We start from the raw sequence: 72,089 nt of genomic DNA on the forward strand, positions 1-72,089 counted from the left end.
ACTCGACAGGATAAAATTAGAAACGAAGCTATTAGAGAGAGGGTTGGAGTAGCGCCTATTGTAGAGAAGATGGTGGAAAATAGACTTAGGTGGTTTGGGCATGTAGAGAGAAGACCGGTAGACTCTGTAGTGAGGAGAGTAGACCAGATGGAGAGAAGACAAACAATTCGAGACAGAGGAAGACCCAAAAAGACTATAAGAGAGGTTATCAAAAAGGATCTCGAAATTAATGATTTGGATAGAAGTATGGTACTTAATAGAACATTATGACGGAAGTTGATCCATGTAGCCGACCCCACCTAGTGGGATAAGGCGTTGTTGTTGTTGTTGTTGTATTATAATATTATGCTTACAACGATTAAAAAAAAGAAAAAAGATGAAGATTAAATTATATTTTACTTAAATAATAATTTTCATTCCTAAATGTATCATGTATATTCTTTCATTAACATTAATAGACAATAATTAACAAATGGATAAATGTGTAATATTCTTTTTACTTTCAAAAACTAAAATTTTTATTTTTATTTTTGAAGAACAAATTTATTAGCACTCTATATAAGACAAAAATGACTATTTACCCTATCTAATATTCCTAACATGTTCGGCAATTAGTGTCAAGAACTATTTTGCATTTTTTGAAACGATTATCAGCAATCATTTTGGACCCTCCATGTCTTTAATTTCATCCAATAGTTAAAACTATAAATAGCATCCATGCTCCCTAATTCAAAGGGAGCATGTTAGAAAGCATTTACATTCACTTGCAAGTGTACTACAAACATAGCAGCCAATACATTCGAAGTACTAAAGGTAGGATATGATTAATGACACTTAGAATCTTCCGTCTAGTAAGTAGGTCGAGTTTATCATCATCATAACTACTATTATTTCAAATGGAGAATCATCAAAATCATGGATGATCTTGCATGAAAATGGACCTTCCATTACAAGTCCGACTATATAACCCTTGGCTTTCTACTTTACAATTTTCCCATATGCCCATTATATTGAGTAAATGAAATTGGTCCTTCCAACAAAATTGAATTTTAAGTCCTTCAAACAAATAAGAGTTTCTAGACCTGACAGCTTATGGTAGGCTAAGGTGGCTGCATCATGACAGTATTGAAAGCATTCAAGGATCTTTGCTAAGTGTCCGTCCAGAAAATTTTTCCGAACAGTAACAGTCCACACACAGGCCACACACAACCATGGTACACATTATTCAAACATGGTTTTCCTGTACATGCCTTTTGCTGTCCCTCTCAGTATGGCCTAGCCGACTGACCTTGTTTCGATCCTCCACGTAATCAAAACGATTATTGTGGTTTGGTCCAAGGCCATAATTATGACGTTGCTTCCCCTCCATTCCTCTTTCAGGGGAGCTTCCTGCTTTTCTCTTGCGATTGCTTGACTTGGGTGATGGAAGCCCTACCCCAATGTCATCAAGTGCCGATACCTCCCCTTCTTCAACAGCACTTAGATCTGGTTCATATGATGCCAAACCCTTTACTCCATGATATTGCTCATCTTCATGATCTAGATGTCTTCCACGCATGTTATCATAATCAGATCTGTCAGAGGGCTTAGACCAGCTTTGCCTCTTATCCTTATTTTTCTCACTCTGAGGAGCCAGTTCAATTCCATCTTCCAGTTCCCTCTCAATGAGATCATCATCATCCATGACATCTGTTTTCTTAGTTATATGACCAGCTGCTTTCCTTCGTTTTTCTAATGCAGCCTTTACTTTGTCAGTATCAATTTTCTTAATGGCTTCCTGAGGAGGCCGGCTAAATGCATCCTCTCTGTGATCAGGGTTTCTGCTATTATGTCTGTCTTTCAATTCAGTCAGTTCTTTTGTTTCAGTCCCTCCAGCATTGCTTTCGTGCTCTTTTTCACCATTATCAAATCGAAATTTCACCACGTCTTGAGCTTCATGAGAGTTTTCCTTAAATGGTATAGATTCTCGCTCAGGATATTGATTGCCTTTGGCATCACCTTCCACCCTATGTTTCATTTCTGTGCTCCCATAATCACCACTTCTACCATGGTTTGAGATGGGACGCCCAACATGATTTGGGACCGGTGAATCAAATATGGCCATAGAAGATGCAGTCTTTGATGTTTCCAGCCTTGTGGCTCCAGCCTGGGAATTACTCTTTGCAGCTGCATTTTCATCATTAGTAGCTAGAGCTTTTGCAGTGGTCCGATTGGAAGTCCCACCTCCTTCGACATCATTGGAAGGTGGCATTCGATTTTGTTCATAGAGCTCTAACATTTGATTACTAACTTCTGCAAAAAAAATAAAAAATAAGAACAACATTAGTCTTGTGTTATGAGAATATGATATCCAAATTTAGTACGATTGAACCAGTCTCTATTTAGATAAATACTAAGATACCATCAGAGAGAGAGAGAGAGAGAGAGAAATAAGCATGAATAAGAGGAAAGATAAAAAAGAGAGATGATAATGAGATGGTACTTTTTTTTCCTCATTTCTTTATACGACTAGTACTGAATAAAAAGACACCAACCCTCCAATTGGCGTGGAGTGACATCAAACTCTTGCCACCAGACCTTCTCCCCATCCGATGGTAGCTTCACCTTCAGAAACTTGGCAGCAAGGAATATGGCTCCAGCTGCAATGTGATGAGGCTTAAATTGCAAGCAAAGTGATGTCCGAAGTCTGCATATCACATCCTCATTTCAGGAAAGAAAAATCAAAGGCCACTGGCCTTAACAAAAATTTGTGTAATCTTCATACCCATCATTTACAAAATTCCACGCAACTTGAGCAAGGGCATTTTGAGCAACTTTGAATTTCTTTATTGCCTCAACAAGAGGTTTATAAGGATGGTGCACATTCAGATCAAAACCAAGAGTTGCAAGAACAACCCTCTCTCCAAGTAAAATTAATTCTTTATGCTGCTCATACACTTCCTGTGTCACAATTGCATGAAAAGAAAATATATTACAAGAGAGGTAAGAAAAAATTGATAAGTTCAAAAGAAATTTTATTTTGAAATAAATCCCCACAGTTAAACAAACACAAAGAATTAAAGAAAACAGCAATAAAATTCAATTTCAATCCAGAGACCTAAATCAAAGCCCTACAAAGAAAACAATTAATTAACAGGTAGTTCAACGTTGGGACTCAAGAGCAGAGATTGCTTGATGAAAGAAATACCTTTTGTTTTATTCTCATAATTGCCGCTGGGTCCTTCTTATGTATAATTTCATACGAAATAAGAATTACATCTTTTAGTGGGCGAGGAGTTTCTTCAACCTTCCCAGCAAGAAACATGCATACTGTTGCAATGGTCTGCAGAACATGTTAAGTTACTAATTATCACCATTTGTCCAATTTAATATTTCATCCTATTCATAAGACAATTTAGTACTACACATACAGATACATATCAACAGATGAACAGAGAAGTATAAATATATGAAAGTTCTCCAACACATGCTAAAGAAAGAGACAGTAAATAGGTAAGACAGCTAGACAGAAAAAGAGATGACATTAAGGTTAAGTTTTCCAAATGAAGAAAACAACAATTACAAGTAAAAACTAGGAAGCCATAGGATTTATTGTTTGGGTAATAAACCAAATCATGAGATTAAACCATACATTTTTTTAAAACTGGTTAAACACTTTACATAGCACAGCCAAAACACAACAACTAAAAAGGTAAGCAGCTGGTTGGCGACTGGCATAGAATAGAACAATTCTACAAATACAATTTGTGTTAGAATAATAAATAATCACATGTTCATGAGGAAAGTCATTAAACTGAAGTCCTACATAGTTAAATCTAACCAGATACACTACAAGGGTAAAACAAATAAGTAGGGCTTTAAATTGCACACTATAGTGCCACTATAGAGGTGTAGCGGTGCGGAGTGGCCCCTGTCAGCTACAGGGGCTGCCGTAGCAGAGCAGTTTAGTGTAGCGGCCATAGTGGACCAAATAGCAGGCTGAATAGCGGCTGTAGCAGGCCCTATGTATTATTTCAAAAAATCCCTTGATACACTACAAGGGTACAACTTAATAAAACAAATAAGCAGGGTTTTAAATAGCACACTATAGTGGTGTAGCAGTGCGGAGCGGCCCCTGTCTTCAGGGGCTACCTTGGTGGAGCTGTTTAGTGTAACAGCCATACTGAAGCAGTTTAGTGTAGTGGACCAAATAGATGGCTGAATAGAGGCTGTAGCAGGCGCTATGTATTGATTCCAAAAAATCCCTCCGAACAGACACATTTGAGCTCTCTTGGAGGGCTATTTTTGGGATTTTAATTTCAAAAAATGAAATCTATAAATGTAATAATGGTGAAAATGATATAGAAGACTTGGATTTAGAAGATGATGGTTGATAACTGATAATTCCTATCTAGGAAGCTTGTATTTAACATTTGTTGATATTTACTATTATGTTTTGTCTAAGACACTTATGAATTTTTGCTGTTATTTATGAATGTCATTAATTTTGAGTAATTTTTATATGTATATAATATACATACATTATATAAACCAATAAAAAAATCAAAATAGAAGCTTTCCGCTATATGCTATATCGCTATAGGTTTTTGGAGCCAGACACTACACTACTGTCCAAGATTTTAAAATTGCAAATAAGCACCCGTCTACTGATTTAACATGATAATAATTTTCAATCCTCGTCAGTCCCAAAAGACGAGGTAAAAGTGATTAGGTAATTAGAAATCTAGGCCACTGTCAAGAAGACCACCCAATACATATGAATAATGTTAAGGGAAAAAAAAGATGATATTCTCTCAATTATGTCTCAACAATCTAATGTGTTAGAAATGTAATATAAACACAGTAATCAATATTGCACTAGAGCGGGATAGCATAGCGGGTGGCCCAAGACCGTCATGGGATTAGCGGCTATAGTGATTCAATAATGGCCAAAATAACGGCTTTTCACACTATAGCAGCGCTACCATGTTATATGCTTAAAAATCCATTTTACCCTTGGAAAATCGTTTGGGGTTTATTTCGCTAAAATATTCCACAATTAATTTATCTCTGTTTCTGTTTTGACCTCTAGTCCTTCACACATTATAGGACTATCTTTTATCCTATGTTAGTCTTTCTTCTTCCTTTAGACTTTTCACCTAGTTCACATTGTGCTAATTTTTTATCTAATTTGTTGTGTTCTTATTCTATTAACTTCACCATCATCTTTCATTTTGTGACTTCATTAATATGTTCTTATTGCTCCTAGACTGATGGTGATTGTGTATGTAAACTGTGACTTACTATTTATCATGAATTTCTTTAATTTGGGTTATGTATTTATGTGCAGGTAGTCAAAATCGAGATTTTGCTTAAGATCAGGCAGGGGAGTATGGATCGTAAATCAGGGGATCGTAACACGGATCATAAGATCCTACAAAATTTAAGAAATTCATATATAATCATATATATATATGTGCATATATAAAATAACATAAATCAGAATATGACACTTGAAAGACATAAGCAAAAAAATATAGTAAACCCATCTAGTTTCAAAATAGTAAACAATAAGCCTGAGTGCTGAAAGAGAGGAGAGGAGTGGGAATGCTGAAAGAGATGAGAGGGGGTGCTAAAACTGAAAAAGAAAAGAGGGAATTAGGGAGAGTTACATGGAGTGGAAGTGAAAGAGAACAGAGGAAGGGAGTATGAAAGGTAGGATGTTATGAGGGGAAACTGAAAAAGGAAAGGGATCATGAAGGGAAAGAATGGGGGGAAGACTGATTTTTGTGGATGTTAGGAGGGAAGAGTGATTTTCGTGCAGATATAGAATGAGGGGAAGGGGGAATCAGTAAATTAGTGGGGTGGTAAAATGGGTGAAATTAATTTTCATTTTAGGGCTATTTTCAGGTGGTAAATTTATACTTTTGGGGAAAATGGGGCCCAGCTAAGGAAGCAGGGGGCGCAGTTATTTTTTACAACAGATACAAGCAATAACAGTGTGGGCTAGAGTTCTTTGTGCCACGGGTTATTAATCGGATCGCAAACCCGACCCACTGAAAAGCCAAACAGCACTCGAAGAAGAACAGCATACCTCACAGTTATCGTTCTTCCCCAGTGATCTTCAATGATCCGGCAAAAACACGATTCTCACCACTCACGAACTTGGACAGGGCACAGAAGATCGCGATTTTGACTCCCATGGTTTATGCATGTAGTATAAATTAATTAGTTTGTATTATAATGTTAAAAATAGTAGTCATCCTGCTTCCGACTATAGCACTTTCAAAGTTAGCCACTACACACCACTATCCAAGATTCGTTATCCAAGATTGATGACTATGGATCTAAAAACCATTCACATGTCTTCACCTAAAAACATGAACATTATAAGCTACCTCATGCAACCTTCCCTTATCCAGCCCTAGCAATCACTGAACGCATTTCTCTTTGGTCAAGTTGTCAAGAGACCATAAATGATACATCTACAATGGCTTAATGTGGAATTATAACAGTAATATAATATATAATAATATAATACATAGGGCAATTTACATGACAACTTCACCATATGTATCATATAGCATGGTTATCAAACTCTCGAGTTAACTCGCTAACTCTTACGAGTTTACGAATCCACTTATCCTATGTGAGTTGACTCGTGTATAAACTCTCTTTTAGTAGACTCTGGGTAAACTCAATAAACTCTAAGTAAACTCGGTAGACTCTCGAGTTTACCACCGAGTCAACGAGTCATCAAGTCAAAAAAATCATTTCAAAATATAAGTCATTTTGGGTTGTTTTCTGTCTGTTTAGTATTCAACATACCTTCATTTAATGTGTTGTTCCCGAATCAAAAAAGTTTCACCTTTAATAACATCAAACCCTTGTTTTCTAATAACATCAAACCCTCGATGGAAATTATTTACCACTACTATAACATCTGCAAGTTATTATCTAGTAGTGATGCATTACTAGACTTAGTTATTTAAGTATTGTGAAATTTATGATTTATTATTTTATTTTATTATATTGTTGAAATGTTTAATTGGTAAATTATTTATAGATATTTTGTTATTATCTTTATATGAAGTGAACTCTTACGAGTTTACGAGTTGAGTCCACGAGTCGAATCTATAGAACTCTTACAAGTCTACGTAAATTCGCGAGTTTGATAACATTGTCATATAGTGCACCACTTAGAACCAAATTTTAATAGGTATAACAAAGCAGAGTAAATAAACCAAGCTTCAGCTATACCACATCTGTTTTAAGTTTTTAACAACATACGAGATATAAATAACTGAAGATTTTTTTTTCCTTTTCTCTTTTTATTTTCTTGGTGATTTCCAAGAAACAATGTTGCCCATACTCCTACATTTCTATTAATTGGCACAATCAATCCTTAAATATGAATTCTAATGCATACGTCATAATTCATAATGAACTAGAGTTCATCAAAACAGAATAATTCATATAGAATAGCCATGAAGATATAAACCAGCCAAAAAATAGATTTGCCAACACAGCTAATTAAAATACATACAAAGAAAAAAAGTATTCACACCGAGAACAATGATCCAATAATAGTAGCAGGCAGGTTATCATAACAAAATACAAACTCACCCTCCTGTCATTCTTTGCATGGGACTGCCGGAGAAAGAATCGATGACAAAATATTATTGCAGTTGCAATAGTTACCTGAGGTCTGCAACACAATTAAAACAGCATCAACATCATGATAAATGAAGCTAAGTGTATTCATTGACATTTATTATCAATTTTAATATGATAATATAGATAAACATATGTTTTCCCTTCAGCACAAGCAATGTCTCATAAAAATATAAATACATTAAGTTGCTAAGATATTCCTGATGAGCTCCTGCCCTCCTACAAGGAAACAAATCAAATATCTAACACAACCTTACCTTTTGTACAATACAAAAAGCATTTTGCCACTGGTAGAACATTTATATCAGTTGAACAAATAGGAACCAAGGATAATTGCAATAAATCACAAGTCTCAAAAGACCCTCCTATTGCAGTTAAGATAGGCCACTGAGGCAACCAATAAAGACTCACACTTTAAGTCTCATGCCTAAGTCTTGCAGAAATGTACAGTATGATTTGCGTAGGTAAGTTTCTTTCTTCAAATCTATGCCATCGTGTTTGGATGGTGAGTATTCTTCAATCTCCTTCCTATAAAAGTACCACCTCGAACCATCCTCCGGTTGAGAAACAACTTGAGAAGTTCCATGATGAGAGGCATCACCAAGCAACAATCCAGCCATGAGGTTGAAAGCTGATGAAACTTAGTTTTGATGTATATCTGTATAAACTTTAGAACATAATGATCACGTCAGTAATGTAACATTAAATAATCATTCCCTGTCCGTTAAATACAATAATGAGAAACAAAGATGTGACGGTCTAAGGTACAAAATAAAATAAATCCCAAATGATGTCAACAAAACAAACTTGGGTTGAGAACCTTCAATTTTTCACTTTCATTTAATTATCAAAATCTGATATGAACAATTGACCGTCTCCAAAAAAAATTCAAAACAAATCTGTCAATCTCATTTGCTCAATTCTATTACCCTCTAACCATGCGACCACAAATATCACATCCTTTTATAACATTGACATCAATACCCATTAGACCTCCACATTCAATATTCCCAACACTAAGACCGTACACATGTTATATACTTCAACAAACTTCATATCAGCACCAGAAATTTAGCATATCACTAAACAACCCATACCAAAATAACACAGCAAACCATCCCAATATGTCACTACCTAAATTACCTACCCATTACCATCAAATATTAAATTACCTAAAATTAAAAACCAATTTTTGAGTCCACAGTAATCTTCAATACAGTAAACCTTAATCAACAGTTCGGAAAATGAAATTTACAAACTAGGTTCCTTCGAAAGAAACAGACAAAACCTAAAAGCCAAAGGGTACACTATTTTATTCACCAAAAACCAAATTAAAAAAACTGCAAGCGGAAAACTACAAAACCCAAAGCAAAATTCAACCTTTACCTGTAGTAAAAGAGCGAAAGAAAAGTTCAATTTCAGTGGGGAAGACGAATTTGATGAGAAGGACGCGATTTTTTCCCGCGAGCAGCGAAAAATTCGAAACCAAAATCAGGGAGTTTCCAGAACCAGCGCGTCTTGCAGAGATGGGAGAGAGAATTCTGTGGTGTAACTGTATATGAGTGAGAGCAAAGAAGAAGAAAGAAGATATTCTGGGATTTTTTAAATTAGGGTTTAGAGAGGTGATGGAGAGAGAATAAACAGACTACGCCGTATCAGCGGCAACCATATACACACCAACCCTGATATTTTTCCTTCTCCCTTTGGTTTTTCTCTTTTTATGGGTAATTGGGTAAGTATCGTTTTTGGTGTGAGGTAAATGGGTAAAATATATCGTTCATTAATTTACAAATTTAACTTTTTTATTTAGAAATTCGTATTTTAATATAATAAATATTTATTTTATATTTGTAAAATCTATAATAAGTTGTTCTTCTAAAAAAATCATAATAAGTAAATTTTTTTAAATATATAAATTATATTATAATTAAAATTTGTAACAGATAAAAAATTTAGCATATAAATTTTATAATTTATATTTAAATGTTTTTAGTCCCTTAATTAGAGAAAATTTATTTTCGGCAATGTTATACATTACGAAAATAGTACTGCACCCAACCATGAATTATAACATGGACCAATGTGGTTTTTTTTTAAATAAATAATAATTGAAAAAACTTAACAATGAATAAGTTTTGGCAGAAATAACTGGTTCGTGGGATATCACGAAAATCAATTTCGTTAGAAATAGTATTTTTCATTTATTTTTGTTCCTCTAAATTTAAAATTATTCTTTATAGTAATTTTATTTAGAAATCTTTTAGTCTCTCTACCCAAATGTCATTAGAAGTTTTGATCATGTAGCTAACTAGTTTACTTATTATCAAACACGCTATATTGAAGAAAAACACACATATAAACCCACATGTGTGTTTTCTGAAGTGTTTGGGCAAAAGACGTTTAGGTAGTGTAATTAAACTACGCTTTTTTTTAAGAGAAATGCAAGGACCAGAGACACGAATTTTAGTTAAGGAGAACAGTGTGTTATTACAAACTACTTAACACTATTTTTTATTCTCACGAATAATAAAAAAGACAGATCAATTTTAAATTTGAAGGATCACAAATTTTCCTCTAATTTGAGATTCTAAAAAAACTTTTTTTTCTAAAGAACTAAAAAAACATTTAAGTCTTATATTAATAATAAATCATTTATATATATTGCATGGAATGTTATTTTCAATTATTGATAATTTTTCGTATGAAATATTAAAATTCAAATTAAAACTAAAAATATGAAAATTGATGATTGAAAAACATAGATTAAGAAAAATTCATAAAAACACTTTTGTTAAAAAAAAAATTTAATTATTCATTTAGTCTTTATAGTTTCCAAACTTATCCATTTTAGTCTCTATAGTTAATAAGTGTCTTTTTTAATTCCTATAATTTATTTTTTAATTTCCAATAGGTCCTTACCGTTAAAATACCGGAAAGACACCGGATTTTGAATGAACAATATTAAACTTCGACAACAGGGATGGTTCCTACCGGTTTCTTACAAAAGATTTCAAAAGACTAATCATCTCAGATATCTTTTTCTCTTTCCCTTTATACAAAAGATTTCAAAGGACTAACCGCCTCAGATATCTTTTGAATCCCCCTCACAAAGAATTCAAGGAACTAACCGCCTAAGAATTCTTTGTCCTAACACATTGGAGAGTACATCCTTTATGGTACAAGTAGAGGGTACATCTACTTGGGTCGTTATACTGAAAACAAGATAGGGTACATCTCTTGTGGATCAGTTCAAGTGGAGGGTACACCCACTTGGTTTTTCAAAGAGAACAAGGAAGGGTACATCCCTTGTGGATCTTTCGCTTGTAAAGGATTTTACAAGGTTGAAAGAAATCTCAAGAACCGTTGGTTGCTTGGGAACTGGATGTAGGCACGGGTTGTTACCGAACAAGTATAAATCTTGTGTTTATCTTCTTTTTCCCTGCACTCTTTAATTTCCGTTGTGTACTTTTAATTGCCGCTTTTACTTTTGGTTAAGTTTTTGTTTCTGTTCTTTACTTTCTTAACTTAGTAGTAAAAGCCTAGTTGAATCTAGTAACATTAAGAAAGATAAATTTTTAATTAGTCAAGACACATTAATAATTAATTAAACCCCCCCTTCTTAATTATTTTGAGGTCACTTGATCCAACGGTGCTAAGAAGAGGAGGAGGGATCCCTATTATTTTGTAAGCAACAATTATTATGTACTCTTTATCTCATTTGTGTTAGGGTTTCTGTGTATGGCTGGCTAAACACCCTAGTTAGGGATTTCTAAGGAATAGTTGATGTAATTATCTTTAATATCTAATTAATTGTGTTTTGTGTGTTCAATTCTTCTTTCAATGCTTAATTATTGCATGCTCTTGGTCTGATCACCCATTTATGTGTACGGTTAGGTGACTTTAGCATTGAGAAATGTACTGTTGCCTTAGAACTTGATAGAAGCAGGACTAAATAATTACATTACCAGGGATGGATTGTGGGGTTTTGGTTTTCTGAATATGCTATGATGATAATGCCGTTTAAGTTAAGCCTAGTCTTACAAGAGGGATCTGCGGACGAAGTTTAGGTTAAATTAGTCTAAGCTTACGAGAGATCGAGATTTAGTACTTTAGGCTACAACATAGAACACAAGAACATGATTGATTAGAGAAATATCCTCATATGCATTAACTCGTTTGTTAGAAAGACCCAATGCTTTTTACCTATTGCTGTTAACTTTTACTTACTTGCATTTACTGTTTTTACCATAGAATTAGTTTATTTCTGTTTTTAACCATTAATTATCAATGTTTGTTCCAATAATACATTACTTCTGAATAGAACTCTATCTAATAAGCAAGTTCCTTGAGTTCGATACTCGGATTACTCCATTTTAATTTTCAACGGTGTTAAACAATTTTAACGATCTAGACCTATTGTAAATTAAAAGATAAACTACAAGGACTAAAAAAATCACTTATTAACTATAAGGACTAAAATGGATAAGTTTAAAAACTATAGGGGCTAAATGGATAATTAAACAAAAAAAAACTCTCAAAAACAATCTAATTAATAACAAGTAAAACACTCTCATTTTTTTCGTAAGGTAAGAAATTATCAAAACAAGTAGAAACAAACTAAACAACCAAAGAAGAGTCTAACAGGAGGCGACATCCAAGATTAATCCTACACTTGAGTCTACCTCCCCCAACCAGCTCAAATGTTAGCTACTGTATTTGCCTAACGAGGAATGCAAGTAACTTTCAACGTCCAAGCTTTATTCGTCAACCCACAAATAGTAAAAATCTCCTCAGCATAAACATGCGTGGATATTCTATCAATATCCCAACCATTCATAATGTCAACTATATATGTCTGCACAATTTGATTCACACTCCACAGATCTAAAACCAAGGTCCCGAGTATAAATCAACCCAGCCTTCGCCGTAAGAAGTTCATCTAGGATAGAGTCACCCACTCCACAATAACGAGAAAAAGCCCCTTAACCATCTACCAACTGCATCACACACCAAGCTGCTGACCCTCATCTTGTGAGACAACAAATTAAAAGAACAATTGCCATCAACATTGACTTTCTCAAAGGAATGGGTTGGTAGAACCCACTTGTTATTGGCTAGATATGAAGCGCCAGAAAGCGAGGTGAGCCATGAAGACACAAAATTCAGCACAAGATAGCGGATTCATATGACAAACTTACTCAAGGGACCAGGTTTGCGTCCCAAAGATAGTTTTACATCCTCTCACTGAAGAAGTGTAAGCAACATGAATGAGATCAAAAAATCTTTTTTGAACATACCCATATGTATTCACAAATCTCTAAACTATAGCCATTTTTTATTTTTTTTATTCATCTCTAAACTATAGCCATTTTTTTTTATCTTTTTTATTCATCCTGTGCTTCGTCAATAATAAAACAAAACTTAAAATCATCATTTTTTTTCATGTATTACAACAAGTACCCCTCTAGCAAAAATATATAATATTTCTTTTTGAATATTAGTGAGATTATTGATAAATCACTTTTGCAATGATATTTTATGTAAGTTTTTGTGTCATTTGCATGTGTTTTCTTAGCGGAACAAACATTTAGGTGCTAATTTTGTCTTGGGGAAGCATAATTGCTAAGTGAAAAAAATGGAAATTTGCATTTTTACCTCTACTACAAAAGTCACCTTCAATGACACTAATTTAAAGACGGTTGAATCAAAACCGTTATTACTATAATCACAATGTCATTTTTGTAATTAATTGAAATTGTTCAAGAATGGTTTTCATAAAATTGTCTTTAAAATCTTTTCCCATTTCTTTTTTGCTCGTGTTTTCTCATTCTCTCATGCGCAGCTCTCTCCTCTCACATTTTCCTTTCACTCGTACTTCCTCTCCTGCCGATGTGTCAAAGGCGGTAAAGTTCGTGATGTTGAAGGTTGACGATCTGATGAACTAGGCTCGTCACGGCTCCATCTAGCCCATGACCTTCAGCCTTGCATGTTGCGCCATCGAAATGATGCACACCAGCACCGCTCGCTACGATCTTGACCGCTTCGACATCATTTTCAGGCCCAACCCTCATGAGTTTGATCGTCATCAACACTCTCACCAACAAGATGGCTCCCACTCTTCGCAAGTATTCCCTCTATCCTTTTTCTAGGGTTTTTACTTCCCTATTTTTATTCCTTTCCACCATAGATTCAAAATCACATGACTCACTTGATGCACTTATTGGCTTTGTTTGTGTGTGGATACATAATATTCGATTTGGAGGTTGTTGTATACATGTTGAGGAAATTTTAAAGATATATTTTATGGTTAGTGTTGAAGGAGTTGAATGAATGTCTGTTAATTGAGGATTTATGTGACTAAATTACACTTCAGGGACATTCAATCTTCCAAATGATATTGTGTTTTGTTTGTTTTAATTGACTCTTGTTTTGGTGATGTAACCAAATAAACACCTTAAACTTGTTTATGTTTTGTTTTCTAGTAAAAAAAACAACTCCTTATGTATTAACTTACCTAGACATCATAGTGCTAGTGGCAACAAAACTCCAAGTAGCCCATATAAATTTCTAGGAGCTACCAAATTGGGTTTCATAATGTCAGCTTCATGAGGAAGACTGTCCTCTAGATCTGGTCCTCTGGTAGAGTAATACACAACCTTTAGGGCCTCATTATTGTAGTTCGCTTCTAATCCACCACCAATGCTAGCAAAGTTCCAAGGTATTGGACTTACCTAGTTCATGATCAAACACATGGTAGGCACATAAACATTCTAATAAGTAAAACTCACTTTCTCAAGCAACTTAATTACCAAACCCAAAATGATGTGTTTTTCTTCTTTATTAATCAAACCGTGCATGCAATATTTAAAATAAGCATGTAGTAAGTTTCCACAATCCTTTGTTACTTAAGCTCTTGTCTTGTTCTTTGCCTTAGGGAGATGAGGAAATTCATTCTGGTCAAGTTTTTTATGTTATAAACTATATTGTTAATTGTACAGGTTAATCGAGATTTAATATCCAATGAGATGCAGCAATTGTGCCAGCAGTTGAAGTACTTGCAGGCTAAACTTTTTTCTCTGTTTCTTCACTTTTGATAGTGTATTTTATTATTTTTCACATTTATCCAATGAGAAGATGTGGGATAAGATGGTGGATGGAAAGGAGAGAGATAAAGAGATGGTGTGCTTCTCTTTGAAATATAGATACCTTGAATGTTTTATAGAATACAATATGAAAATATATGACATTGTAATGTAATCATCTATTAATGCTCAGGAAGTTAAAGAAATAATTTTTGCCCCATTCATCAATTTTCTTTTATGCTCAAGATATACTTTAGAAGTATGAGTATCTTTGGGACTTCGTTCGTTATCTCAATTCTCAAGTATCAAATGCTGAGCTTGTGAAGATTTTCTTCTCTACCCAATGGATATATTTTTTCTTCCTTCTTCGTTAATTTTGGGTCATTATTGTAATACTATATGGATTTATGTTCTAGAATATATAATATGAATCTTTAGCGGCGTTTGGTTGTAGAAAGAACTCTAAGTTGGGAAGATCCTAAAATATAAATAAATGGATAGTTTTAAGAACAATTAAAAACACTTGTGTCCAATTGTTGTAGCTCATGATAAAGATATAAATTTTGTAGTTGTTGCTCCAAATGATAGTTTAGTATGTAGCGGTTCTTAGGTTGGTAGCTTTCTTTGGGGTTTTAAATCAAGTAATCTAATTATTTACAGAAAAAAAGGACTACCACCTCATACGTATGTTTCTGTTTTTCTTCTTACTTCCAAGTGAAGAAAGAAAAGTCACTAGATACTTCATTAGCCTTCCTTCCTTTACTTTTCGTTTTATTTTTGGAAAATTAGTGCTTTCACTATACTTATCATTATTATTATATTTTACTTGTATCCCATCTGGATGGTACAGCTTGTGTTTGGAGACTTCTAGATTTAGTATTAGTAGTTGTATTTAAAGAGCATAAAAGAGAATAGATGTGCATATGTGGGGATTTATTTCCCCTTCTTCCAAGGGTTAAAAGAGTAAGTATCTCAAGTCTTTTAAAACTAATTTTTCACATTAATTATTTCTTTCCCCTTCTCCCTTGGTTGTTTCGTATCCCACATCAACAAAAGTTCTTGGTTGGGATATTGAACTACTATAAAGTGGTAAGGGCACAAGCTTCTTCCCCCCTTCCCTAATGCTTAATAGTTTCGCGTAGTTTATGTGCTTATGCAAATATAATAATTTCATCCTTTGATGATAAATAGGGCAAAAGTATCCTTTTACATTTGACAAGGTATTTAATCATGAGGTTTCTCAGCAAGATGTTTTCACTGAGATATCACAGTTGGTACAAAATGCGCTTGATGGTTACAAGGTGATTATTAATTTGCCTCCTCTTGGTTTATTATGATAGGAGCCTAATTCTTAGAAAATAGGCAAAATAAAATAAAATAAAGCATAGAAACTTTATGATATAGTAGGACAATAAAATAAATAGTTGCACTTTTTACTTAATAGTAAAATCAACATTGTGTACTGAAATTCTGGTTGCTAATGACACCAAAATGTAAGCATTATTTTTGTGTCACAAACAACTCCATGAAAAGAACATGAATACTTTTTACTAGTTGATATTTCTAATGATGTATCATTCTCATTATTTCTCATGAATTTGGATAATTCTTCTCAAAAGTTGCATGACACGTTAATGAAGTTATCCTGACATGTTCACAAACAACGCATTAAATATGTCTATTTTATTGGGAGAAGAAAAAATAATTCCAAATTTGATAAGAATATATTTTTTTATTTATTAAACAATTTGAAAATATTTTTATAAATAAAATTCTACATGTAATTTGTATGATTTTTTTACAAATAAAAGAATTATTTTTGTTTCCCACATTTTTTTAGAAATATTCCTATTCGAAATATTGCCAAATTTTAAATGTGGGTATCTCATACAGCAAAAATAAACTAAATAAAATAGTTTACTATAATAAAAAAATATATTAATATTTAAAGCTTCTAAAATCATATATTATTTACAAAGTAAGAAATCGTGTGGAAATTTTGTGACTTAGAAGTATTATTTTGTAAAAAATTCAGAAAAATTACTTATAATTTTTTTTTTGCATTGTAAAAAAAACTACAAAAATCTCCTGCAATTTTATGTGCAAAACCTGTTATGTACCCAAAACAAATTGCAGAACCAATTATGCTAATTTGCCTACCAAAATATATTATAAAATCAATTTTTTTTTTTTTTTTTTACATTTTTTATGGAAAATTCTATTGCAACTTGCAAACACATATCAACTATTATATTATATCAAATCTATCCAAGTACTATAGCGTGTCAACTATTTGTACAATTGTTTCCTGCTTAATGTTTAGTGGCTTTATTGTGATTTTGTTGAGAGTCATGGACGTCTAATGTGAATTAGAAAGTGATAGTTGCATTTCTTTCGTATAAAGCACTAGCAACCTATTCTAGCATTTACAAATTTCCTGTTCCTCGGAAGGTTAGATTTTGCACTATTTAATTAATAGGCCTTCCAATTATCAGGATCAGATCCCTTCCTATCTTTGTTTATAACTCTCAATTGTGTTCTTTTGTACTTTTCTAGGTAAATAATACAGATAATCAATCAAAATCTAGACCTGTGAAGAATGATCGTGTCATTCATGGGGATTACTCAAGGAAACCCCCAATTGCAGGTATCCTTGTCTATTTAATGTGTTTTCAATTTACAAATAATACACTATCATTATATTATATATTAAGTAAGTCTAATTCATTATGTTTTATAATTCACCTCTATGTTTTAATTATATTTAAATAATTTTTAATTTAATTTATATATATTTATAAAATTTTAATTATATTTAAATAAAAATAAAATAAATTTAGGTTTATATTTTACTTTTAATATATTATAAATGAAAATATTGTATTTTAAAATAATTAATATATAAATAATAAATCCAGATTGTGATCATTGTTCCTATCTTGTACTATATCTATGTTAATTTCTTGTAAGTTTTCTAGTTTTGTTTGATCATAAGCAGTTAGTCACCCAAGTCTGGGGGTTATGATGCAAATATCCAATTGTACCCCATCCATTTTTCTTAATGAAATTTCTCAGTATTTTTTGTTAATTAATTTTCTTCCTTATTCTAATTGTTTATTTGGGAACTAATCTATCTTATGCTTAATTAAATGTATTGTGGTGATCCTCTACATATGTTGGGTAGACCTAGGTAGAGAATGTTTTACTCACTACTAGAAAATAGACTTTTAACACCGGTTATTTAGGACTTTCTACATCGATTATAAAATCGATGTTGAAAGTATTATCGTTAACATCGATTTTAAAAAAACCAATGTTAACGTAAAATTTACAACATCAGTTATTTAAATAACCGATGTTGATAATAAGAATTACACCCAAAAAAATGTATTAATGTTGACAGTTAACATCGGTTTTTTATAAAAAAAACCAATGTTAACGTATGTGTTAATGTTGACAATTAAGATCGGTTTTTTGGAAAAATCGATGTTAACATACGTTAACATTGATTTTTTTTTTTACAGAAAATCGATGTTAATATCCAATACGTTAACATCAGTTTTTTGCACAAAATCGATGTTAACGATTAACATTGATTTTTTATAGAAAATCGATGTTGTTTTCGAGAATTTTTTTAAAATACTCTCTCTGTTTTTACAAAAAAAAATCAAAATTTAACCTGTAAATTTAAAATCAGACCACACAGCACACAACATATATCATTTGCATTCTGTTTCAAATAGATTTTAGCAGAAAACTAGCTAGTAAAGTATTAATTGAAAAAAAAATCAATTGATAACTATGAATAACTATCAACAAAGGTTATTCAATGTTAAAATGAAACAGCAATTGTAAAAAATGTAATGCAAAGTATGGTAAACTAATTAAGTAACCTAAATTTACATAGTTTTCTAACATCCTATGTTTGATTTCTAACTTTTAGATAATACTGTGTCCACTGGATGTGATGCGCCTTGAATCTCTGTGCTTCCAATGGTCTAACATCATTAAAATATTGTTTGATCAAATAAAAGATAAATTAATAATGTAAGAACAATGATAAGAAAACCAACTTTGTTTGAAATAAACAATTACCGTTTGAAATAAACAATTACCGCCTCCTTAGAAAACCCTTTATTTTTGGACCCAATTCAAACTGGGTTCCTTGAGACACAAAACCATCTTCAGAATTTGTATTGTGTGTATGGAAATGGGGACTTGGGTGACTTGGATGATGGCAATTCTGGTGGGGTTGCGGTTAGTGGAGAGATGATGCTCCCTTATAATCAAGTGGTGATGAGCAATGCAACAGCTTAATTGGTGAGTGTAATGAAGCAAGAAATGTGTAGTGGTAGAGAACAAAGTGAAAATAGGGTGTTGGGGGGTTTCCCATGGCAGATTAATGCAGACACTAACATTATTGGTGAACTGGATTCAGGAAAACCAATAGCAAGTTGGAACAATTTCACAAATTCTTGCCATGGGCTTCTTCAAAGAACTCTAATGTAGACCCCCCCACCACAACAAAAATCACAAGGCACTTATTTCCTCTGTAATTTATGTTTGACAAAAATGTTAGTCTTAATTTTAATTAAAGTACTGTGAATCATCTTGAGTAGTTTTGGGTTAATAGGATTTTTTTCAGCTACACTAGTTGATCTAAACATGTTCATATATCTAGGTTGGGTTACAACAAACCAAAGTAGTAATAGATTCATAGAAGATGTTTCCTAACTAAACTAGAAATGAAAAAGAGACCAAGCTTACCTCGAACCCAAACAGTGACAATGGCAATGAGATCTAAAACAATGGCGCAGAGACTTCAAGCTTTCCTCGTACCTTAATCAGGTCACCACGAAATGTACCTAGGATTAATCGAAACAACACAGACCTAGATTGTTTGAGCTATTTTTGAATGGCCAGCTATAATTACAATGATGATGAAATGAACTATAGAAAAAAAAGTATAAAATACAAAAGAATAAAAAAAGAATTAAAGGCAAAACTCAGAAGCTTTTAGCCATGCTAGTTGGAATTTAATCAATGAATCAATCATGTCACTGAAATTTGGAAAGTAAAAAAGAGGGTCCACTACCTATGATGTTAAGTAACATAAATGAACTTCTCCCTTGCTATCATTCTTTTTCTCTGTTTTTTCTATCTCTCTCTACCTGCCTTGTATCGTTATATATCTATCTGCATATACAAATGATACTTTTTTTTACTTCATGGGGAATAATTAACCTACCTAGGTCTAGAATAAGGGACTGCAAGTTCCAAGACAAGAGTATGAATCCAGAGAATATCAGCTGTGGCAGCAACTAAACTTCTATATTCTGCTGCAGGGGCCATTTCTATATCAGTTGTGGCTTTGTATCTATTGATACTTCCATCAGAATTGGAGTGCTTTTGATTCTGTTGTGGCTTTGTATCTATTGATTCTGCTGCAGGGGATTCACATACCTTTAAAAAAGTATGTGAATCCCCTTAATCAGTCCTCTGAATTTTGAGTTTTGGGATTTTGTATTACTTTGTCATTTTTCTTTGTTTCTAAAGGGAGCTGTTGAGTAGGTTGAATGGTTATCTACAAAGAATCTCATGTTTGATTATCTTTGGCAAAATAGAGATATATAAAGTTTTTGTTGCTACATTACAAATAAATTATATTTCAATAGAATCATATGTTAATAATGGTTTTCTTTTAAAATAGTAAATGGGAATGAATTGTGCAAATGATGTTTTGGTAATTGGGAATGCATTCTACTTTTTGATAATTAAATTTCATCACTTCAAGAATACAACAAGTTCAATTTAATTGTGTAGTATATGCAGCCCTTAGTATGTTGACCATTGTATTCTTGCAATGTTGATCGTGGATTTCTAGTTCTCAAGCTTCATTTTGAGGATTCTCTATCTCTGACAGTTTATCCTCATGACTACCTATTCCAGTTTAAAGTGAGTAGGAGCTTCATTTCATTGTACAACCTAAACAATTTCTTATTTAAGAAGCTGTGTAGATGCTAGATACTCAAATGACAAATATGTTTTTCTTTTAAGGGCTTCAATCTTAAGTTAATATGTTTGAATGTATTTGAGCACCTAGATTTGATATATTGTGTATGTTTTTGAATGTATTTGAGTACCTTAGTTTGATAATTTAATTACTAGAATTTAATTATGGTGTTTCTTAATTTAATTTGTCCTTAATTGTCCCCCGGGATATCTGGTGTATTGGCTGGCAAAAAAGTGTGGCACAAACCAAGAATGGAAAGGACATGACCCTTCTTGGAGGTACAATTTATAATTAAATGGCACTTATAAATTATTCTAGTGACCGTTCTTGATAGTATACTTTTCTTCATTTAGATATTTTCCCTAACGTCGGAGCAATCTTATGGTTCTATAAAGAAAGAGACCAATGTAATCTTAAGATTTTAATCACAATTGTTTCTTTTATTGGTAACCATGCAAAGTTGTATGATTACGTGGATAGGATGTGATTTGTTGGTTAGATTAATTAAGCTCCTTGACAAGTAATTGTACAGAGATCCTCTAAACAAATGCAGGGTGAAACCAGTTCATTTTTAACAAAAGTTAATGAATTTTAAGGCCTCAAAAAGCTTAGATTTTGACCCGAGATGCATTTTCGAGTGAAACTAGTTCCTACAATCTTGTTTTTAGGCATATAAAATCTGTTTTTAGGATTTAAGGATTTTCTCCCAATGAATCTTAAGAGTACCTTGAAAACAACTTGGTTTGGAAGCCGAATTCTAAACTCTTCACTCTTAGGAATGTATGTTTTGGAACGAAACCTTTTTCCTCAATTTTATATTGCTAATGTCTAACTCTCCATAAAATTTCATAATCATTGAACTTGTAGAACTTGTTTTAAACCCTTGAGTTCATTTTTAACTAAAGTTAAATGCACTTTAAGGCCTCAAAAAACTTAGATTTTGACCTGAGATGAATTTTGGAGTGAAACCAGTTCCTACAATCTTGTTTTTAGGCATATAAAAACTGTTCTTAGGATTTAAGGATTTTCTCCCAAAGAATCTTAAGAGTACCTTGAAAACCACTTGGTTTGGAAGCCGAATTCTAAACTCTTCACTCTTAGCTAACGTCTTACCAAACAATACAATATGCATACATTGCATTTAAGACCAAGTATGTTCTAGTTTTAGACTTTTAGTATTGGATTTGAAAGAATATTGTTCCCATCTTTCCCCATTTCAAATTCTGAAACTAAAATCCTAAATAATTACCATTTGGAACCCCAATTGCATACACAATCTCTTCTTATAGGTAATCTCCTAATTGCAATTGCTTTGCTTCATGAGTTAACCAAAATCAACCTTGGCTTGCACTCAAAGAACAAAACCTTCAAAATAGTCTCCAAAACACCTCTTTTACTCCCAATATCTCAAACCCAATTTCAATTTCAAAATAGTATCAAAAACCTTGGCCTACACATAACCCATTTATGTGTGATGATTGGAAGCTAAATCCAGACCCCAAAACTTACTGCCATCAAACAGCAACTTATCTGACTTCAACCCTCAACAACACAAAAGTTCAACCACAAACAAGCCTAACTCAAATTTTGTTCATCATGCAAAGCCAATGTCTGTGTCTACCCCTCAAACAAAGATCAGTACCAATCAAGCCATTCTCTAGTGGGGGTGATTATTATTTTCTAAAACAAAACCAACTTAATAAGTCTACCCCTCAAACAAAGCCCAATAGCAATCTACTCCTCTAGAAATCACAATTCTCATTCAGACAAGATAACAAACAAACAAACAAAAAAGTTCTAATCATACTCATAAACCAAAAAAGTTGTAATCATACTCATACGCGTCTAGCAAAATAACAATATTTACATAACCATACTCATAAACCAAATATAACCAAAATTATAAAATAGGCACCTTGGGAGCACGAAGCACCTTGCGAACACCAACGGACTGAAAGTCACCACCTTCAGCACCTTGCAAGCACGAACCTCCTTGCAGTGACCACCTGGGTAACGTGCAGTTACAAAGAAGAATAAAAGAAGAAGAAACGAACATACAAACAAATAACAACAGGAACAAGAAGAAGAAAAAGAAAACCCTGTACCGTGAGGTTGTGAAGAACAAAACCCTGTACTGTGAGACTGTACCTGGGTAACGTGCAATTACAAAAGCCTGTACTATGAGGTCGCAAAGAAAAAGAAGCGAGGAAGACGAACAAAAATAGAGCGCGATGAAAGTAGCTAGGGCTCGCGTTCTCAAATTTTATATTATAAGTACAACATCGGTTTTCTTTGAAAAACCGATGTTAAGAACTATACTTTATTTACAAATATGCCATGCGTTTTACTTAACATCGGTTTTGTCTATAACCGATGTTAAGAGGCCGATGTTGAAACTGTTTTTTTGTAGAAGTGACACCAAATTGTATGATCAAACTGTTTGGATAATTTTCGATAGATAAATTAATTCTTAATTAATCATCCCTGAAATTGATTATATCCTTTAACTTAAATTAATATATCCATAATCCATGGAGTATAATGGAGTATTGATTTAAGACAAGGAGCATCTATCAACCTTGATCATAGGCTTTGATTGACTTTGAAAATCGACAATTAACTGTTGTAGGAATTTTATAGGAACTAAGATTGGGAAAAATTGGTATTAGTGAATCATAATCCCCAATCATTTTCAATATCACTCAAATCTCTCTTTTGCGATAGTGTCTTTTTTTTTCTTTTAAAAATCAAAAACCAGAAAAATACTTCAATCTTCTTTTCAAATTATCTCAAATGTTTAGTTTTATAATTTTGATTATTTGATAATACAATTGGTCTCTTAGGTTCGTTAATTGGATTTTTAGTCCATTGGTACTACTGCGTGGGTACATTTACCCTTGTATATGAGCACTATTTTAACACATCAATTATTGAGCATTTCAAGGAACATTTTCAAGGACAACATTAGCAACATTAGATTTGTAGGAAGACAAAAGCTTTATTAGTTCAATAAAGTCCCTTCTATTCAATGAGTAAAGACTTTCATCATTACCTCTAAAAGCGCATGCTTAAAATATGAGTCATCTTATCGCATCAATGGAAATCTTTAGCCACAAACGGTTGTTGGCAATAATTTCAGCACTTTCCCTATCAAATATTTTTTCAATATGTTGAGAATGATCAATTAAATCATCACAAAATTTCAATAATCTTTTATGCAATAAATTAAGACTAACTCCTTGATGACATAAAAATGTACAATTATTTCCATCATTAATTTTTTTTCCAAATTCTAAATATCACTTTACTAAAAGCATTTCTTCCACCATTTCAACCGCTGTGATTGTTATCTAATAAGTAACATGGTAAACAAAATACAACATCCTTGTGAGGTGAATACTCTAATCAACTGGAAAACTTTTTAAACCAAGAAGGTTGAAAGTGTCAAGGAATATTTCCAAATGTAGAAACTAGAAACTTTATATCTATAGGTTGATATGATCCAACTTTTTATGTAAGCTCTACAAATTTGGTCATGTTGGACAACAGATATTCCCAAATATAATAATATTTTCTTGGATCTTTCTCTCATAAAGACATATTAGCATCTTCTATCCTAGGAACTATGAATTGTTATACAAAGCTTAAAAATGAGGAGTTTTAACTTCATTAGCTTGACTCTTAAAATATACATGGAGAGTAGATTTTCTCATAGTGCTCTCTACAACAAATCACAAAAAAAAATAATTTAAAACATACCTAAACACCATATACATTTTGAATGTATGTAAAAAATAATATGTTCTAATTTCTAAAAGATGAATTTAGATTACGGGAAAAAAAATAGATAATTGAGTAACACGCAAGAAGAAAGGAGTATGGTTATTATTGAATACTAGTTGAAAAAGAAACACTTCATGCCTTTATCTTTATTTAAAAGAAGAAGAAAAAAGAAAACGTGACATGAAAAATCAATTTGAAGAACAACTAAAAGAACAAATAAACTGCGAAAAGGTGAAGCAAAGACAATATCAAAATTACATCCAAAAGAAACTAATTTCAATTTTCACTAATAGATCCATGAAGGTAGGGACTTGGGGGTGTTAAAACTTCAACATTTCCTTCTAGCATCAGCAAAACCTTCTTCATTGTTGGCCTAAGAGAAGGATGTTCTTGAATGCACCAAATAGCAATCATCACAAGTTTTTCAAAGCTCTTTATGTCATTAATAGCTTCGTCATCATTTTCTAAAAGAATTTCTAGTCTTCTAGTCTTGTAGCAATCATATGCCCAATCAGTCAATATCCCTTTTTCTTCATTAACAAGCTCCTTTTCTACATTCTTTCTACAACAAATGATCTCTAGTAACAACACACCAAAACTATAAGTGTCAACCTTAGCAGTGATTGGTGCACTTCTAAACCAATCTGGTGCAACATACCCTTTTGTTCCTCTAATTCCAGTTTCAGTGCGGCTTTGATTGATCAATAATAGCTTTGCTAACCCAAAATCTGAAATTCTAGCATTATATTGATCATCCAAAAGTATATTTTGTGGCTTTATGTCGCAATGGATGATTTGGGTGCAACATTCCTCATGCAAGTAAACAAGACCTCTGGCAATCCCAAGGGCAATGTCAAATCGTTGGCCCCAATTGGATTTCAAAGAAGAGAAAAGGAAGCTTGCTAAAGTGCCATTGCTCATAAACTCGTATACCAGAATTCGATGTTGTCCTTCGTTGCAATATCCAAGTAGACGAACTAGGTTCCTATGATGAGTTTGGCCTATTACATTCACCTCAGTTTGAAATTCCCTGTCATTATCTTGGAACAACTTGTCTAATTTTTTAACCGCCACACTAGTCATCTCTATTGTTCCTTTGTATACAATGCTAAAAGATCCTCTTCCCAATTCTTCTCTAAAGTTGTTTGTTGCTTCCACAAGTTCCTTGAAGGTAAAGTCATGCAAATTCTTTTTAGCAACACTTTTGTTGGTTCTACTACTTTCGATCTTCTTGCGGTTGCACGAGAAACCAAAATATAATGCACCAACCAACATCAAAATGATTAACACAGAGCCGGCCAAAAGAACTGATAACACAACGATCAAGACATCATGATCTTTCTTCCCATTTGGGTTTGGGAAAGAGGTCAAAAGGTAATCATTTTTCATCAATTTTATGACAGAAGTTGCATTTACTCCCTTATCTCTTCTCCCATTTGTAAGTGGAAGTTTTTTCTTCCAACAAGAACTTCCACTGAAAGTAACCAACACACACAAGCAATCTTGCAAACAAGATTTTGTGCATTCTTTAAGACTATAAGGACTTAATGTTTCATAATCAGATGTAGGCCAATCAGTGTTTCGCAATTCCTTCATTATGTAATCATCTTGTGAAACCATATACCCACCTCCTTGACAAACAACTTGGAAATTTGGTACGCAACCACCATACATGTTATTTGAATCAATTAAAGAATATCTCTCTGGGCAGTTACATATTGGCCTTTGGTCAGCTTTGAGATTGCATATGCTATTAAACCCACAAACACCTTCGCCATCTGTGAATGTAGAACTCAAACAAATATTTTCTGGTATAGTCTTTGTAGTGACCCATCCTTGTCCTTTTCTTAGATCTTTGGGGTAATATGATACGGTAAAAACTCCATCATAATTGATCGTTGCTTTGTAGTAGAAGTCATTAGTTGAGATCGTCTCATTTGGCTTGGTAATATAAAACTTCTCCCCACTTTTTTTCAGTATGTATAAGAAGCCTGATTTGTCAAATATCAATTTCATGCCAATATTCGTTTGGTTATTAGCATCAGCAGTGCCAGTATCATAGTAAGGCTCATAACTGTAGTTGCTAGGCAAATTGATAAGGCTGAGCACAAGATTTACATCCTCTTGTAAATGAAGTTTGAATCTTCCATGAGAGAAGTTAAACTCTCCTCGTCGTGAAAAAAGTTTTCCATTTAACTCCATTACTTGATTAGGTACTAACGTGTCAGTTGGATGGGTGAAAGTCTCCCATAGTGACACAGCATTTTGGTCTAAGAGTTGAAAATTTCCATCATCGTTCATTAGACCATTAAAAATTGTACCTGATGCAAAATTTGATCTCCATAGCTCTAAACCTTGGGGGTTATTGAGCACTAGTCCAGAGTCATTTAGTTCTAACCTTGATCCTATAGGAGCAGGGTTGTCTCCATTTGCAAACCAAATAATGGTCTTATTTGGCATCTTGTCATACCAAACAGCCAACAAGAAAAACTCATTAGGAAGTTGGTAAAACCCAAATGCAAAATCACCTGAAGGAGAAAGCCACCGAGATGTCCCATTTCCAGCCATGAGTGAGTCCCCAACACTTCGGCTACATTATATTATAAATATTAACAATTATTATTGATCTTTGAAAGAAAAAAAAAAAAAGTGCAAATCAATGTTGTTAATAACCCAATGTCCAAGTACATGTGTATAAAACAACCAATCAAACTTTATTGAGAAATATGTCATAATGTTAATAAAATTAGAATTTTTCTTTTGGTGGAATAGAATTTAGGTGAGTTGGATCAAAGCCTTATTAAGTAATGGTAGATCTAAAGACTCAAAAAATATTTATAAGTAGTCTAGTTTTTATTAGTAAAATTTTATTTATATACACACACTTGAGTCTTGTGTGAGTACTCATTTGTATATTTTTTTTAATGTTGAACACTCAAATTTCTAGTCTATCAATACATTATTATTATGGAGTAAAATTCATTTATATTGATACCATTAAATAATTTCAGTTTCATTTTCTTTTTTGTTAATTTTACATAAATTCCACCTAACAATAAATAATTTTTTGGACTATTTCCCGATTTGTACGTGTCATCCTTGTGCAGTGGCCATACTAATAATAAATAATAATGTATATTGGTTAAATTATTTTATAATTTCCATTATTTTTACTTTTCTTCAAACAAAGCGTGAGTTCCTCTTAGAAAACAACAACCGCTTTATAAATAGCTTCTCGCACTTAAGAAGGGTTGAGTATGTTAGAACTAGATTCATGAATTTGAAATGAGTATTAAACAATTAAAGTATTCCTAAAAACAATATCAAATAAAAAATAATGTAGGGTTATCAAATAAACTTATAGGTAATTTTTTTTAAAAAAAATTATGTTAGTTTGAGAAAATTAGTATACTTAATCTTGTTATTTATTGAGTATCTTAAATCCAAATAATATAAGTTGTACATGTCAATATCGATAAAAAAAAATAAGTAAATATAAATTTCACTAGATTGGATTTTTTTATTTAAATTTAATTTTAAGTAAAAAGTTAAATAAATTTTGCTTAATAAAGTTCATATTATTCATACTTAAATATTTCTCTTATTGTATATTTTGATGAATTTATAAATTGATTTTTTAAAATAAAAATAAAAAACATATCTCACTTTGACAAAGATTAATTATTAACAAACTAAATAATTTGTACCAATAATACGGTTATCAAAGTCACTTTATTCACATATTTACTAACATATATTTATTAAAATTTAAACTAAATAATTAATAATATATTAAAAATATAAAATAATATAAAAAATTATTTCTATAAATTTTAAAATATGAATTTAATATGCGTTAGACACAGAAAATTAAGTTAGTTATAGTAAAAAGAGGGATGGGTAAAATTTAAATTGACATGAGTGTCCTGTGTGAGTTGAAATAAAAGTAATTAAATATGAAAGACAATATCTAAACCGAAAAGAAAAGTAATATCCTGTCCAAAAGTATTTGGAACATGTTATATGAAATTATGCATGCTTAATTCCTCCCTCATTGAAAAACAATGAACAATGAGGCAAATGATTATTTTATTATCTTTTATTAGTATTTAAAAACATAGAAGCTTTTAATTTTATGTCTGAATAAATACTTATAAAAATAAATAAAAGATAAAATAAATTACTTCTCATTAGTTAAAATTAATTTATGGACTTTAACACTGCAACAAAATCGATTTTTGGCGTCAGTTTAAAGTGTCCACTGCCTGCGGTTTCAACCGCTGCTAATTTCTCCAAAAATTCAAGTTTACAGTTGATTTAACTCACAAAAAATTTGATGAATTTAACGTCTCATTATTTCTATATGTTAAAAGGTTTATTTAAATACGTCTATTTATTATCTAAATGCATATGCACACCTCTTAATTTTAAAGCATATACTAAAAATTGAAAGGAAGTAGTACTAATATTTTGATAGATTAAAAAATACATTGAGAAAAGAAATAAAATAATTATAAAAGATGAAGTAGTTAACTTAATAAGAATAAAAAAGGATAAAATTAAAAAGAACAAAAAGTATCAAGTCCTCCTAAACTTTATCATCGTTTTTGCAAATAGACACCTAAACTTTAATTTTGTCACAACTATTCTTTAAAGTTTATCTCATTTCAAAATAGACACCATGAACTTTAAATTTAGGCTTCAATATTTTTTTGTCGCCGTAAGTTAACATTTGTTTTTGGTCCATACATGTTCATTTTTTTAATTTTAATCCTTGTAAATTGATATTTTTAATTTTGGTTTTTGTAAATTTTATTTATTTATTTTAGTCCCTTTAATATTTTAATTTTTTCATTTATAGTCTCCATAAATTTACATAGGAGCAAAATTGAAAATTCATCAACTTATTAATACTAAAATTATAAAAATAAACTTAAATGTATCAAAAATGATAAAATATTAATTTAGAAGGACTAAAAATATATTTAAACTAAAAATATATTTAAACTTAAATTTATTATGATTGATATGTAAACTTTAACTTTTTTTTTATAAATGGACCCCTTGAACTTTAATTGCATTTCAATTGATTTTTAAAATTTATCCTTTTAAATAGCTTTTTTAAAGTTATTTATCTTAAACATTAATTATTCATTAATTTTTTTTGTTACAACTAATTTTTTCATATTTAAAATATAATAATGAATATGAATTTAGAAAATATATATAATAGGGAAAATAATAACATTAATAAAAAAAGTTTTTATTTGATTTTTTAGTTATAAATTTTTATTATGTTTTAATTTTTGGAAAATATATTTATAAAAAAAAATAAAAAATGGTTGAGATGAAATAAATAAATGGTGAAAATTGTTTTGTTAACAATTTAACCCCTATTTAACATAAGAAATTGTTTATGAAAAGCGTAAATTTTAAGACTTAATTGAGATGAAATTTTTTCCAAAAACTATTGAAACGAAATTGAAATATAGGTTTCTATGTAAAAAATATGTAAAGTTTAAGGATTGATTGAAACAAAATTAAACTTTATGGTGTTTATTTATAAAAAAAAAAGATAAAATTTAAGAGTTAATTGTAACAAAATTAAAGTTTAGAGTATTTATTTGTAAAATGAGTAAAGTTCAAGGGAGCTTAATACCTTTTTTCCAATTAAAAATGATGATGATGATGAAGAAGAATTCTTGGTTAAAGTTCAGAATATTTTTAAAACAAATATTTTGAAACAGGAATAGCATATATTGGACCGTAGGATAGAGGAATTAGTGGGATGAGTGTATCTTTAATATATTAATATATGAGACAAAAACTAAGTTACCTCAATTTGCTGACATAATATATATATATATATATATATATATATATATATATATATATATATATATCAATTTTAATTTTATATATAATTAAATCATAAAATTAAAAGATTGTAAAGCTATAATTAAGATATACTTAAAATAAATAATATAAATATAAGATTATATTATACAAAATATAATTCAATAAATTAAGAAGTTTTATAAATACATAATTGTTTTAAATAATATATTCTAAAAGAGAAACTATAAACACAAAATAAGTTTAGATGATTAATAAGTGAGTGATTTGTAAAAAATTATATTCAATCCCCTTAAATAAGATTAGTTTAAATTTTATGAATAAAATAAACGTAATTAAAAGAAGACATCTCATTAAAGTGAATAATCATGTTATTTAACGAATATTTCACTAAATACTTATAATAACTACATGATTTAAAAAAAAAAAAATTGAGATGACAAAATACATATTTAAAATTTATCAAATCTAATTTCTAAAGTTCAAACCTATCAAAATTAGCTTCAAATTAGGCTGAATTAGTTCAAACCTTATGATTGGTAAATTTTACATTAGATAATAAATGTGTAAATATACTTTTTTTATTAGAGAGTCAGTTTTTGATCTAACTCAACCCCAAAATTAGTTGGAGGGATGAGACAAAAAAATTATTTTCTCTGCTCTTGTTAAGCTTGTACAAAGAATTACAAGATAAATTAAGAATAATGATAGAATATCTTATCTTATATTCTATAATACATTCTATCAAATATAAACTGATTAGGTAAACTATAGAATATTTTATTATATATTTTGTCACTTTTATGTTAATATATAAAAAAATTTAACAATTGATGATTTGGATCCAACACATTCAATGTAAAAAAGAATTATTAAATTGCCATTTAATCATAAATTAATTTTTATAATAATTATCTAACCTGTTGCTAGATGTAGGACAAAAGACAATGTTGTAATCGACAGGATCGTAGCAGCTGAACATGCTGGTTTGGTCGCCTTTTGGGTGGCTGTAGGCTTGCGGGCATGAAGTCTTGAATATTTTCGAGTAGTACACGCTTGGTTTGCAGTTGGATCTCGCATCACCACCAATACAACAAAAATATCGTTCTTGGGACCGCCGACCACAGGGGTTCTGACACCCCACCACTTGTCCATTTTGTATTGTCTTTAGCTCCGTCGGACACACTCTATTCATATCGACCGCACACCCCGTGCTGTTACACTTGCTGCTGCTGCTTATGGGAACAATTATCGCCGGCACATTGAATCCGTCAACTAGGCTCACATCATAATAGTCAGCATAATGGGTGTGCCTTAAGGAAAACTCTAGAACCGTGACCGGCATAGAACCTGCTTTTCCGTCACATGCTATCTTTCCGGAACCGCAATCACCGGTGACACAAGAGAAATTTCCTGAACTGTTGGTGCAGAGAGTGCGGCCCCAGATCCGACCGTTCCATTTTGCAGGTGGAGTCACAGTGGAAGATTCGCCACTTCTCAAAACGAAGCCAGTCGTTGAAAGATTATCATTTCCCTTTAACGTTGAAAGATTAACATTTCCCATTAACGCTGGCCACACCGTGTAGTTGCATTGGTTAACCAAAGTGAACTTCGTGGAATTGACCCCTGTGAATTAAATGAATGAATAAAGGAGAATGAATTAATTGAAAGTTTAGCACAAGTGGTTGTTTAAAGAATCGAATCACCTGATGCTGATAATTGAAGCGTTAGTATCAAAAGTGAAAATAACCATGTTGGCTGAACCATATTGAAAATGAATAGGAAAGAGTATGAAATGAAGATTAACGAGTTATGTGCAAAGTTTTTCTTTTCTCTGGATTTATTGGGTATGTGATAGCTAGCCCGTAAGTCACGCCGAACGGCCCAAGACTTTATTTTCTTCTTGGTTTGGGACCCAAGTTGACTTTATTTTCATTTACATAAGGAATTTTAAATTTTCAACGAATTTGAAATGTTTTGAATTACTTTGATTTTAATTTCTTTTATTTATTTAAATTTTTTGTTTGAATAAATCAATTTAAATTTTTTCCATTTTAAATTCTTTGTTTGAATAGGACAATTTAATTTTCTCCATATGTAAAATTTTAATTTTATATTTTAAATAGATGAAATTTTAATATTAAACTTTATAGAAAATAAACACAGTCTAATTTTAAAATATTAATTAAAAAATATTTTCAATTTTAATAATTTATAAATACAAAATATTAATAATTTTAACTAGGTTGTTTTGCCTAACCACAACCAGGGATGTTTTTAAACCGACATCAACCAAGACTATTTTTCCGTCGATATCAAATAAGGTTTTTTTTTTTTGTCAAAGTATGCCGAAAATATTTGTCAGCTGACATCAGTCGGGGCTATTTTTTGGCTAACATTGGTTGAGTCTATTTTTCAACCGATGCTGGCTAGATTTTTTTTTCCAATGTCGGCTAGGGTTTGTTTGGCCGACACCGGCTAGGGTCTTTTCTAACGACATTGACCAAGGCTATTTTTAGTCAACATCAGCCTAAAAAATCCTAGCAAGCGTTGACAAAAAAATCTACCCAATATCAGCTAAAAAATAGGTTGATCGATGCCAACCAATAGAACCTACTTGATGTCAGCTGAAAAACATTATTGGTCAACGTTGGCCAAAAAATACCTAGTCGAAGTTGGCTAAAAAATAGTCCTGATCAATGTCGGACAAAAAACCTACCCAACATCGGCTATAAAATAGCCTTGGCTGATGTTAGCTAAAAAATAACTCTGATCGATGTCGATTGAAAAAACTCTAGTGGATGTCGACTATAAGAACCTAGTTGATGTCGACTAAAAATAGTCATGTCCGATGTCGATAAAAAATATATAGCTGGTGTTCGCAGAAAAAACCCTAGCCAACATCAATCAAAAAACCTAGCTAATGTGATTAAGAAATAGCTCTGGCTGATGTCAGCCCAAAAACCCTAGTCGATGTCAGCAAAAAAATCCTAATCGACGTCGTCTAAGAAAATCTACTTGACATCAGGCAAAACACCCTAGCTAACATTGGCTAAAAAATAACCCTAGCCAATATTGGCTAAAAAATAGATTTGGCTGATGTTGGCTGGAAAAGCCTAGCTGACGTCGGCTGAAAAACCCTAACAAGTGTCTACTCAAAAGTTAGTCATGACTGATGTTAGTAGAAAAAATCTAGCCAACATTGGCAAAAAAATCATTGGTCAATATCAACTGAAAAAACCTGGATGACAACGATCAAAAAAATCTTTGGCCGACATTAGCAAAAATTTCCCATGACTGACGTCAGTGAGAAAATAACTCTAACCAACATCATTTAAAAAAATTCTTATTCGATATCGGCAAAAAATAGCTTTAGTTGACATCATACAAAAAAATTCTGACCGAAAAAATCTCGGCCAACGTCAGTAAAAAATAACTTATGTCGATATCGGCTGTAAAAACTTTGGTCACCCATAGTTGTGAGTGTTGAGCGAGAAAGAGTTATGAGCAAGAACATGAATTAGAATGAGCATCTCCAAAAAAAATAATTCAAATTCTATATTTTTTTAGAGAATTTGAAATCACACTATTTTAGTCAATCAAAATGATTCATAAAAATACCAAAAATTAAATCTCCTTTCAAATACTCTATCCAAACAAGTTATTTTATCATGAATCATTTTAAATTCCTTAAAAAATGAATTTCTCTGTTATATTGCTCCATCCAAACACACTATTAGTTTATAATAAAAAAATCAACTAATAATAAATTTTGGCCTTACTTATATATATTTTGTTTCAATTTCATCTCTTGAGTTTAAAGAGTTTAATTTGGTCTTTCATAAGGTCTTTGTTAAATTAAATTGATCAATTCATTTATTTTTGGCACTAATAATATATATATTTTGATTACGTGATATTTTTCATAGTTTGTCATGTATCACTAAAACTGTTAAAGTTAGTCAAAATTCATGAGTCAATCTAACTCACCATAGATTGAGGATGAACTTAATAAAAATTAACCAACTTTGGTTATAAGAAAAATTTAACTAATCCACTAAGAAATCGATCCACCCGAGTTGTATAATGAATTAGGTTAACCCATTTTGCTTTTATCTTCTTGTTTTGTTCATGTTTTATGATTCAATTATCCATAAGACCCTGGATTATTTTATTTTTGTTGCATTATTTTATTCAATTGTGTGTTTTTCCTATCTTTTTTTTTACTGCATGTTTTTCATATTCTTATGTTTTAGTTATATTATTCTCTATGCTATACCTATTTTTTAAGAATTTTTTTTATATATATTTTAGAAGGATCAACCCGTTTAACATATAACTTGTGGTGGATCAATCCAAACTAGCTTCTTATAGGCTCACCAAAAGTGAGCTAGGTTGGGTCAAGTTGGCTCACTTTAACATCACCAAGTTGGCAAAGTTAGTATAAAAATATTTTTATATTAATTTTTCCATCCCTAATTATAAGATCATTTTTCATTAATTCTTGCTTATTAAGTAAAGTAATTAATTACATTAAATCAGTCAATTAATTATATTATCATTTCAAAACTATATTTTTCTTATCTTTTTTTTTTGAATCAAAAAGAAGAATGTTAATTCAAAAAACAGTTTGATACAAGGTGATCGAAACGATCCAACCAAACAACCAGGACCAAAGCAAAAACCTAACAGCCTACATCATTAGCTTTGCAACATGACTTCTAAGAGTTGGATATTGCCAACTTCTATACACTATGTTGTCAATGATATTCCTTTCTATAACCTGTTTATCCACAACTGTACCAAAGCACATGCTATTTCTATAGTGCCACACATTATAAACTGTCTCCGCTGTTGCCATTTTCAGCAGAGCACTTTTCCAACCTTTACCTTTGGTGTTCTCAATAATCCAAGCAAGCTCCATATCCCACTCCCTCGGATCATGTCTTCTACCCAGCCAATCCAAAATGTTCCCCCAAATTTCTCTAGTGCCACTGCAGTTGAAAAAAAGATGATTTATAGTCTCATCAGCACAATTACAAATACTGCAATCACTACTTTGGATCATTCCAAATCTTCTTAGTCTATCTTTAGTAGAGAGCTTTTTGTGACAAGCAAGCCACAAGCAAATGACAGCTCGCGGTCTAGCCTTGTTCCCACACATCACAGACCTCCACGGCACTCTTTGGTGTTCCTCTGTCAGCCCATGATACATAGCACTCATAGGAAACTTCTGTCTACTGAGAGCTTGGTCCCAATGTTGTTGTATCTGACCCAGTTTATCTCTTTGATTCATAATGTTCTTAAGGATCCAAGAACTATTAGGCCTGACAAAAGCAGTAATAGCATCATTGCCCTTCAGATAATATGTATGAACCCACAGCACCCAAAGATTCTCAGAATTTCTGCAAATATTCCAAAGACATTTCATCAGACTAACAATGTTCCAAACCTGCAAGTTAATAATGCCAACACCACCCTGGCTTTTATTCCTACACATTGTATCCCAAGCTACTAGGCTTTTCTTGCTAATCTCTTGTTTACCTGTCCAAACAAAACTTCGGCAAATAGCATTAATCTTCCTAAGAACAAACTGAGGCAGTGGGAAGCACTGCATCCAGTACATTGCAATGGCACTAGTGATGCTCTTCACCAACTGGATTCTCCCAGCATAGCTTAGCAATTTGCTAGTCCAATGCTTCACTCTGTCCACTATTTTGTCTATCAGTGGCATGTACTGCTGAATAGTGAGCCTTTTGCAAGATAAGGGCACGCCAAGGTATCTCACAGGGAGTTTTCCTTCTGCAAAATCAGTTATCCTTCTCAGATTTTCTTTGCTACAACCATCCATTCCTCCAAAGAACATCTGACACTTTGCTGGATTCACCTTTAACCCTGTAGAATCAGAATTTTTTCTAATGGTTTCCATCATCATAGATACAGATTTACTATCCCCCCTGCAGAAAAGTAAAACATCGTCAGCAAAAGTGAGATTAGTTAGGCCAATTTTTTCACATTTCGAGTGATGATTGAAGTCAGGATTTTGCTGCATCTTCACCAAAGTTCTATGCATATATTCCATGATTATCACAAAAAGCATAGGGGACATGGGGTCCCCTTGTCTAATCCCTCTCTTGGCTTGCATAATGTCAGAATAGATTCCATTAACATTAAACCTATAGGAGAATGTGGAGACACCAGTCATGATCCAACTCACAAACTGCATAGGTAAACCTATTTCCTTAAGAATACATTCCATGGCCCTCCAATTAACCATGTCATATGCCTTATGTAAATCTAACTGCATCATCACACGAGGGGTTCCACCTTTCCTGCCATACCCATTGAGGAGCTCATAAGCTAAAAGGATATGGTTGTGAATATTCTGCCCAGGCACAAAGGCAGCCTGGCTATGACTAATGATGCTAGGAAGAATTTTCCCTAATCTCTCAGTTATGATTTTGGCAATGATTTTATACACAGTTGTGCAGCCAGCTATGGGACGATAATCTTTCACATACCTAGCATTATCACCTTTAGGGATTAAAGTTACCACTGTATTATTAAAGCCTCTATACAATCTTTCTGTGTTGAAAAATTCCAGAATAGCTGCTATAACATCCTCTTTTACTATGCACCAGCTGGCCTTAAAAAACTTAGCCCCAAATCCATCAATCCCTGGGCTTTTATCATCACCTATCCCTTTAAGGGCTCTCTCAATATCCTGCTCAGTGATATTGCTCACAAGATATCTTCTTTGATCCATATTAACTTGTTTGCCATTTCTCATAGCATCTATGTCAATATGGTGCAGCTGGCTATCCTCAGTCCCCATGAGTTTCTTGTAGAAATCCATGATCTCATCCTCTATCTCAGACTGGTTTTCAAGTAAGGTTCCATCAGTTTTCTGCAGCATATATATATTTCTTCTATTATTTCTGCTTTTTATAATAGCATGGAAAAAGGAATTATTCCCATCACCTTTCCTTATCCAATCCACTTTTGCTCTCTGCATAAGCATCTTTTTCCTCCAATTCATTAAGATTAATAACCTCTTCTGTCAGCTGCCTCACTCTATCAATACTATCTCCATTCATGTTATTGTTTCTAAGGTTTTCCTGAGCAAATTGAAGATCTTCTCTGGCTTTGATCAGATTCTGCTTTAGATTACTCAGGGGTTTGCTAAACCTTCTCATATCCTGCTGCAGTCTCTTAAGCTTGTTCCACAGTCTCACCATAGGGCTACCTCTAGTAGGTTTGCTCCAACTGGCTTTCACCATATCATTATACCCTTCCATCTCAATTAGACAATTACTGAATCTGAAGTTTTTATTGTTCTTGATAATGGGATCTTTTCTACTAACACAGAGCAGGGAATGGTCCGAAACATTGGCTGGCAGCACTGTCAACACAGTATCCAAGTTGTCTTGAAACCAGTCCAAGTTACCCAGAACCCTATCAATTCTAGAGTAGATGGTTCCTATCACCTGCTTGTTAGTCCAGGTATAAAACTCACCTGTGGTATCCATCTCAGCCAGGCCTGTAGTCTCCATCATGTTCAGCAAATCAATGTACTCACTTTCTGTCACAGCTTTTCCTCCAATTCTATCTTGAGCCTTAGTAACATTGTTGAAGTCACCAATCACACACCAAGGACCCTGTTGATGTTTATGGATAGCCTCCAAATCTTTCCACAGAACTTTCCTTCTATCCAACTGATTTAAGGCATACACTGCAGTAAGTCAGAATTTGAACTCCCCCTGCAAGTTATACACACCCACGTGCACATATTGGCTAGAACACTTAACATGCCTCACATCAATTTTACTATTATCCCATTCAATCCACAACCTCCCATTATCATGCCACTTGTAATTGTCCAGGTAGTTGTGAGGTAGTTTAAGCTTATCTCTTATTTTCTTAGCATTCTTATTTTTCACTCTAGTTTCAATCAAAATAGCAATGGTAGGCCTAAGCTTTAGGAGACGGGAGCTAATCTCCTTTAGCTTTCCTACATTATTTAACCCCCTTAAATTCCAAGATATAATCATGTAACCACCCCTAGGCCTCCTAGAGAGTCATTCAAAACCTCTAGAGCCTTGAAACCATTAGAACAATTAACATTAGATGTACCAATTACCTCTATAGCTTTTCCTGTATGTCTTGCAGCTTTGCCCACTGTAATCCAACCTTCTGGTTTGTCCTCTCCTTCAGTTTCAGTATTCTGCACAGGTGTCTTTGGAAGGGGATCTGCCTTTACCTCATCTGCTTGCTTGTTCCTAGGTATCCATTTCTTGACAACTTTCTTCTTTCCACATTGATGACCAGCCTTTTGACATTTCTCACAAAATTCTGGCTTCCACTCGTATTCCACAATCTGCTTTATCTTTCCTCCAGTTCTGTCAGATATGGTGATTTCCTCTACCAATTTTTGGGTAGTATCAACCTCAACCAATATGCGAGCATAAGAAACTCTAAGTTTCTGAGTTGTGCATTCATCAGTCATCAAAGGATTGCCTATTGCGCTGCCTATCTTGTTCAAGCTTTTCAATCCCCAAAGGCATAGAGGCAATTGTGGTAACTTTACCCAAATCGGCATAGTTTTCTTATCTTTATATCTACTTAATTGTTTCTCATATTTAGAGAGTAAATAATTAAGTAAGGATATTTAGGAAAAAAATAATTAATGCATCTAAAAATTAGATAAAGAATCTTATAAAAATGAACAAATAAATTTCTGAAAAGAATTTTATAACTAGAGAGAAAAGAAGTATTAAGTGCCTAGATCAATTGACATATGATTATGTCATGATCTTGAATTTGAATTCTAAATATACAATTATACTAAATACTCGATGTTAGAGTTTTATAATCCAAAGTATTCATATCCAACCTAAGTAAGATTACTTCTAGTGGATGATAACTATCATTTATATATATAAAAAACATATATTTATTATTAAATAAAATCTATCAAAATTCATGAAACTTATAAGTTATATTATTTAATAAATTTGGAAATTTTATTCCATGAAACATATTTTTAGAGTTTATTTCATATAGTTTCTTAGTAGTAAATTTTACTTATAATTTTGTTTTCTTAATAAATTTTCACTACAAATAAAAATATTAAAAATATCGTATTGACACTGCTCTAATATGCAAGTATCAAGAAATACCCTTCTGTTGGAAGATTTTAGGGGTTTGTTATTACCCCGTATTGTTGATGTGTAATCTTGGGTGAGTCACTCCTCTGTAGTAAAAAAAAAACTTTTGGGATTGGACAGAAAAGGAAGACTTTGAAAAGTCGCAATTGGAAAATCATGGGCAGCACCGTGTTGACGAAGAACGAAACTGGTTGTCCCTTTTGTCCAACTTTTGCTTGGAAGAAATTTATGATGACAGCTTCATTTGCCAGCCACACATCTTTTATTGCTCTCTAAGTAACACATTTTTTTTTATTGTTTGTTGGTTAAATAAGTCTTATTAATTTAGAGATGTGATGCAATAAAGAATAAAAATAATGGTGTATTTGATTTTTAATTTTAAAAAAATAAAGAAAACTAACACTCAGAAGTGAACTAGAAAATATCTCAGTCTGTTTTTTCAGTTTTTTGAAATACTTGTTTCTGAAATGATTTTTAAAATGTAATAAATTTTAGATGAAAAATTAATTACTGAGTAACATGAAAATATTTTGGAAAGTAGCTTTTTAAATTAAAATGTGAGAAGAAGATCAAAATTTACATAAATTTATGCAATAAAAAATGTATAAAAATATTAGGATATTTTTTTTAATCTTTTATATTTTTTTATCATGATTATATTTAGTTTTCTTTCTTATCTTTTAAAAATATTAAAAATTGTGTTGCCTCACCCATCTTTCAAAGCAGAGCATCTCAAAGCATTTCTAGTGCAAGTTTCTTTCCAAGTGCTTAGTGTGAAGAAATCGTTTTTAAAATTTTTTTTGGCACCGGAACAAACCCACGTGGCTGGTGTGTTCCTTCGCTCTTCAGAATCATTTCTTATATAAGAAATGATATCTTACAATTAAAAAAATAATTTCCTCACACAAAACAAGTATAACACACGAGGGAAAATAATTGTCCCAATAGAAAAATAGTGAACATAAATTCATTGATCAAAGAAAACCACAATAAATCTCAAAAATCATAAAATTTGAAAAAAAAAATATCATTCAAATCTAGATTCAAACAATATAGTAAAGGGGGGAAAAGGAGAAAAGAATTTTCATAAACCAAATTGAAGAGATGAAAGGGAAAAAAGATTGGAAGGGGAAAACCAGATGTCCATTGCAGTGATAACTAGATGCAACTATGGCCGAAGGCACGATGGAGACTTCTAAGCCCAGCAAAGACGACGCAATGGAGACACAACCATGGTCGGAGGCATTGACGCCAAATGCACAATGACCAGCATCGATGTTGCGTCAGTCCTATGATTTTGATATGATTATGTGAATTTGTTTGAGAGGTTTTACTTCCCATATTGTGAGAATCATTTTTGTATAATTCGTTTGTATTTTGGACAAGATTTACTAGATTAACATAATAAATTGTTATATTGAGATTATGAAATTGTGATTGAAATTGCGTATAAGTGATAAGTTGAATATGTGATAAATTTTGAGATACATGGGTATTGGAATATTGTATGTATTGAGTTGTGAGCTATGAATCATACAATCACACGATTATAAGTCTTAAGAGCTATGGATTGTAGATGATGTCACATAATAAAAAAACATTTTTGTGAGTAAAATTTAACTATCAATAATTTTTAATAGTTAATTAAACATATTATATTTTTAGGAATAATATTCCCAAAAATAAACATATAATTCGTGAAACATACAATAAAGTATGAACATTATTTAAAATTATCCAAAGTGAACTTCGTGAAATTGACCCCTGTGAATTAAATGAATGAATAAAGGAGAATGAATTAATTGAAAGTTTAGCACAAGTGGTTGTTTAAAGAATCGAATCACCTGATGCTGATAATTGAAGCGTTAGTATCAAAAGTGAAAATAACCATGTTGGCTGAACCATATTGAAATGAAGATCAACGAGTTATGTGCAAAGTTTTTCTTTTCTCTGGATTTATCGGGTATGTGATAGCTAGCCCGTAAGTCACGCCGAACGGCCCAAGACTTTATTTTCTTCTTGGTTTGGGACCCAAGTTGACTAGTTGACCGCAATATTATGTACACAAAATAATAATATTAGTAAAAGATAATAATTAATTTATAATAAAAAATATAATAATTATTAAAATAAAGAAGTTGATAGACCAGGTCCTTCTATCTAAGGATTAAATTCTATTCTAACGATAACATCCAAAGAGCTATATGTAACAAAGGATATATGTAAAAAGTGAAAGCTACCTTCAAGATTTTTTTTAGTTTATTAACATCTAGGACTACAACTTGAACCAGCATTCAGTTTTAAGGTACCAAATCGACTATTCTGCCTACAACCATTGGTAAAAGATAAACGTCCACAAAATAACATATTTCATTTAGTTTATAATAAAAAATGGACTAATAATAAATTTTGGGTCTTACTTATATATATTTTGTTTCAATTTCATCTCTTGAGTTTAAAGAATTTAATTTGATCTTTTCGTAAGGTCTTTGTTAAATTAAATTGATCATTTCATTTATTTTTGGCACTAATAATATCCATTTTGATTACGTGATATTTTCATAATTTGTTATGTATAAAATTGTTAAAGTGAGTCAAAATTTATGAGTCAATCTAACTCACTATAGATTGAGGATGAATTAGATAAATAAAAATTAAAACTTTGATTATAAGAAAAATTGAACTAATCCACTAAGAAATCGATCCATCCAAGTTGTATAGTGAATTAGGTTAACTCATTTTACTTTTATCTTAATGTTTTTTTCATGTTTTATGATTCAATTATCAATAAAACCCTGGATTATTTTATTTTTGTTGTATTATTTTATTCAATTGTGTGTTTTTCCTAGCTTTATTTTACTGCATGTTTTTCATATTCTTATGTTTTAGTTATATTGTTCTCTATGCTATACCTATTTTTTTAAGATTTTTTTTATATATATTTTAGAAGGATCAACCCGTTTAACATATAAGTTGTGGTAGATCAATCCACACTAGCTTCTTATAGGCTCACCAAAAGTATCACAGTCTGTTTTTTCAGTTTTTTGAAATACTTGTTTCTGAAATGATTTTTAAAATGTAATAAATTTTAGATGAAAAATTAATTACTGAGTAACATGGAAATATTTTGGAAAGTAGCTTTTTAAATTAAAATGTGAGAACAGGATAAAAAATTATTATCAAAATTTACATAAATTTATGCAATAAAAAATGTATAAAAATATTAGGATATATTTTTTAATCTTTTATATTTTTTTTATCATGATTATATTTAGTTTTCTTTCTTATCTTTTAAAAATATTAAAAGTTTTGTTGTCTCACCTATCTTTCAAAGCAGAGCATGTCACAACATTTTTAGTGTAAGTTTCTTTCCAGGTACTTAGTGTGAAGAAATCATTTCTTAAATTTTTTTGGCACTAAAACATTCCCACGTGGCTGGGTGCGTTCCTTGACTCTTCAAAAATAATATCTTACCATTAAAAAAATAATTTATTCTCACAGAACAAGTATAACACATGGGGGAAAATAATTGTCCCAATAGAAAAATAGTGAACATAAATTCGTTGATAAAAAAACAACCACAATAAATCTTAAAAATCATAAAATTTGAAAAAAAAAATGTCATTCAAATCTAGATTCAAACAATACAGTACAGGGGAAAAAGGAGAAAAGGATTTTCATGAACCAGATTGAAGAGATGAAAGGGAAAAAAGATGGGAAGGGGAAAACTAGAGATGTCCATTGCAATGACGACTAGACGCAACTATGGTCGGAGGCACGATGGAGACTTTCGAGCCCAACGAAGACGACGCAATGGAGACACAACGATGGTCAGAGGCATCGATGCTAGACGCACGTTGACCAGCATCGGTGTTGCGTCAGTCCTATGATTGTGATATGATTATGTGAATTTATTTGAGGGGTTTTACTCTCCATATTGTGAGAAGTATTTTTGTATAATTCGTTTGTGTTTTGGACAAGATTTACTAGATTAACGTTATAAATTGTTATATTGGAATTATGAAATTGTGTATAAGTGATAAATTGAATATGTGATAAATTGTGAGATACATGTGTATTAAGATAGTGTATGTATTAAGTTGTGAGCTATGGATTGTAACAATCACACGATTGTAAGACCCTTAAGGGCGACGAGTTAATGTGTGATGATGATGAATATTGTGATGAGATCCACTATGGGAACTCGACGAGTTTAATCACTTTGAGGTGCGATTAGTTAAAATTATTTTGAGAACAAGTGAGAAATCATGTGTTTTGTACAGTTCATAGATAGGGTCTGCGTGCTAAAATATTTTTTGGGTTGGACTTGAATCAGGAGGGAGAGACCTTGACGGACTTTTTGGAGTATAGGCCTTGGGGATAAATACACTCCATGTGAATGTTCCTTAAAGCTTATGCTGATCCCATATGGTTGAAGTGTTCTCGCAAAATAGAGTGACCATGATTGGTCTCCCTATGATTTTACCTAGTGAGAGTGATCTGATTTACCAATGTGTGATTTGTCTTGTCATGTATTCCTAGCGTCCGACAAGGTTTTTCATTGACATGATACCACATTGCATATAAGATTGAGTTTTAGTATATTTGTTGGATAATGCTTGTGCATTGATCGATATTGATTGGTTGAATGGTATAATGTTTTGATTCTTGAGTACGTGAATGATGTGAAAACGTGTGAGACATATAGTGTTGAGATGTGATGTCATGTGATAAGTGGTGGAATAACGTGAGCTGTGTTTAAATAAGCTATATTTCATTTTATATTATATGTATATCTATGTTGTTCCATTTCTCTCTATTAGTTAGAAATGTGATACTCACTCTCTGTGTGTTGTTTATATTTGGATCCTACGTTGATATCAAACTTTATTTTCGTGGGAGCAGATGATTAGATGGATAGTTATGGAGAACCTCATGTTAGAGGACGCTGAAACACAATGCTCTGATAGGATGTGAGATTTAGGTATGAGTTTATGTATTATTTGCATAATATTCTGAACATGATACTTTATGTTATTCCGTTGCTTAACTTATTTTCTTTTGTATAAAAATTAGATGGTCTTGTTTTGAGCTAGAGGTGTTTTCATATCATTATTTGAAAAGTTTTTAATTTAATGATTAATACAAATATAAACCTTTTATCCACATGAGTTTCTTTATATTTATTAAATAAAATTATTTTAATTAATTTTGTATTTTCATGTATGATATTATATAAATATATATGACAAGATATATGGTGTTACATAATAGAAAGTCATCTTTGTGAATAAAATTTAACTATCAATAATTTTTAATAGTTAATTAAACATATTATATTTTTAGGAATAATATTTCCAAAAATAAACATATAATTCGTGAAACATACAATAAAGTATGAACATTATTTAAAATTATTGATTCTTTTAGATCATGTAAAGATTAAGGACAATGAAAAAAAGTCATGATGTTTTTTTTGTTTAACTACAATAGTACGCATGGACGTCTGTCAAAAACATAACAACATGACAAAAGATTAAGGACAATGAAAAAAAAGAAGTCATTGTATTACTAGTATTAATTTGGAAATGACATCGAATCAATAAAGAATGAAACTCGCATATTTAATAAAATTCACATAAAAAATAAAATAAATTCACAAATTTAATCCAATGGAAATAAAATATAAAAAAAGTATTTATGAATACCATCTTCCTAACTTTTCATTCATAATTTAATCCAATAAAAAGAAAATTTTTATAAAAGTATTAAAGAATATATCTTGCTAACTTTTTTTTACATGACAGAGCAGCTTCAGACTTGACCAGATATGTGTTGCCAAGAAAACATAACTCTTTTTCCTGCATGAACAAGTAGAACAAATTATCAATAATGGGTTAAACACGCATTTTTAATTTGGATTCTATACATCTAGTGCATTCTTACTATGGTCTGTATTCGTAAGAATTAAAATAAAAATGTGCTACATGACACTAAATTAAAAATGTGTGTAGACGGTCAACATATGGTACATATGATAGCACCAACTAAACCAATAACATTTACAAATACAAGGACAAATTTAATAAAACTTTACACGCATAAATATTTTTTGTTATTAATTTTTATTTTTGCTTTATTTTTCTTGTAATTTTTATATATTTTTTTTTTGTAAATTATGATTGTTATATTTTTCATTCTTACAAAGTACTTTAAATAACACTTTAAACAATAAAAAATACTATCTAAAATATTTTAAAGACAAAAATGAAATAATCATAATTTGTAAGAACTAAAATAAAAAAATTATAAAAATAAAAAATAAAAAAATATTAAATTACAATAACTAAAAATATATTAAAACCAATTTTATATACAGGAACCAAATTAAAATCAGTAACATGTATAAGGATTAAATTATACTAAAGATGTTTAATTTAGTTGATTGATCAGGTTGCGTTAGTTACTATAAATTCTTTGATTTTTAAGAATAAAAAAGATTAAATTATATCTTTAACCCTAATAATTTAATAACTTAATTTGTAATATAATTTTGGTGAGTCAATAACTTAATTAGTTCCTGTGCATGCAAATTCAATTATATACTTTGGCTTCTTTTTTCTTTGTTTTTTTTTATTGCACACAGTAGCTGATGCAGTGTTGCCATATAAATTAAGTGGCATGTGCTTTAGGTAGTATTATTCTTTTTATAGTTTTTTTCTAACTAAACTATTAGAAAATAAAAATTTATTGCATGTGATTTATTCCAATTTTAAATCTCTCTGTATTTTTAAAGAATTTTATCTTTTTATTGTTGCATTGAAATTAATTGACTCTAGCAGTTTAAATGAAGTGATTATTTTTAGATTAAAATATGTTTTTATAAAATTACCAAAATTTGATTTTAGTTCCTTGAAAAAATTTTGATTCATTTTTCTTCCATACAAAATTATAATATATCATTTTTTTATCCAAAGTTATATTATATGCAAAACCTAAGTGTCTGATGAACATGACTGTGCACATAAGTCAGCCGAGTAACCAATTGAATGTTGTCACATAAACCATAACCATATCTCTCTCTCCAAACTATGACGTATTCAGCCGAGGAACAATAGCCTGCAGAAGTTGCATTGTTCGCTTCTTCTCGACTCCGAATCGAAGACTCTTGATTTCGATAACTAGATCCCTTTTCCGCCGAAGCTGGTTTCGTGGCGCTGGAAAGGCTCAAGGATGTTGTGGTGAAGAAGAAAGATTTCGAGTCACAAATGGAGGTTGGAAAGTATGTGTTTTCATTGTTAAAATATTTGTTGTCAATTAGTATCAATCAATAATTAGTACATTAATTTTTAGTATCATTAACAGTTAAAGATACAATAATTATCATATGTGGCTTACATATTATTTTAGATGATATTAAAAATAAGATTGATATTGTGATGAGTTAGGTCAATTATTCAGTACATAACTCGTTGAGAGGTTTATAGCCGCTGATATGAATTATAAATTTGTTATTTCATTAAATAAATTTACACTCTAGTACTGTTTTTCTTTTAGTCACATTCTCTTAAATATATAATCCCCTAAAAAGTGAACAGAAATTCTCTGAAGAATAATTAAAGGTTTTCATCGTCAAGTCACGGGCTTACATGAATGAATGTGAATACAGATTTGTCTTCAATAACATCTTATATTTTATTTTATGGCTGCTATACTTACATGCTATAATTTGTATTTATACATGATTGTTTTATAATTTTCCATCATTCATTTGATGTTTGATAGGTCCGGTGAAGCTTTTGTTTCTCTTAATCTTATTGTCGTACCTGTTGTATGATTTTGGTGTGTGGATTCAGACTCTATCTATTTATACCTATGTTTTCATTGGCACAATGAACAAATTGAGCTATGCTTTATGTTTAGGAGGCATTGCAGTAATTATGTAATTTTCAACATGGTGTCAAATTGGGATTTTAGAGCAGAATATGTATGGGATTGGGCATATATAACGCTAGCTTGCAATTTTATTGTGAATTTATCTTTGTTGGACTTGGAGTTACCTACGATTCAGTTGATAAAACCTTAAGTATTCTCTGTACATAGATGTAATTTTCGACAGAAATATTTATCTGATTATGTTTTTTATTCTGTACATTGTATGCAGAGGTAGAATGTAGGGTAAATAGATGAATTTTGTTCTCTTTTTCTTTGTTAAAGTGAGGAAGCACTACTAGAAAAAACATTTTCTACGACATCGATGTGGCAAGGGTACTGGTATGTGCTCTAAAGTTTTCAGCTTTTTCATGTTGTGTTGGTTAACTAAGATTTGAGATGATTTGGGTTTTGTTTGGTTTGTTTTGTTTCTTTGAAAATTTAGAAGATTATTTCTAACACAAGTGTTTTCAAAAATAAAAAATAGAAACTACTGATAGATGTTTTCCATTTTTTCTAATCTTAAATCAGTGTTTTTCATTTTTCTATCTCGTGTGCATGTGCTTTGTGTGAATGCAGACGGATGGGAAAATTGTTGAATTAAATCAGATTGGAAAAAAAGATGAGAACCTGACTGGGGAGTGGAACCACACCTCTGGTCAATGGAATGGAGATGCTAATGACAAAGGTAAACGAAATTGCTATATTGAACAGTGTTGTATTATTTCTTGTTCATGTTTACTTTTGGTTAAAATTGGTATTAAGATATGTTTGGTTTTGGCTTAATGTTGATATCTATGCAGGTATTCAGACCAGTGAGGATTACAGATTCTATGTTATTTCAGCTGAGTACCCTGAATTAGGATTATTTGTGTCACCTGATTTGAATCAGGATTATTTGTTTGATGTTGTATGTTCAAATTCATTATTTTTTATCTGCTTGATGAATTTTCCTTGTTGCTTAATTGTATTTATAGTTGATATGGGAGTTCAAGGGGGTGATTGTTTGGTTAGAGGTGCAGTGGTGATGGTGTTTGAGGGTGATGGTTATGGGTGCACAATTTTTTTTTCTTGCAATTTGTGGTAATTTTTAATAACCACAAATTGTATTTTGCATTTTTATATATTATTTTTTGTAATTTTTTTATGATTTTAACTTATAAATTACATTTATTTTTTTTATAAAAAATAATGTCATGTAATTTAGGATATAATGGAAGCTAGCTCCGGATAAAAAAGAATATATTATAATTTTGTAAGGATGGAAAACGGATGAAAATTTGTAGAAACTAAAACCAAACTTTAATAATTTTACAGGGACGACGAAAAATATATTTTTTTATAAAAAATAATATCATGTAATTTAGGATATAACCGAAGCTAGCACCAGATAAAAAAATAATATATTATAATTTTGTAAGGATGAAAAATGGATGAAAAATTTGCAAAAATTAAAACCAAACTTTAATATTTGTATAGGAACGACGAAAAATATATTTTATTCTTATTTTTATCATTAAAAAACTTTTTTCTTTTAAATTTTATAACAAATGTTACAAACCTTAATTATTTTTAATTAAAAATTTACTCATACACATTTTTTTATTGAATACATTTGAAAAGAATTGTTTTTCCTTTTTCCTTTTTCATTTTTCTTTAATCCTTTCTTGTGATTGTCCCCCCACACCCCAACTATATTTTTCTGCCTCCGTCCTTGTTCAGTACCCATAGATACTTACAATAATTTTAAGCATCCAGAAATTCTCTCCAATTGAGGGAAAAAAATTATATATTTTTACAAAATACAAAATGTCATGACAAAAAGAATATAAAATATTATTATTTTTATAAATTATAATTATTCTTTACACATTTTCATAAATATGAAAAATATTGAATGATTTTTTATTGTCAATATTAAAAAAAATTAGAAACATAAAGTGTAAAATTAATACCAACTTTTTTTTATCGGCAAATAAAATTATCGTTATAAATACAGAAGGGTACGACAACTCATATTATTTTTTCTTTTATCTCTTATAAATTTTCACATTCATTTTTCTAAAAAAAAAAAAAGTCTTATGAAGACAACACTGATTTTTTTATGGCAACAAAAATAAAACTTATCATACATATGCAAATAAAAAAAATTGTGGGGGCAAATGCCCCATAACCTACTATATGGATCTGCCATTATTTAAAAATACTAATAATTAATAAAAAAAAGAAGTAAACTACTGTTTTAGTTTTAAAATTTGTGGAGGGTTATTATAGTAATTTCTGAAATTAAAAAATGTCAAATCTTTGAATTGAAATTTGTTAGTCATAATATATTTTTTTAACTTAAGGACTATTATGATAGTGCCACACAATTTTAAGGATTAAAATGATTGTTATGTAAAAGAAAAAAAAATGATAGTTTTACTATTATATTATATCAATCAATGCCTCATTGGTCATTGCTTTTCAACGAGGGAGGAAGTGCATAATTTTCTATGCCATATTCAAATATGTTTGGAGAGGTTCTTTCTTTGGTTTAATATTTTTCTTTCATATTGATTTATTTTTTCCCCACTCACAAGACACCCATGTCAATTCAAATTTTACCAATCCCTTTTTATTACTATCATTCCAACTACATATGATGTTCCCGTTTCCTAAATTTAGTAACTCCCATCTAGGGTCATTTAATAATACATAAGTTTGCCTTTTCTTTCTTTTTTCTTTTTATAAAAAAAAAATTAACTCCATATTGTCTCCTTTATGATAATCCTTGACTTTCCTGTGTCAGAATATTGTTCCACCATCTAAATCAAACCTAAACCAAACCGTCTCTTTATCTTAATTTTGTTTTTAATTATTAACATTTGATCATCACATTACCTGATCCACAAAATTAATTGATCACTAATTCTTTGTTGAGTTGTGCTACCAAGGGAAATAATAGCGACACTCTATGATTTGAGGTTCTCTTTATCAATCTCTTATCAACAAATTAGTTGAAATTTATTAAAAGTTATTAATTTTGATAGAATTTATTTTTAAATTAGGAGATAATTGTTAAATGAGTAGTAAATTATATCAAACTTGTTAATTTCTAATAAATTCAAGCTAATAATATAAAGAGAATAAGAAAGAATATTTCTAACACTTCTCATGCTACCAATTGTACTCATTACATTAAATATATTTAATGTATAATTTTTTTCTTGATTTATGTTAATAATATTTTTTAATACATTCTTTATTATTAAGTAAAATTTACGTAATAATAGGACCCCAAATCATTTTATGGTATCAATATGAATTTCATTCAATAATATTAAAGAATGTATTGATAGAAGAAAAATTTAAATTGCATGTTCAATATTAAAAAATTAGATATGTATGCAATTTTATTAATATTTTGAGATGTTCCTTCTAGATGATCAATATAATGCCAGAATTTCAGATTTTGGGTTAACAAAGCTATTATTCATCAATCAAAAGCCACACTGAAACTGGAATTAGAGGTACAAAAGGGTATGTTGCACCAGATTGGTTTAGAAGTGCATCGATATGCTCAATTAATGACATGGAGAGCTTTGAAAAACTTGTGATGATTGCTATTTGGTGTATTCAAGAAAATCCCTCCCTTAGACCCCCGAGTTCTTACCTTCATGGTTCAGTTAGTTAAATTAATTTTTATTTTATTTTTGTTGTGGTTTTGATGTTTCCGTACTTTCTTTTCCAAAGTATACAGCTTCATTAATTTAGTTGTTCTTGTAATTGATTTTTCATGTCACTTAGAAATTGAGTGCAATCATCAACAATCAGAAGTTGATTACATTATATATTTATATAATAAGTGGCTTTGAAAATTATAGGTTATATGTAAACAATAGTATGCAAGAAATTAACAATGATGGTAGCAGGGTCTTGAAATGCAAAGCTACGATTGTAATAATTCTTAAGTATCCTCTGGCCCAAAATTATTAGTATTAACGTAAAAGCTAACTTCATTGACTCCCCAAATTTTTAGCAAACCATAACGTCTGCTTCAATCTGTGGTCATTATATATGAACATATACTTCTTGCCTTCCTGGCACAGTCTACGTGCATGGGTTGACAAAACAATGGGAAGATGAAACTTGAATGAAAATAACACCAAATTTGATAATACAACAACACATAAAATGGAAAGTTAAATGTACAGTTGTTCCATTAGTGGTTGAAACTAAAAGCTCATAGTCATAAAAAAAAAAACAAACTTAAACCACTTAAAGTTTATGATAATATAAAGTGGAAAAACATATAGCTTTAAGACTAAGCTTTCTTCCCCTTTCCCATTTTGTTCCCCCTTTCCATTATTGCAACTTCTTCCTCATGGAAAAAACGAACATTTCATTGCACCAAGCTACTTACAATTGCATTGAAATCTAATTCTATGGGAACAATATACTAATTTCTTCTATTTTTAATGTACATACTAAGAGTACGTTTCAGAATACTTGAACTCTCTCATCCACTAGAAAGTTCCACCACTGAAATCAACATATAAATAATTTGGGTTTTTTCTTACATGTGGAAACTTTAGGAGTGGACTCTTATTGTGATCATAATTGTTCGATATGATGTCCTGCATCTTCTTATGTTATGTCTCCCACCTTTCCACCTGCTTGATTTCTGGTTCCTGTTGTTTCTCTTTATTTAGAATATCTCTGATGGTGCACTTTCTTTGATTTTTAACTTACTTTTTGGCGTGTCTTATTATATATCACATTAGACTTAAGAACCTCAACAACATTTAGTCAAATGGAGAAACCACTCTAAAACTTAAAAATGTATTTCACATATTACTCTACATTTTTATATCGTGTTAGGAAATATTATTTTAATGTTAATTAAAACTGATTGTTCTATAAGAACTATTTTTACACCATTGCTTTCAAAGTTCAGAAGAAAGAAAAACCTTCCAACTCATCCTACTTAACTGGTGCTCTCAAATATATAAGAATTACCAGTTCTCATCTATATAAAAATCACTCAAACAACTCCCAGTTAGAGTTGCTCTTGTGTTAGGATGATTAACATCTTTCGCCTAGCTAGAACTGGACCTTCCCAATGGTTAATTATAATCTCTTGGTGATGAAAAAGGTATAGAGTGTTCATCTTGTTCAGTGATACGTCTAAAAGGAAAAAGAAAACAAATGGTAGAATATGAAAAAAATTCAAAATTATGTTGTCTTATATAAGAAATTTTCATTAAGTCGAGAGATAAAATTAACTATCATATAGCAAAACTTAAAAATTAAATTTGAGGTGCAAATCAATAGTTACATATAGATGATTAAAATACCAATTTTACCCTTTAACGAGTGTAAACTAGCTAAACATATAAAAATAAGAATTTGAGTTTTCAAATATTAGTTACTGAAATTACAATGCTATGTTTTGAAAGAAAAAAAAAAGATATTTGGTACAGAAGAAAAAAATCGTACTTAATTATTTTAAGTGTCACTCTTATAATATCATGTTGTAAATTATTTAAAAGTTCCAAATTCACAATGTTAAAACATATAAAATTGGAGGATATTTATATGAATAATTTGCATCATTAGCTTTGTATAAACATTAACTATGTATAAGAATATATAATTTTGATTTTTCCCAAAAATAGTCTAATTAATGAATATTCAGTTGATTCAATAAAAAATTAAATATTCTAATTGATTTTTTTTTTGAACTAAAATATTATTACTTCTCAAAAGTCAAGTGAGTACAAGGTGATCCAATGATCCAACCTACCCAAGAGACAAAAAAAAACTATATCATCAAAGAAGCTATATGCTTTCTCAGTTTCTTTGATCCCCAGCCTCTATACACTATGTTTTCTATAATCCCATCACTAACATCTTTGCTAGTATTCCTATAAGTATTATCTCCAAAAATCTTACTATTTATGTGGATCCATATGCCATAAATTGTCTCCGTGACTGAAAGTTTTAGCAAATAAGCTCTCCAACCTTTCCTATTAGTCAAGTTCAGCAACTAGTCAAGTTCTAACGGCCACTCCTGAGGGACATGATCAATTCCTATCCAGTTTAGAACATTACTCCAAATATCAGTAGCAACTTTACAAGAAAAAAGAATATGGTTTTGAGTTTCCTCTACCTCCTTACACAAGCTGCAAATCTTATCAGTGATCATACCAAATCTGACCAACCTATCCTTGGTCCCCAATCTACCATGGCAAGCAAGCCATGTTGTGTGAATTGCTCTAGGTCTAGCACAATTTTTCCTCATCAGACCGCTCCAATGCACTCTATCAGCCTCCATCATTTTATCATAAGCCTTTTTCATTTTAAATCTTTCACTATTCAGCAACTCATCCCACACAGGCTGCAATGTGTGAATGTACTCTCTTTGACTTAACACATTCTTCAGCACCCAGGAAAAATTATTTGTAATCATAGTATTCATAACAGAGGAGTTTTTTATATAGTGAGCATGGATCCATTTCACCCATAGATTATCATCCTTTTTACACAGGTTCCATAGGCACTTGAGCATGGTAATACGATTCCAAACCTTCAGATTGAAAATATTCAGACCCCCTTGGCCTTTAGGTCTGCAGCCCGAATCCAGTCAATTTTGGATCTTTGCATCAACATTTTTTCCTCCATTTCATTCCAGTGGATCACTTCATCAGTCAACCTTTTCACCTCCTCAATTCTGGGGGCATCCATGATGTTATTTCTAAGGTCCTGTTGAGCCTGGTCCAACTTTTCTCTTGCTGCAAGTTTATTCTTTTGAATATCATTAGTAAATTTATTAAGTTTCAAGAGATGAGGTCTAAGCCTATGAATTTTATACCACAGCCTCTGCCTTAGAGTGCCTCTAGCAGGTTGATTCCAGCTTCTTTCCACAATACTATAGAAACCCACTGCATCCACCCAGTAGTTGTTGAATCTGAACTGATTTCTTTTTCTAACATGAAGAGGCTTAGACAAATAAAGGATGCTATGATCAGATACATGGGGGGGGGGGGGGGGGAGAACAGTCAGATTAGCATCACTATGAGTTTGGAACCAGTCTATGTTAGCCAATATTCTATCTATCCTAGAATAGATAGGATTGTCTGCCTGTTTATTAGTCCAGGTAAAAAATTCCCCAGAGCTGTCTATTTCACTCAAACCGGTTGCATCCATCATAGCTTGAAGATCTTCATATTCCGCTTCAGTAACCAGTTTACCTCCAACCCTGTCTTGACTTTTAGCCAGATTGTTATAATCTCCAACAGCACACCAAGGCCCCTGTTGCACATTGTTATAATAGTGGTATTTTTTTTACTTTTGCCAGAAATTACATATCTCCTCTAATTTATTGGATCATAAATTAATTTCATTTATAAAATGTGTGATTGTTATTGGTTCTAAAAAATTTTGTACAGTCAAAATTAAACATGAATTCTTTTATTATATATAGATCATTTTTACACATATAATGCCATGTGATTTTACATTACTAAATAAAGTGTTTCATATATATATATATATATATATATATATATATATATATATATATATATATATATATATATATATAAAATAAAAATATTTTAAATTAAATTTTATAATTATTACTTTTTCCTTTGAAGTTTTACTATACATTAATAATATAATATGAGTTCATTGACTATATGCATTGCCCATATCAATTTTTTTTATATTTTCAATCCATCAAAAATCATATTGTTGTGTAATTTTATTATAAAAGTTACTATTTATAATTAAATAATAATATAAATTCAAGAATTTATTACATTCTGAGTATAAATTTTTTTTATGATCAATCAATCACAATTTTTTAAGGTAGTTAGGATAAGATTGAAAGTTTTAAAAATGTATTTTGTGATTGATGAACGATGTAAACAAAAATCTTTATATTGACATACATACAAATTAAATCTTAAAATTATTTTACGCTCTCAATACACACTATTTTTAACATATAACAATAGTCTAAAATTTAAAATAGTAAATAATAGTATTAAGAAAAAAATGAACGGAATATAAATGTCACACATAGTAATAAATCATATTATAATAATTAAAACAATTAAATATTTTTATAAAAAATAAAATATTACACAAATAAGATACATTTATATCATGGAACGTACAAGTAACACAAGTCTAGTATTAAACAAAACGATATATTTTTTTATTCTAACTACATAGTAGGTCTAATGGGAAAAAATCCATAAATTGATTCAATTAAATTAAAATAAAAAAAATCAAAATTCAAAAGGATCGAAATTTTAAAAAATCAAATCGTTTTATTGGATTGGATTTAATTTTAAAATGTTATCCAATCCAATTCTAACCGAAATTTAACCAAATTTTCATATGTATATAAGATTATTCATAAATTTATAATATCACTGTTTATATTCATATATTTTTTAAAAAATACGAAAAGACAAAAGAAAGAGAAAACGCGCGTTTCAATAATTGGGCGAAGCGCGTCCAACGCGAGCATCTGCATCGTCTTGTTCCGTTGTCCCTTTCTCTCTCTATCTCCCTTCATTCGCGAGCTGTCACTGAGCTAGGAGCTCAACCTATAAATTTCAAAACTCTCCAAAACTCAATTTTCTTTGCACAGTGCAATCCAAGAACAGATAGATTTGAACCATTTCATAATCTGAAGCCTTTTTTTTTTTTTTCTTGTTGCGATCGAATTGTGACGGAGATGGCGGCGCCGAACAGGATCGAACGCGCCCACCAGATGTACCGCGACGGAAGTTACGAGGAGGCGTTAGGGTTCTACACGGAAGCAATCGCCTTGGCCAAGACCAACCCTCAGAAGATCGCTTTGCATAGCAACCGAGCCGCGTGCTATCTCAAGCTTCACGATTTCAAAAAGGTTCTCTTTTAAATTTGTAGTTACTGTTTGGTTAGGAAATGGGTTTTCTGTGTTTGTGAGGTGAGTTGAATTGCGCCAATTTTAGTTTTTTTTTTTTTTAATTTTAAAAGTTTAATGATTCTCCTATCATTGGAAATTGGTGGGTTTTGTAATTATTAGTTCAGAAGTCCAAATTTTTATTATTATGGAATCCCTGGTGTGTGTGTGTAGTGTGTGGTTATGAGGCCCTGCTCAAGAGAGAGGAACTGTTTGATTGGTTAAAAGTGAAAGTGAGAGTATGAAGAAACAGGATTCTGATTATGTTGATGTTTCTGTTGATTTTGTTTGGCTGGTAATATTGGTTGCAAGGTTTTAAATATTGGTCACGGTTTGTTGATATCATGGTAAATCATGCACAAATGTGACCAATGCGGTCCCAATTGTGGTCGTGGACTGTTAGAAAACCTTGATGTTGTAGTTCAAATCACAGTCGTGGACAGTCTTTTAAAACCTTGATTGCTTGCAATTATATGCAAATTATGGGGTGTGAATGGACAATTGTTTAGTTGAGTTTGTTCTTTTCCTTCTCTTATGTCTCTGAAGGATCTGTGGCTATTTGTAATTGTAATAGATCAAATGTTATCAAGTAGAGTTTATTTTTTATTTACATTGTCAACTAATTAGAATTCATCCTAGATATGATTTTTAAAATGATTATTCTAAAATTCCATGATTTTCAATTATGCTACGATTTATGATTGAATGACAGTGTAAAACATATTCTAACAAATATTGGCTGCTTTGTTGATGTTGAATTATTGGCCTGAGATTGTATAATCTCATTCTTTATAAATTTTGTATGATTTCCCTTTTGTTATAAATTTTGTAGCACATTGGTTTGAATTTTATTTTGTCTCAGTTTCGGTTTCAACTAACTAGTTGAGTCAAATGAAAACATTACTTATAACTTTAAGTTCTTAACCTTCTAAAATGATGATGCCTTTGCTTTTCATTTTCCCTCCATTTGCAAGTTTATGCTGTGTAATCAATCCTTGTCACTGCCATTTCAGGCAGCAGAAGAGTGTACTTCAGTGCTTGAGCTTGATCACAAGCACAGTGGGGCATTGATGCTGCGGGCTCAAACGCTAGTTACCCTGAAGGAGTACCATTCAGCACTTTTTGATGTCAGCAGACTTTTAGAGTTGAATCCATCTTCAGAGGTTTATCAAAATCTTCAAGCTCGTTTGAAGACGCAATTGGTAGGCACTGTTACCTCTTCTATTTTATATTTTCATTGCAATTCCACGTGCATGCATTGCACACCGTTAACTTGGTTTTAAGGTAATAAGAGATTACTTGGCTATGGACTTATGGTTCCAACTTCATAATAATAGTAGTAGTTATTGTTATTATTGCTATTATTATTGTTGTTGTTGCTGTTATTCCTTTTTTTGGGATTTTATATTTTTCTGCTCAGGCTTTTACTTGGTTTTTTTCTACCCACGCCTTTTCCTTTTCTCATCCAGCTAGTAGGAGGGATCCTTATTAAGTGCATGTGCAAGTTAAAAATTATATCATAGTTAAAAAGTGTTGGATTTTACAAATGTAGCGAGGGAAAGTGGAAGTAGTAGAATAAAAAGGAGTAGAGAAAGAGGTGGGTTAGACTAACCTAGTAAATGGGGCTAGAATATTGTTCTTGTAGACAGTATTTTTCAGCTGGTAGTAAGAATATATATATATTTTTTGTATATTCTTGCTCAAGGAAAGGCACTTGCTCCAATACCAGAATCAGAAGAGGAGTTTCAAGAACAGGAAGATGAGGAACCTGAGGTGATATCACAAGGAGAAAATGAAAATGAAGAGATGGGAGAGAAATATTCATCGATTTCTAATATTAGGACAGATCAAAAGGTTGAGCTTGGCAAAGGTATTATTATTGCTGATTGTGCTCCCCATGAAACAGACCTCAAATTTTCATCCAAGCAAGGAAGAAACCAAAACCATGAGCCTAAGAAGTCCATAGCAGATGCTATAGCTCCTAAAGCACCAAACAGGGAAACAACAGAGCAACATTCAAAAGGGTGGCAAACAATTCCAAAACCAAAAGGACATTCAGCTCTAGACTATGCACGGTGGGACAGTGTTGAAGATGATTCTAGTGATGATGACGATGACGATGAAGATGAAGAATCTTTGCCTCAGTACCGATTTCGTGTAAGAACAGTTGGTGTCCGTCCTGTAAAGTGAGACAATTCTACTGTACAGTCCATATAAGTTGATTTGTTTGAAGATGTCTCTTATCTTGTATATTCATGTTTTGTCAAATACATATTTGCATTTGACATTTAGCGTTTGCGTTCGTAGCATATTCACATGTTACATTTATTTTAAAATTTAACGATGCATTGGCCTGTTCATGTTCAGAAGAGAAAATTGCATTGTTCATAATTAATTTAAAATTGAAAATAAAAATATTATTATTCCAAAAAATTATTTTGCATAATATAATACCAAACAATATACATTATCGTTAAGTTTAAAGTTTGTTTTCTAGACTAAACTAGAGTAATCATTTGCAACAACAAAAAACCACCTATAGCTACAAGCCTAAGCCCAAACCTCTTTGATTTATTGTTAGATGAAAAGATTACCCAACAAATTTTTTTTAAAAAAAAGTTAAATATGATTTTAGTCCTATTTCATTTTGGTTTTACTCTTTGAAAATTCTACTGTAATTACGGTTGCATCAACCATATTTTTCTTCATAATTTCTTGCAATGTAAAAGTTTTCTGAACTCACCGCAATTGTGACCGCAACCGCAATTGAAAACCATATATGGTGCTATCCTTAGGATTGTGTCTATTTCATCATGTGGTGGGGTTATTGGAGCAAAAATATGGGCTCTATTATATGTGCTCCAGATGGCAGTTTCTAGAGATGTTAAAAAGCTTGAGGTTGAGGTGATTCGTTAGTGGCTATCAACCTCCTCAATGGTGTTTCTCCAAATTCTCACCCTTTTGTTGCTCTCATAGAAGAAGTTCATCTTATATCTGCTAGTTATGAACTTTGCAGATTTTCTCAATTGTTAAGGAGGCAAACCATCTCCATGGTTAAGCATGGTTTTTCTCTTGTGAGAGGTAGTTTATTATTTTCTTATGTGTTAAAACTTGTGAAAAGATTGATCCTTCTACGTGTGAAGAGATTGGTCCTTCTACTTGTGAAGAGAAGATTACTACTTTAAGGAAAACGATTGAAAAATTGTTTGACGAATATGTCGAAGCAAAATCAAGTGATTCAAATGTTTCAACTTCTCAACAAATTTATCCTCCATCATAACAAGTTTCTTATATGGATGATGAACAAGTGATTGATGCACCTGATCTAAGTTACCTAAATTGTTTAAAGTACTTTATTTATTTTATTTAATATTAGTTTTATTTAATATTTGTCATTCACTATTGTATTTCATTTCTCTTGTAAATATCTTAAGAATATATTGATTATTTGAACCAACATGCTAATGACAATGGAAAGTCTGAATTGAACCCAATGGGTCGGGCCAACCCATTTTGATAGCTCTACTAACACATCCTTAGGTAAGTGTTCCTTTCCTTCATAGATTGAAAGACAAGAGTGAGGATGGACAATTTGCTAGATTTGTTGAGATGCTTAAAAGAGTGCATATTAATATCCCCTTCGCTGTGACAATTGCTCTAGTGCCAAGGTACAACAAATATTTAAAAGACATTATTTCAAATAAAGGAAAGTTGGTGGACTTTGCTACAATGGGTCTCAATGAAGAATACTCTACTATAGTTTTAAGGAAGTTGTCACTTAAGCTTAGTGATCAAGGGAGTTTTTCAGTCCCTTTGTACTATTGTCAACTTACATATTGATAGAGCTTTATGTGATTTAGGTGCTAGTATTAATATGATGTCTTATTCTATCTATAAGAAGTTAGAGTTACAAGAACCCCAACCCACTAACATTTCTCTTTTGTTGGCAGACACTACTCTTACTTATTCATGAGGAATAGTAGAAAATTTGTTGGTTAAAGTTGGAAAATTCATTTTTCCAATTTATTTTTTGATTATGGACATGAATGAGGATGAAAAAATCCCAATTATTTTGAGATGGCCCTTCCTCTACGAGGAAGGGTTTTGATTGATCTCTGACAAGGGAAATAATTTGGAGGTTAGGTGATGAAGAGGAAGTGTTTAAAGTGTTTAATCCAACAATTAATTCCTCCTTCTCCCCTACATGTAATTTTATTCAAGTCACCAACTAGATAAAGACTATTATGGCTAAGCCTCACTCAAGTGTGGGGAAGGAAGATTCTCCAAGGAAGAAAGTCATTCCAAAAGACCCTAGATGGACTAAGAAAAAAGGAGATAACATCACCATTCAAGATCTTGACTATGGAGTGGATGATTATATTAGAGGATCAATGAAAAAGGAAAAATCACCTTGTTCGAGGGTGGTTGATTGCCTTTCCTTTCTCATCTTCCAGACTTGATACGTTAAACAAGTGCTTCTCAAGAGGCAACCTGTTTTATGTTATGGTTTTTCCTTATCCCAGTCTTTTATTTTTCTGCTTTGTTTTAGTGCATTTTTCCTTTTTATGCATTTTACATTTTTAATTTAGATGCATTGAGGGCATTGCACTATATATGTATGAGGATAGGTATCATTGCTCCCCCAACTTTGAGCTCTTTGTGATATATGTGAATTCTTGCATTATTCTAGTTCCATCACTATGTAAAAAAATATTTTCTTGTTCTTGGATTTAGAATTTTGCGTTTTCAATTATTTCCTTAACAAAAAAATTTGTGTGTATTGGGTAATTGGAGTTTTCTTTGGGAGGGAACATTAACATGCATGATTGTGAACTGTTCTTAGACCTTAGAAATATGAGTATTGAGTTTGATTCTCTTAGTGTGGGTGAATTGGTCATTTCATTAGCATTGTTCTATTATTTTTTTTTTGACAAGAATATCCTTGAATAAATTCTGAATTTTCTGAAAAGATAAGACTTTGATAAGCTTTCTTGAGACTTGTGAATTTTTTTTATTAGTTTTTCCCCTAGTTGACTACTTTGAGCCTAAATGATTATTTCTTTTTGGTGCTTGAACTATATTATGTGAATTATTGATGTGAGGAAAAAGGGGAACTAATATACATTCCAGGTTATGTTGGTGAATAAATCCTAAGTTCTTCTCTCAAGTGAAATCAAAGACATAAAGGGGTTAATGAAAAAGAAAAAAAAAGAAAAGAGAAAACAAAAACAAAAATGAGAAAAGAAAGAATATGTATGTATGTATGTAAGTATGTATGTATGTATGTATAAATTATTGTACCCAAAATAAATAAAAAGAAAAAAGGAAAAAAAAGATCAAAAGTTAAATGAAAAAGAAAATGCAAAAACAGGTAAAAGTTCTCTTGATTTCTGAGTGTTTTCATATCATTGAGTGAAGCCCTTTGTTAGCCTGTTCCTTTCAATACTTACCTTACACCACATGTTTGTCCCCATTACAACCTAACATGTCTCACTTAATTGGAAATTTTGAATTTATTTGAGTTAAGTTGATTGATTTAAGGAGTTGTGAACTTGCTCATTGAATTGTGATATTGAGTGTAACTATTTATCTATATAACACTATAAAACACAGAGAGATGGCAAGCAGAGTGAATTTGAACTCTGTTTTGCACAACCTATTCATGTGAGCTTGCTTTCTGTAGATTTTGACCGTGGAAATGAGTTCTTTATGTTTGAAAACAAAGATTTTGATATAAAGTTTGCGTAAAACAAATTTCTACAACATTTGGAAATTAGAAAACAAGTTGTATGAATTTTATTAAGTGCTGGCCAGTTTGGGTATTAGGGCCAAATGGTAGTAGTTTTTGGAAATTTTGAGTCTAAAACTGAGTGCCTTACATTTGAAAACCTTGAGATGCATATATGGTTTGTCCTAAATGAATTTCTACGTCAATGGGGAAATTGATTTCAAAGTGGGAAATGATGTACAATTCCAAATGAGAATGGAGCATGAATGTGTATGAAATGCATGAAATAAATGATGTGAAATTGTAGAATGTATTGTTTACTTTGATTGAGACTTTATAATGTGAAATTTTGGGAATTGCTATGTTATATATTGTAAGACCAAGTGAGTGTGACCACTTGGCAAAGTATGTTGCATGTTATGAATGTGGTCTTATTAATAATGTTTGATTTTGAACTGTTGTGTTATGGGCCTCACTTGACATTCTTGACTAGACCAAAGTCATATCCATGGTTAGTGAAAGCGCCATGTCTTGACCGACATGTGACGTGTCCTCCCAATCATCATCCATATGTTGTGTAATACCATGAAGGCCTGATAGGCTTAGTGGTAGTGTTGGGCCCAAGACAAAAACTATGTGAGAGTAGAATTGCATAATAGGATGTTATGAGTGATATATGACCACATATGATGGTTGTTTAGGTCATGTGTGGGACTTAATGTCTATTTTTGTGGCTTCTAAAGGGATGGAGTACTCACTCCCTTGTTACCATTTTCAGGATCTGATGTCAAGCACGACGCTGACTCCCATGTTTTTCATTGATTCATGATGATACACTTCATGTGGATTGCTTATACGGTTTCCTCTATTGTCATAGTACGTCGATGAACGCATGTATCATTGATTTTTACATTTGGTGGAGCTAGCCCACACCATTTTATTATCATTTTGCCATGCCCATGCTAAAGGTCATTATTCCATCGAAGTCCTAGTCACCGCCTGTGGACGATGCAATGTCCTCTACCAGATCTGATTCTTCATTCGAGGACACTAAGGCTACTTCCTCTGCTCTGAATTCTCCACGATTGGTGTAACTTGAGTCTTGGGTCACTCGAGGTAGGCTTTATGGATCTTGTGTATAAGGATGAAGGGGGAGATTTTACATCTATTGAGGAGAATCCATTTATGGATGAGAAGGCCCTTGTCACAGAGCCAAATCTGATGGAGGAGGACTTTTCACATGACTCTTATGATTTGTAGCAAACAAGTTGTGTGGTTTTCTCTACACAAAATAATCAAATTATATAAACCATATTATCGATTATATAATCAATTATTTGTAGCAAACAAGTTGGGTGGTTTTCTCTACACAAAATAATCAATTATATAAATCATATAATTGATTATTTTGATCATTGCATGTCCTGTGTGTTGATTTCTCTTTTCACACACAAAAGTTAACCCCCAACTACATGCCTCTTCGATTCCCATGAACAATAACCCTTCACACCCTTCCCAAACACCCTAAACCACTCTATATAACCATCCTCCCGAACCCTAAATCATCACAACTCAAAATCTCCAAAATCTCTCACAAATCCCTTAAACCCCTTTTCTCTTCTTTTACTCCCTCTTCATCATGTCTTTATCAAACCCCAAAAAAAGGCCTAAGAGATCCATATCTGAAGCTTCAAAGAAGAAAGGAAAGGAGAAAATCAGTTCTGAAGCTAATGTTGAAGGTGTTGGACCTTGTGGCCTCAATAATCTTAAGAGGGATAGACTTAGAATGCAGAAGAAGCAACAACAATCAATTTAATAATGTTCTATAAACATGCAAGGCAAAATTGATTGCAATAACATAAATGAGATAAGGGAAGAGAGAATGCAAACACAGTTTTATACTGGTTCGGCCACAACCCGTGCCTACATCCAGTACTCAAGCAACCCACTTGAGATTTCCACTATCTTTGTAAAATCCATTACAAAGTCTGAACCACACAGGGACAACTCATCCCTTGTGTTCAGGAATCCTTTACAACAAGAGACTCACAGTCTCTTAACCAATCTCATTGAATAAGAAGAATGGAAGAAGAATTCTCTCTTCAAGAGAAGAATATTACAATGAAGATCATGTAAGAATCCTTATTGATTTTGCAAGTGTTTGGTCTAGGATTTCTTTTGAGAGAACATTTGACAATGAAGTTCTTTTGGAATCTCTCTCATTGTCTTTTGAGAGGATAAGACATTTTGGACCATCAAAACTTTCTGCATAAAATTCGTGCCCAAGTCACCTATTTATAGACCTTTGATGGCCATTCACAAATCTAATGAAAAGATGTGACTGTTGGCAGATTTTCTGAAAACTTTCCACTGGTAATCGATTACAATGTTTTTGTAATCGATTACACAGTTATAATTTGAATTCCCAACGTTCAGAGTCTCTGGTAATCGATTACATATGATGTGTAATCGATTACACACTTTCATGTGCCTTGGTAATCGATTACATGTATTGGTAATCGATTACATGTGCCTTGGATGACTTGAAATCTCTACATTTTGAGGCAAGGCTTGATCTTGAAGAAATATTGAATCAAGGCTTTGTTTGTTGAAAAAATCTTGTATTAATCTTGAAGCAAAATGAGCCTTGTTTGATTCTTCTTTTGACATCATCAAAATCATGTATACATACATTCACATTCTCCCCCTTTTTGATGATGACAAACATGTGATTTCTTCTCAACACCATCAAAGCTTGCATGATTTACATTCTCCCCATTTCTCAAGCAAATTCTTAATTCTTCTTGACATCGTCAAAATCTTCATGATTTACATTCTCTCCCTTTTTGATGATGACAACCACCTGTAGGTTAGGAGCAACAACAAAGAAAAAATATCTATTTGCATATAGTTTACTCCCCCTTGGTTTTGCAATGATTGCTTATATGAAACAGTTGAAGATTTCATATTTTTCATATGTAAACCTATTGTCTCATAAACAATAGATAATTTTTCTTACTATTTTATCTTTTATCTTTCTCTCCCCCTTTGTCAACATCAAAAACAAATCATGAATAGAGAAGAGAAAGATGTTACCACTTGTTGCAATGTATGAGAATCAAGTGATACCAAAAGGCATTAAAACAATCATTCAATATTAATCAAACAAAAACAAGTACAATAACACATCAATCAAACACAATCAAATATAGTCAATAATCAAATATTTCAAATCAAATTAATTAAATTAACAATCAACTAACTATACAAAATAATTTCTATTATTAAAAAAAAAATTCAAAATTCAAATTTCAAATTTTAAATTTTAAATTTTCAATTTTCAATTTTCAATTTCAAATTTCAAATTTTAAAATTTAAATTTTAAATTTTAAATTCCAACTTTCAATTTCAACTTTTAGTAACTTCCCCTTCCAACTTCCAACCTCCATTTTCAACTTTCAACTTCCAATAACTTTCATTTCCAACTTCCAACTTCCAGTAACTTCCACTTCCAACTTCCATTTATAACTTTCAACTTCCAATAACTACTTCCAACTTCCAACCTCCATTTATAACTTTCAACTTCCAACTTCCAAATTTTAATTTCAAATTTCAAATTTTAATTTTCAATTTTCAAATTTAACTTTTCAAATTTCAATTTTCAATTTTCAATTTCAAATTTCAATTTCAAAATTTCCTTTTCTAAATTTTAAATAGTTTTCTTAAAACATGAAACTAATTTGAAAAGTTTAATAGATTTTTAAAAACAATCAAAAACTCAATCAGGAACAAATATCAAAGACAATACAATCAAACACATAATCAAAAATACAATCAATCAATCATCAAACACAGTCAATCAAATTCAATCACAATCATCAAGGACAGTCTAAACTCAAGTAGAAAAAAAGCATCAAAAGTAATCAATCAAAGACAAGTGACCTGTTGGTATCATTTGATATTACTTGTTGGGGTTGTTGATCAAGTGGTCTTTGTTTGTTGTCTCCATATATCACATATTCACTTTTCTTGGGGAGAAATGTGGCCTTCGTTTTCTGTCTCCATAAATCACATATTCATTTATCTTGGGGAGAAATATGAATAAACTTTGATGCATGCCATGTGTTTGGAGAAAAATTGCTATAAATGTATCGACTTTGGTCTTCTCCATTTTCATAGTCTTTCATCATGATACCTAGACTTATGATTTTCTTCTCTGAATCACTTGAATAATTTATGACATTATCTTCCCAAGTGATATATCCTTTCTTTTCTTTCTTCTCTTTGAAATTCATCTTGTCAGATTTTTCCATTCTTCTTTTAAACATAGGACAATTGAATCTCATGTGCCCAAGTTGATCGCACTCAGCATTTTGGGGCTAAAGAGGAATCTTATTCTTTCTTCTTTCATCATCATCTTCTTTCTTCTCTAGTTTTTTTTATATAGTTGCATTTCTCTCTACCATTGTAGGAATAAATGAATCAAATTCAATGACTTCCCATATCTTTAGATCTATGGCTTCTATAAAGATCTGCATTCGGGTTTTCCAATAATGATAACCCTCACCATTGAACATAAGAGCCTATTGATAGAATTTTCCTCAGAAAATGGAAATTTGGATGAGGCCATATCTATTCTTGAAGTTTTTAAACTTTATACAAGAATCCCGCTCTGATACCACTTGTTGGACCTTGTGGCCTCAATAATCTTAAGAGGGATAGGCTTAGAATGCAGAAGAAGCAACAACAATCAATTTAATAATGTTCTATAAACATGCAAGACAAAATTGATTGCAATAACATAAATGAGATAAGGGAAGAGAGAATGCAAACACAGTTTTATACTGGTTCGGCCACAACCCGTGCCTACATCCAGTACTCAAGCAACCCACTTGAGATTTCCACTATCTTTGTAAAATCCATTACAAAGTCTGAACCACACAGGGACAACCCATCCCTTGTGTTCAGGAATCCTTTACAACAAGAGACTCACAGTCTCTTAACCAATCTCATTGAATAAGAAGAATGGAAGAAGAATTCTCTCTTCAAGAGAAGAATATTACAATGAAGATCATGTAAGAATCCTTATAGATTTTGCAAGTGTTTGATCAAGGATTTCTTGAGAGAGCATTTGACAATGAAGTTCTTTTGGAATCTCTCTCATTGTCTTTTGAGAGGATAAGACATTTTTGCCAAACAAAACTCTCTGCATAAAATTCGTGCCCAAGTCACCTATTTATAGACCTTTGATGACCATTCACAAATCTAATGAAAAGATGTGACTGTTGGCAGATTTTCTGAAAAACTTTCCACTGGTAATCGATTACAATGTTTTTGTAATCGATTACACAGTTATAATTTGAATTCCCAACGTTCAGAGTCTCTGGTAATCGATTACATATGATGTGTAATCGATTACACACTTTCATGTGCCTTGGTAATCGATTACATGTATTGGTAATCGATTACATGTGCCTTGGATGACTTGAAATCTCTACATTTTGAGGCAAGACTTGATCTTGAAGAAATATTGAATCAAGGCTTTGTTTGTTGAAAAAATCTTGTATTAATCTTGAAGCAAAATGAGCCTTGTTTGATTCTTCTTTTGACATCATCAAAATCATGTATACATACATTCACAGAAGGATGGCTCTTTGAGGAGAAAAACAAACATGATTTTAAGCACTTCTAAAAGGAAAGGAAAGGAAGATTGTTACTCACAAGTATTTTTCTTTGGAATGGTTCAAAGAGCAACATTTTCAGTTTCAAGAGCTTCTTAGAAAGCAGGGTTTGGAAACATTAATTGGTATGCAATGTAACCACATGATCTTGTCAGAGCTTTCTATGATGTTGTAAGGTATAGAGATGGGGAAGTTCACTCTAGAGTTAAAGAGTAGACATTGTGCTAAATGAAGAAATATGGGTAGAGATTGTTGGTTTCTCTATAGAATGATTGGAGGTTACTGGTGGCTTAGATGTTTTTGAAAATGTGGTTATGTATAAGGATTGCTTAAGGTCTCCCACAAATGCTAATTCCTTTTCACAATTCAAGGCTAGAGGCATGAAGATGGATGAAAGACTTATTTCTTATGTCATAGCATGGATTCTTGTTCCAAGGGGGAACAACCATGCTTAACTGACCATTGATGATCTATTGAAGTTGCATGCCTTAAAGAAGGGCATTCAAGTAGATTGGAGTGCTATTGTGGTGGATAAAATTTTGAAGACAAGGAAGATGTTAGATTTTCAACTTCCTTATGCAATGTTCATTACCAAGGTCATGGAGCATTATGGAGTAGACTTCACTAATAACAAATTAAAGATTCTCAATAGCATCAACAAAATTGATGATATTTTTCTTCATCATATGCACTTGGTAGAGATGGATGACCATTGGTATTATAAGGATGATGCCTCAAGGCCTGAGGTTGGAGAAATTCCTGCTTCTACAAGTAATGAGAAGCCTCTTTGACCCTTTTAGAACACCATTCTAATGAAGATGGATCAGATCTACAATTTCCATGTCCAACAAAGTGAATCTCACAATGAGCATTTAGGAAACATAAGTGAAAGATTGAACAACATTGAGGCTAGGTTGAGCAAGCATCACATTGAAGATTACAATGATAAGTAGGATTAAAGCCTTAGTCTTCGTTGCTTCTGTTTTGTGTTTCATTGTGTGTCTTGTTATGCTATGGTGTTTCTTTCAATATTTTTCTTTTGTCTTTTATTAAGTGTTTGATGATGTTATGTTTGAGTCTTTTGATTAATATCTATGTAAACCAAGTTATGTGTATAATTCTTATCATCGTGGCTATTTATTAATGAATGAAGATCTTTCATTATTATATGACTTTTTGTTCAATCTTAATTTATCATATACATTGCCTGATTCTTTTTTATATGTCCAAAGAGGGAGAAAGTGCATGATGTTTGTAAAAGGAACAAGAACACTAAAATTAAAACTTGGATTTACACATTGGTAACTGCTAAATATGAGCTATTTTTTATAATAAAAATATATTGAAAATTTCTTTAAAAATATTTATTTAGTAGTTATTTTTTGCTTAAATGATAAGAATTGATATTTTTATTATTTATGGCTTGCAGGTATGAAAAGGATGGATTAAAAGAGAAAAAAATCAAGAAAATATCAAAAATATGAATAAAGAAAATTTTTAGTATCAGGCCCAAGTCCACTCCAACAACTATAAAAAGAAATCAAGCCAAAGAAGGAGAAAGACAACCCACACACTAGGTCTATCCCTTATGGAAAACCTTCTTTCCTTGTTATTACTCACCCATCACTTTCTTCCATCTATCTCAACCTCTTAAAGTGTAAAAGTCTCTCATGACAATGAGAGGCTAACCCTCTTAGTTAGGGTCTGGCAGACCTAAAAAGTCAAAAGATGTATTGTAAACTTCATATTTATTAATGCAAACATGCGTTTTCTTTCCTATTATCCTTTCTTACTTTTAATTTCATGTATTACTCATCCTTGCATCATCTTTGAGGGTTAGGTGCTTGAGAGAAGGTAATCCTTAATAGAAAACAAGAAAGGTTTTGCATGCATATATTTTAGGAATTAGTTGCTCGAGAGAGAATAATTTCTAATAAAACTAAAAGGAAGAGGTATCTTGATAAAATCATTGCTAGACATAGAGTGATTGCATTATGCCCATGCATCAAAACAAACATCTAGAATTAGAACTTCATGCATTTCATCTATTGAGTCTTTGCAAAGACATTTGGGAGATGATATATGAGATAGGCTTGTCATCGTGAGACATCAGGGACAAGTATTTTAACATATGTGGGTAGGAAAAATTCACCAAATTGATAGAAAAAAAAACCCAAAATAATACATCTTAGGCCAATAAGGCAGGCTGAGTCCCTACATTATCACATCTTGAATTTATCTTTTTCTATCTTTATCTTAATCTTAATCTTTTATTTTTTTCTTATCTTTTACTTTTCTTATCTTATCTTTTATCTTCTATTTTCTTTAATCTTTATCATATCTTAATTTAAATATTTTATCTTCTCTATCTTCTATTTTTATCTTTAAATCGTTTAATTTAAATCTTTTATTTATTTTATCTTTAAACATTTATCTTATCTAATATCTTTCTTTATCTATTATTTTAAAATTCTTATCTCTTGCTAATAAATTGGATTTGCATTAATCTAAATACAAAGTTAGTCCCTGTGGATTCGACACTCGAACTTCCGAATACTTTACTAGTGATAAATTTGGTACACTTGCCAACGAGTTAACACATATCTCTTGACCTAACAAATTCGAGCATTTGAGAAGACTAAAGAAATAACATCATATAGAGCTTGGTCATTATCAAAAAGGGGGGAAATGTTGAACATGAAGGAAAGCTTCATAGTTTTGTAAAAACTTATGTGTTGATGATGAGCATGATGTAATTGTAATAAGCTCCTTAGTATGAAGACTAAGGAGCTTGATTGATAGCTTTACAATGCTTGGTTGTGTATGAATCATGCATCCTAAGCAATAATATGCATTTCACCTTACTCAACTAATTTCATAGTACTGATCCATGTTAATATCGGTAAGGATTGAAACCATTCGAAACATGTTTAGGAAAATACTTAAGTTTTCAATCTTGCATAAAAAAAATTCAATTATATGATGACATAATCAATTATTTTAAGGTCTCTATTTTTTAAAATTGCAAAAGGCTTGTAGATAATCAATTATCTTGGGTGAATAATCAATTATAAGACACTCAAGGAAATCCCGTTGTCGCAATTAATCAATTATATGGTGATATAGTCAATTATATGCTCTTGAGGTTGCCTTGTTGATGCGATGAACAAATTAATTAATTGATTATCTTTATGAAATAATCGATTATCTCTATTCTAAGTCTATAAAAAAAATATTTTCATAGGGTCTTATGTGTGATACTCATTCTCTCATATTTTTACTTCGTTTTCTTTGACAGAAAACTTAGAAACCTAGAGTATCATTACCTTTTTTATCCATTGATGCAAAACCTTTTTCTTACCTTAAGAATCATTGGATCTTTGTCGAAAAAATCATGAACAGTAGTTGATCTTACATTAGGAAGAGCAGTAATTTTCATATCTTTCATTAATTAGATGAATTCTTTCCATAAACTATGTATTGAAGTTTTGGTTTTTGAGTGGGTCACTAAGTTTTCATTTCCGTAGTAGGCTTAGGTAAGCTTGTAGAACCAAACCCTATATTTAAAATATGACAAATGTTAGAAACAAATTCTCTAACACATGTTCTTAACATACTCTTTCTTATTGGTTGAAGTTTATAAAAAAAAAAATCACAAAATTTTGTGGATCCCACATGCTACACAATGATTCTCTCATAATTTTTAATTTTAATAAATTTTAACCAATAAAAAAGAATATATTAAAAAAAATCTATTAAAAAATATGTTGTTAACCTTCCTCTTAAAATTAGGACAACCATGCATCGACCATTTTGATCGAACATACATGCATACTGGCTGTGTCCAAATCCCTGTGACACATTAACGGTTCGAAAGATACAAAACTGAAAGGTTCAGAAAAGACATTAATGCATTTATCCATCAAAGGCATACAAGAACTGAAAAGACTTTCATTTATTCCGATGACCTCATCTTCACGTTTATTATGCCTTCAATTGTGCGTGCTCTTCGGGTCTGTGTCTTTGTTCCAACATAATTTACTGCTTGCCCTTGCAAGTGTGAACTCTCTTGAAATTCATTGGGCATTAAGTGCCTTTTACGTTTTTGAATTGAATAGAACATTTTATATCGATTGCAAGTGCTGTATTATAAGATCTCATTATTATTGAAACTATTCTTGCTCAGTACGAAAAAATACTACTCATTTATTTTAAAAAAAAATTAGTAAGAGTAAATTGCTACAAGAGAT

General features: G+C 31.5%; 4 protein-coding genes across 5 annotated transcripts; 1 reads left to right on the top strand and 3 right to left on the bottom strand.

Moving 5' to 3' along the window:
- Positions 1-696: 696 nt before the first annotated feature.
- On the bottom strand, positions 697-9,353 carry LOC100791516 (cyclin-T1-3). Of its 2 annotated transcripts, XM_003546753.5 has the most exons (7): positions 9,040-9,353; positions 8,065-8,320; positions 7,606-7,687; positions 3,188-3,322; positions 2,765-2,940; positions 2,535-2,686; positions 697-2,292 (listed from the first exon to the last, which is right to left on the bottom strand). In XM_003546753.5, exons 2-7 carry the CDS (start codon positions 8,271-8,273, stop codon positions 1,226-1,228), a joined length of 1,821 nt encoding a protein of 606 aa, XP_003546801.1. In that variant the 5' UTR covers positions 8,274-8,320; positions 9,040-9,353; the 3' UTR covers positions 697-1,225. The 2 variants fall into 2 exon arrangements, with proteins under 2 accessions (XP_003546801.1, XP_014623540.1); XM_014768054.3 differs by lacking the exons at positions 7,606-7,687; positions 8,065-8,320; positions 9,040-9,353 and adding an exon at positions 6,074-6,543.
- Positions 9,354-24,117: 14,764 nt separating this feature from the next.
- Positions 24,118-32,226, bottom strand: LOC100796619 (G-type lectin S-receptor-like serine/threonine-protein kinase LECRK3). Its single transcript, XM_026125671.2, has 3 exons — positions 32,094-32,226; positions 31,308-32,013; positions 24,118-27,121 (listed from the first exon to the last, which is right to left on the bottom strand). Exons 1-3 carry the CDS (start codon positions 32,152-32,154, stop codon positions 24,808-24,810), a joined length of 3,081 nt encoding a protein of 1,026 aa, XP_025981456.2. The 5' UTR covers positions 32,155-32,226; the 3' UTR covers positions 24,118-24,807.
- A 5,138-nt stretch (positions 32,227-37,364) lies between these two features.
- On the bottom strand, positions 37,365-38,986 carry LOC102666350 (uncharacterized). Its single transcript, XM_006598579.1, has 3 exons — positions 38,521-38,986; positions 38,205-38,398; positions 37,365-38,102 (listed from the first exon to the last, which is right to left on the bottom strand). The coding sequence occupies exons 1-3, from the start codon at positions 38,984-38,986 to the stop codon at positions 37,365-37,367; spliced, it is 1,398 nt and encodes a 465-aa protein (XP_006598642.1).
- Positions 38,987-55,977: 16,991 nt separating this feature from the next.
- LOC100792046 (protein unc-45 homolog A) lies at positions 55,978-58,662 on the top strand. Its single transcript, XM_003546754.5, has 3 exons — positions 55,978-56,394; positions 57,444-57,632; positions 58,141-58,662. Exons 1-3 carry the CDS (start codon positions 56,221-56,223, stop codon positions 58,618-58,620), a joined length of 843 nt encoding a protein of 280 aa, XP_003546802.1. The 5' UTR covers positions 55,978-56,220; the 3' UTR covers positions 58,621-58,662.
- Positions 58,663-72,089: the final 13,427 nt, after the last annotated feature.

This window comes from Glycine max, chromosome 15 (assembly GCF_000004515.6).
Source record: "Glycine max cultivar Williams 82 chromosome 15, Glycine_max_v4.0, whole genome shotgun sequence".
Classification (NCBI taxonomy): Eukaryota; Viridiplantae; Streptophyta; class Magnoliopsida; order Fabales; family Fabaceae; genus Glycine; species Glycine max.

Excerpts from the sequence above, each read along its gene's own strand:
- LOC102666350 (XM_006598579.1), bottom strand. The coding sequence starts at position 38,986 with ATGCCGATTTGGGTAAAGTTACCACAATTGCCTCTATGCCTTTGGGGA. Across the intron at positions 38,399-38,520 it reads AAAAGCTATAGAGGTAATTG|GAAAGCTAAAGGAGATTAGC; the intron begins GTACATCTAATG and ends TAAATAATGTAG. Across the intron at positions 38,103-38,204 it reads GGGATAATAGTAAAATTGAT|TTGGATAGAAGGAAAGTTCT; the intron begins GTGAGGCATGTT and ends GCCTTAAATCAG.
- LOC100792046 (XM_003546754.5), top strand. The coding sequence starts at position 56,221 with ATGGCGGCGCCGAACAGGATCGAACGCGCCCACCAGATGTACCGCGAC. Across the intron at positions 56,395-57,443 it reads AGCTTCACGATTTCAAAAAG|GCAGCAGAAGAGTGTACTTC; the intron begins GTTCTCTTTTAA and ends CTGCCATTTCAG. Across the intron at positions 57,633-58,140 it reads CTCGTTTGAAGACGCAATTG|GCACTTGCTCCAATACCAGA; the intron begins GTAGGCACTGTT and ends GCTCAAGGAAAG.
- LOC100791516 (XM_003546753.5), bottom strand. The coding sequence starts at position 8,273 with ATGGCTGGATTGTTGCTTGGTGATGCCTCTCATCATGGAACTTCTCAA. Across the intron at positions 3,323-7,605 it reads ATGCAAAGAATGACAGGAGG|ACCATTGCAACAGTATGCAT; the intron begins GTGAGTTTGTAT and ends CATGTTCTGCAG. Across the intron at positions 2,687-2,764 it reads TGGAATTTTGTAAATGATGG|ACTTCGGACATCACTTTGCT; the intron begins GTATGAAGATTA and ends TGTGATATGCAG.
- LOC100796619 (XM_026125671.2), bottom strand. The coding sequence starts at position 32,154 with ATGGTTCAGCCAACATGGTTATTTTCACTTTTGATACTAACGCTTCAA. Across the intron at positions 32,014-32,093 it reads GCTTCAATTATCAGCATCAG|GGGTCAATTCCACGAAGTTC; the intron begins GTGATTCGATTC and ends TTTAATTCACAG. Across the intron at positions 27,122-31,307 it reads TGTCCTACATCTAGCAACAG|CCGAAGTGTTGGGGACTCAC; the intron begins GTTAGATAATTA and ends AATATAATGTAG.